General features: G+C 36.8%; 3 protein-coding genes across 6 annotated transcripts; 1 reads left to right on the top strand and 2 right to left on the bottom strand.

The window, feature by feature from the left end:
• Nucleotides 1–27731: 27731 nt before the first annotated feature.
• Nucleotides 27732–37722, bottom strand: LOC145124119 (uncharacterized). 4 transcript variants are annotated; one of them, XM_079061479.1, is made up of 6 exons: nucleotides 37529–37722; nucleotides 36890–36954; nucleotides 35154–35373; nucleotides 34697–34907; nucleotides 28624–33322; nucleotides 27732–28177 (listed from the first exon to the last, which is right to left on the bottom strand). In XM_079061479.1, the coding sequence occupies exons 3-5, from the start codon at nucleotides 35307–35309 to the stop codon at nucleotides 29079–29081; spliced, it is 4611 nt and encodes a 1536-aa protein (XP_078917605.1). In that variant the 5' UTR covers nucleotides 35310–35373; nucleotides 36890–36954; nucleotides 37529–37722; the 3' UTR covers nucleotides 27732–28177; nucleotides 28624–29078. The 4 variants fall into 4 exon arrangements, with proteins under 4 accessions (XP_078917605.1, XP_078917045.1, XP_078916469.1 ...); XM_079060919.1 differs by having other exon boundaries at nucleotides 37534–37722; XM_079060343.1 differs by having other exon boundaries at nucleotides 35154–36954.
• A 12479-nt stretch (nucleotides 37723–50201) lies between these two features.
• LOC145111971 (uncharacterized) lies at nucleotides 50202–50900 on the top strand. The gene has a single exon (XM_079048204.1). The coding sequence runs from the start codon at nucleotides 50202–50204 to the stop codon at nucleotides 50898–50900; it is 699 nt and encodes a 232-aa protein (XP_078904330.1).
• A 4728-nt stretch (nucleotides 50901–55628) lies between these two features.
• Nucleotides 55629–57809, bottom strand: RPL21C (Ribosomal protein L21). The gene is made up of 5 exons (XM_079058770.1): nucleotides 57406–57809; nucleotides 56697–56777; nucleotides 56300–56401; nucleotides 56013–56087; nucleotides 55629–55873 (listed from the first exon to the last, which is right to left on the bottom strand). The coding sequence occupies exons 1-5, from the start codon at nucleotides 57730–57732 to the stop codon at nucleotides 55805–55807; spliced, it is 654 nt and encodes a 217-aa protein (XP_078914896.1). The 5' UTR covers nucleotides 57733–57809; the 3' UTR covers nucleotides 55629–55804.
• Between the last annotated feature and the right edge of the window lie 14280 nt (nucleotides 57810–72089).

The raw sequence follows: 72089 nt of genomic DNA, 5'->3' as shown, positions 1-72089 counted from the left end.
CATGAGGGGGATAGAATACAGCAAATGAACACCCAAGTTCACCAACACCTACAGGTTATGAGCCTGCCAGCGTTCCACAGGACAGTCTAGAAAGAGTCCGTGGTCGTCATCCATATTCTGCTGAATGACTAGATCACAATCACATCGAGGCCTCTCATCATTTAATCACACATCAACTATCTACCCAAGTTCTACCCAACATTTTTGTAGATAACAACATACATATGCAACTTAAAAACTGATAAGATACTCATTCAATACTCATTCCAAATAAACAGATAACATATATATACAAGTATATTTATACACACGTAACACGTATTCTAAAGTAGATACTTCATATCTATGTGTTAGAAGAAAGGGAATATAAACTCACATAAAATGTATACTTAATACATTCAAACAATACTTGTATTAAAATCATGTTTATGAAAGAGACTATCCACTCACTTGATCAGAAGATGATCGGACAGCACTACGGCATGTAGAAGTAGTATTTCTTCGGTGAAGCCAGGAGATCTTCACAAAAACCAGGCTTCTCGCGGGCAGAGTTTCGGCTCGGAAACTTTACTTCTCGGGATCTTCGGGGCTTCGGGACTCGCTTCGGGTCTCAGGATGATATTGGGGCTTCGGGAGTATAAATTACACGCAAAACGAGGCAATAAGGAGTGATAGAGAAGAAATGAGCAACAAATCCCAGAGACCTTGCATTCTATTTATAGGGGGAGGCTGACCCTCCGAACGCAGCGCGTTCCCTGAACGTACGCAGCGCATTCCGCCGTGCGTCATTGCTTACGAACTTCGGACTTGACAGGCGACGGGACAGGCTCTGGGCTCCGAACGCGGGGCGTTCCCCCTTTGGGATGCGCGCCTTGAACTTCAGAAAATCATAACTCTCGCATACGATCTCCGATTTCGACGTTCTTTATATCCACGCGTAGGTGAGATTATGCTCTACAACTCTCGTTTAGACTCCATCGGCTAATTTTGACTTTATTTTTACTATATTATTTTTAGTAGGCCGGGACAGGAAAACTCCGTTATAAAATCATAACTTCTTCATCCGACGTCCGTTTTCGTCTGTCTTTTTACCGTTGGACTACTATCGACAAGATCTTCGATTCTCGTTTAGATTGTTTCGGCTAGAAATTACTCGGTCTCATATTCGAGTTTCGGGCTGCATACTGCTAAGTCGAAACTTAGAAAAATCATAACTTCCTCATACGAAGTCAGATTTAGACGTTCTTTTTATGCACGCTCTCGGTTTAACGTATTCTACAACTTCCATTTAGATTACTAAGGATATATATCGCTCTATCTCAAATTAATATTTTTACGTCATTCAGCGTCGTGTCGGTTCTGTCGCGAAACTTCGACAGGTCATAACTTCTTCGTTATAACTCGGATTTCAGCATTCTCTGTATATTCGGAAACCTCGTCACGACCACTACCACATCCTTCATAGATATTGGGTTTATATAACATTTCATTTTGACGCTTATTTTTATCCTTAATTCAATTAAGCATAAAACACATAATACTCAAATAATACATTCTTATTATTTCAAAATGAGTTACAAAGGTCAACCTAGACTATTACATCAATATTAATGCCTAGCCCAGAAACGCGGGCATTACAATTATCTCCACCTTAGGATGATTCCATCCCCGGAATCACACATCAATAAACAAATGCGGATAGCGACTCCTCATGTCACTCTCCGTCTCCCAGGTGAGATTTGGCCCATTCGTATGTTTCCAACGGACAAGCACTAATTCGACCATCTTGCGTCGCAACTTCTTAGTCTTTCGGTCAACGATTGCCTCTGGTTCTTCAATTAACCTTTTGTTCTCATCAATTCTCAGTTCCGAAAGTGGAATCATGTCAGGAACTTCTCCCGTGAACTTCCTTAAATAACACACATGGAAAGTGTTATGAATTCCATTCAGTTCTTCGGGTAATTCTAGCTTGTAAGCTTGGTTCCCAATCCTCTGAAGAACTTTAAACGGTCCAATAAACCTTGGACTTAATTTTCCCCTTTTACCAAATCTTATAAGTCCCTTCCACGGCGAGACTTTAAGCAAAACCGAATCTCCAACTTCAAAAGTCATCGGTCTTCTTTTCTTGTCAGCATAGCTCTTTTGACGATCCTGAGCTGCTAACATTCTCTCCCTGATTATTTTCAACTTTTCAGCAGTTTGATGGACTATCTCGGGTCCCATAAACTGCTTTTCCCCAGCCTCAAGCCAACAAGACGGCGTACGACATTTTTGTCCGTACATAGCTTGATAAGGTGCCATCTTTATGCTCGAGTGGAAACTATTATTGTAGGAGAATTCTACCAAAGGTAAATGTTCATCTTGGAATTCCAGGGTACATGCTCTCAGCATATCTTCAAGTGTTTGTATCGTTCTTTCGCTCTGACCATCAGTCTGTGGATGGTAAGTTGTACTCAAACACAATTTGGTACCCAATTCCTCTTGTAGACTTCTCCAAAATCTTGAGGTGAAACGGCTATCACGATCTGATACAATCGTTAACGGAACACCGTGAAGCCTCACAATTTTCTTCACGTAAGAATTCGCAAGCTTATCCATAGACCATTTTTCATTGGCTGCTATGAAGTGCGCACTCTTAGTGAAGCGATCAACGACCACCCAAATCATGTCGTGCCCATTCTTTGTTCTTGGCAGTTTAGTGACGAAATCCATAGTGATGTCTTCCCACTTACCCATAGGCACAGGTAAGGGTTCTAAACTCCCGTATAGTTTCTGATGTTGTGCCTTGACTCTCGCACAGGTCATACACTCCGCCACATACTTCGCAATATCAAGCTTCATCGTCGGCCACCAGTAATAGGGTTTTAGGTCCCTATACATTTTAGTGCTACCGGGATGAATTGAGTACATGGTTTTGTGAGCTTCTTACATCAGAAGATCTCTTATTCCTCCTGACTTAGGTACCCAAATACGATCTTGGAATACCTTCAGTCCATGACCGTTTGTACCAAACACTAACGTTTTGCTCAAACGTTCCTCCTTCCGGTCATTCTTTTCAGAAGCTTCCTCTTGAGCTTTCTTTATACTCTCCACAATTGTCGAGACAACTTCTATTCTCAACGCTCTTGGTCTTTTTCTCTCAAGATTGACTTTCCGACTGAGAGCATCAGCGACAACATTTGCTTTACCGGGGTGGTAAAGTATCTCACAGTCGTAGTCCTTAAGTAGTTCTAGCCAGCGTCGCTGCCTCATATTCAATTCCTTCTGACTAAAGAGATATTGGATACTCTTATGATCAGTGAAAAGTTTGCACTTCGTGCCATAGAGGTAATGCCTCCATATTTTCAGAGCAAAAACTACCGCTGCCAACTCCAAATCATGAGTGGGGTAGTTCTTTTCATGCTCTTTCAGCTGTCGAGACGCATATGCTATCACCTTTTCTCTTTGGGTCAAAACACAACCCAACCCAACACCAGATGCATCGCTATAGACAACGAAGTCTTCAACTCCATCGGGTAAAGAAAGAATTGGTGCCTCGCATAGCTTCTTCTTTAGCTTCTCAAATGCTTCTTCGTGCTTATCGCTCCAAGCATAGGTAGCTCCTTTGTGGGTCAAAGCTGTTAAAGGAGTAGCGATCGAAGAAAAGCCTTGGATAAACCTTCGGTAATATCCAGCTAATCCCAAAAAGCTTCGGATCTCCATGGGACTTTTCGATTGTTCCCACTTCATCACAGCTTCAATCTTTGCTGGGTCAACCATTATCCCTTCTTGGTTGACCACGTGACCCAAGAATTGGACTTCTCGAATCCAAAAATCACATTTGGAGAACTTAGCATACAACTTCTCCTTCTTCAAGACTTCTAACACTTCTCGCAAGTGTCTGCCATGCTCCTCTTGGCTTTTCGAGTAAATCAGAATGTCGTCTATGAACACTATCACAGATTTATCAAAGAACGGATTACAAACCATGTTCATTAAATCCATGAATGCTACTGGAGCATTGGTTAGTCCAAACGACATAACCAAGAACTCGTAGTGTTCATATCGTGTTCTGAATGCAGTCTTCTCTATATCCTGCTCTCTTACTTTCAGCTGATGATATCCTGACCTCAGGTCGATCTTTGAAAAATAACTTGAACCTTGTAGTTGATCGAACAGGTCATCAATCCTCGGCAACGGATATCTATTCTTTATCGTTGCTTTATTCAGTTCTCTGTAGTCAATGCACATTCTCATACTCCAATCCTTTTTATTTACAAATAACACCGGAGCTCCCCAGGGTGATGAACTAGGTCTTATGAAACCTTTGTCCAATAACTCCTGAAGTTGCATCATCAGCTCCTTCATCTCCGTTGGTGCTAGTCTGTAAGGTGTTTTTGCTATTGGCGTGGTTCCTGGTAACAAGTCAATACGGAATTCTACTTGGCGATCAGGCGGTAATCCAGGAAGATCTTCGGGAAATACTTCCGAATAATCGCACACCACAGGAATGCTCTGCATCTCCTTTTTCTCCTTCTTTGCATCAATCACGAATGCCAAATATGATGTACATCCTTTGGCCAAACACTTTTTGGCTTTCATTAGTGAAATGATTCCAGAATTTACTCTGCGTTTGTCCCCGTACACCATAAATGACTCTTTCCTAGGCGGGTTTACTTTTACAATCTTCTTCTTGCACAGTATTTCGGCATCATTGGCGCTAAGCCAATCCATTCCCAGCACGATGTCGAAACCGTTTAACTCAGTAGGCAATAATTCCTCGTGGAACTTATTCCCATTCAAATCAATTAAGATGTTTTTCATACGATGGCTAACAGGTATAAACTTGCCACTAGCAACTTCGACTAATAAAGCATTATCTAGTTTATCAACAGGAAAAGCTAGTTTTCTACCAAATTCATGCGATATAAAGGAGTAGTTGGCTCCAGAATCAAATAAAATTTGGGCAGGAAATTGTTTACGAGAAAGGTACCTGAAGCGACATCAGCTTCATCTTTCGCAGCTTCCAGTGTCATCTGGAAATCTCTTGCTTTAGGCTTTGAGGAAATTTTGGGTTTTGCTGCCTCCTTCTTTCTCGGACAGTCTTTCAAAATGTGCCCCTCTTCGTTACATTCAAAGCACACTCTTTTGTTGGACGGACACTCATTGGCATAATGCCCCGTCTTTCCACACTTGTAGCAGGGCACATCCTCGCTACATTTCCCAGAGTGCTTTTTCTTGCACTTTTCACACCATTTCGATTCGCCTCCAAACTTCTTCGAATTAGACTTCGAAGATTTGTTTTTCTTGCTGGAACCTGAAGTTCCCTCAAACTTTCTCTTATCACCAACTTCAACTTTGCTGGCGGTTCTTCCCTTGATCATGTCCTCAACAGACTTGGCAGCCCAAATAGCTGCCTCTAGAGTAGGTGCTTGACGTACTAGCACTGCGTACTCCCATGGGAGCCCCTTCGCGTATCGGTCCACTTTTGTCAGCTCATCTGGGACGATGCGCAAAGCAAACTCCATTTTGTCAGTGAAGGCATTGGTGTAATCATCGACTGACATGCTACCTTTTGTCAAGGTCAGAAACTTGTTCTCCAACTCCAGTAGATTTTGGGCCGAGCAGAACTTGCGCTTAAATTGCACTAAGAACTCTGCCCAAGTCAGTTGCAGTGGTTCGTTAGGGCTTAGGGTCTTCCCCAGAGTGTTCCACCAACGAACTGCGCCACTTCTGAACTAACGTACTGCGAAAGTGGTCTGCAACTTGCCTATGCAGCCACACGTCATGAAGGCTAGCTCCATTTCCAAGATCCAATCCATGACTCCAATCAGATCTTCCTTTCCAGTGAAGGTCGATGGTTTGCAAGTCAAGAAATCTTTGTACTTGCATCCAAGTCCATCAATTCCTCTTTCCTGGTTGACTTGCCTAGCAATCGGTGGGTCAGCTTGACCAATCACCCCACTACAGTTTCCTCCATCCGACGGACCTCCATTCACTTTGGGCTCTTCAACTTGTATTGAAGGTTCTTCACGATTTTGTTGAAGCAGACGTCTAGTTTCTTCCATCTGACGATCCAACATCGTCTGAATCATCAATTGTACACCAGCCATTGTCATTTGATCAGGTGCTGCTGCTACAACAGGTATTTGCTCGATTACAGGTGGTTGATTCCTGTTTTCATTCACGTTTCCAACTCCGCTTCTTGTTCTTGCCATTGTTGATCTATACACCGAATAAGGTGAATTTAGATCCTTATTCACGATAGATAATTAAATTATCCTTATCACTCCGAAACGTTTACATGCTAGCTCTAATACCATCATCATACGCTTAGAATCCTAAACACATAAGGTCTCCAAATCCAGTTGGCAACAAACCATAGATCCGAACAAATAATATCATATATGGCAAACATATAACATTTAGCACATAAAAGCATTTTAGGCAACTCTCCTAAAATAAACTAGTGCTCGTGTCTAAATATAACAGACACACATCTCACAATTTCACTTAGCATTCTAATTTTAAGTCTAGAAATCCTACAAATTCCTAGTTCGCTTAAACTAATGCTCTGATACCAACTGTGACATCCCCAAAATCACGGCCAGAAAAGACCGGTTTCATTTATGCTTTTAAAATAATTTCAGCGTAAATCCATTGATTTAAAAGAGTTGCGGAATTTGTCCCCAAAAACATTACATGATAAAATAAGGTTTATCAAAGCATTTCTTAAAGAAATGTATTTTCATTATATATCAAAACTCGGGATGTCATGTTCCGATGCAGACACAAAAGCATAAACATTAAAACATAGACCTTACACAGTTATATATAACTACTGGTCTATAAACAAAAACATCTTCACAAGTTCTCCAACTTATGCTCTCGCGCCACTACCTGTAATACAAAGAAACTGAGTGGGTCAGGCTTGGGAGCCTGGTGAGCATATAGGGTTTTCAACCCACAATAAATAATTATATTTAATTTCACCAACCAACAATAACCCGGTTACCCATTCCCGTTATCCTCACTTTACGTCCCTAAAACAACAACTATTACAAGGTACCTAATCTAGGATTTTCATCGGGACGGACAATACTGCAAAGGGGTTTCCTCAGCAATGAATGTCCTAAGGCAACCATGAGGGGGATAGAATACAGCAAATGAACACCCAAGTTCACCAACACCTACAGGTTATGATCCTTCCAGCGTTCCACAGGACAGTCTAGAAAGAGTCTGTGGTCGTCATCCATATTCTGCTGAATGACTAGATCACAATCACATCGAGGCCTCTCATCAGTTTATCACACATCAACTATCTACCCAAGTTCTACCCAACATTTTTGTAGATAACAACATACATATGCAACTTAAAAACTGATAAGATACTCATTCAATACTCATTCCAAATAAACAGATAACATATATGTACATGTATATTTATACACATGTAACACGTATTCTAAAGTAGATACTTCATATTTATGTGTTAGAAGAAAGGGAATATACACTCACATAAAACGTATACTTAATACATTCAAACAATACTTGTATTAAAATCGTGTTTATGAAAGAGACTATGCACTCACTTGATCAGAAGATGATCAGACAGCACTACGGCTTGTAGAAGTAGTATTTCTTCGGTGAAGCCGGGAGATCTTCACAAAAACCGGGCTTCTCGGGGGCAGAGTTTCGGCTCGGAAACTTTACTTCTCGGGATCTTCGGGGCTTCGGGACTCGCTTCGGGTCTCGGGATGATACTAGGGCTTCGGGAGTATAAATTGCATGCAAAACGAGGCAATAAGGAGTGAGAGAGAAGAAATGAGCAACAAATCCCGAAGACCTTGCATTCTATTAATAGGGGGAGGCTGACCCTCCGAACGCATCGCGTTCCCTGAACGAACGCAGCGCGTTCCGCCGTGCGTCATTGTTTACGAACTTCGGACTTGACAGGCGACGGGACAGGCTCTGGGCTCCGAACGCGGGGCGTTCCCCCTTTGGGATGCGCGCCTCGAACTTCAGAAAATCATAACTCTCGCATACGATCTCCGATTTCGACGTTCTTTATATCCACGCGTAGGTGAGATTATGCTCTACAACTCTCGTTTAGACTCCATCGGCTAATTTTGACTTTATTTTTATTATATTATTTTTAGTAGGCCGGGACAGGAAAACTCCGTTATAAAATCATAACTTCTTCATCTGACGTCCGTTTTCGTCTGTCTTTTCACCGTTGGACTACTATCGACAAGATCTTCGATTCTCGTTTAGATTGTTTCGGCTAGAAATCACTCGATTTCATATTCGAGTTTCGGGCTGCATACTGCTAAGTCGAAACTTAGAAAAATCATAACTTCCTCATACGAAGTCATATTTAGACGTTCTTTTTATGCACGCTCTCGGTTTAAAGTATTCTACAACTTACGTTTAGATCACTAAGGCTATATATCGCTCTATCTCAAATTCATAATTTTACGTCATACAGCGTCGTGTCGGTTCTGTCGCAAAACTTCGACAGGTCATAACTTCTTCGTTATAACTCGGATTTCAGCATTCTCTATATATTCGGAAACCTCGTCACGACCACTACCACATCCTTCATAGATATCGGGTTTATATAACATTTAATTTTGACGCTTATTTTTATCCTTAATTCAATTAAGCCACTCAATTAAGCATAAAACACATAATACTCAAATAATACATTCTTATTATTTCAAAATGAGTTGCAAAGGTCAACCTAGACTATTACATCAATATTAATGCCTAGCCCAGAAACGCGGGCGTTACAAGACTTGACCAGTTTGAGGAAAGAATTCATCCATTGGGTTTTTGCTTGGTGTGAGTTTCTTCACGTAGTTATCATCAAACGACACGTAGTATGTTTCTTCGATTTTCTTTGAGTGTTTATTCAGAACCATGTATGCTTTTGAAGTAAGCGAATACCTAAGAAAAATTCCTTCGTATGCCTTCACATCAAACTTGTTTCGGTTCTCTTTAGAATTGAAGATAAAGCATATTGAACCGAACACATGGAAAAACTTGACGTTAGGCTTGCGGTTGTTTAGAATTTCATAAGGAGTTATTGTGAATCGGTTGTTGAGCAAAGACCGGTTCTGGGAGTAGCAAGCAGCGGCAATAGCATCAGCCCAGAAATACAGGGGCAACGAAGCGAATCTGAGCATGGTTCGGGCTGCTTCACACAACCAGCGGTTTCGCCTTTCAACGACCCCATTTTGTTGTGGAGTATAGGGAGTAGAGAAATTGTGAGATACTCCCTTTTCAGCAAGAAATTCTTCAAACACTTGGTTTTTGAATTCCAACCCATTGTCGCTGCGAATGTTTCTAACCACCTTTCGCAGTTGAAGCTCTACTTGTTTTATGAAGACTTTGAGCTTGGGCGTTGCTTCTGATTTCTATTTAAGAAAGAAAACCCAGGTGAACTGAGAAAAATCATCAACTATGACAAGTATATATTTGTTACCACCGATGCTTTCAATAGCCGAAGGTCCACACAGATCAATATGTAGGAGCTCAAGCAGTTCGATGATCTTTGTGTTAACACGAGTTGGATGACTTTTCCTGCTTTGCTTTCCCATTTCACATGCAGCACACAAATGTTCCTTGTCAAAATTGAGAAGTGGAAGTCCTCGCACATGATCACCAAGAACTAGCTTGTTGATGTCTTTGAAGTTGAGGTGCGAAAGACTTCGGTGCAATAGCCAACTTTCGTTCGAATGTGCTTTCGTTAGTAGGCATACAGATGGCTTCCCTCGTACTGGATTAAGGTTCAATGGATACATTTCGCCTTTTCTTTGTGATTTCAGCAGAACATTCTTGGTCTTCTTTTCTATTATTTCTGACCCTTCATCATCAAACGAAACCTTCAGTCCTGTTCCCACCACCAGTTGCAAGACACTGATGAGATTGTGTTGTAAGCCTTCTACATATGCCACTTTTCTGATCGAGAAATGTCCATTTGTGATCATTTCATATCCTTTTATTGTGCCAAAAAAATTGTTTCCATACTTGACACAACCACCATCCTTCAGATCCCGAAACTCCCGTAGCTCTTCCCTTCTCCCTGTCATGTGACGTGAGCAGCCACTGTCAATATACCATTCATCATCGAACTGGTCGTCACGAATAACCTGCAAAAATTAAGCAGATTTAGGAACCCAAAGTTTCTTGGGTCCTAGTGAGCCTTTTACAGAACAGGGAATAGTAAGAGAAGAATGAACCAAAAAAGATCGTTTTATTAAGGTGGTTTCATCTTTTCTTTTAATTGTGAAAACTTTGATTTTGTTAGCTTTTGTTTCTTTAACTTCAGACTTTGGAATTGTGTTCTTATTGTTCACAAACTTTTGGTTCTGTTTCCTAGAGTTAGCAGACGTTTTCTTTGTCTTCTTTTCATCTTCCAACACTAGCTTCCCTTTTCCCTTTATATCCACTTTTAGATTTTGCTTTGAGTGAGAGGGATGAGTTTTAGGAGCGAAACCTAGCTTTAGGTTCTTTCCATCTGAAGATGGAGAACCGAAACCACTCTTTTGGTTTCGTTTGCTTCCATTTTGGGAGCCGAAACTACTCTTTCGGTTCGCTTGACTGCAGGAATGACATTGAGTACAAGGAGTAGAGTTACGCTTTGATTTTGCTTCTTCTGTAAGGAGTGAAGATTTGTCTGAATGAACATAATTAGGGTTTTGGGACTTCCAAAACTGCTTCCTTTCAGAGAGATTCTTCTTATATCTCCTATTACGTTGATGTTTCTGCTCTGACCACTACTTTGGAGTTTTATGGATATTAACCTTGGGTTTCGGTCTTTCATCACGAGTTTTGCTCTTTAGAGAGGAGGTTTCGCTTGTCGCCTTGACTGGTTCTCTTGGAATCTTTTTGGTACCACTTGTGCTTGGCACATCAAAATGTGTAGGCTTGTTGAGTGGTTCTGCCACATATCTGCCTTTGACCCTCCATGATGTTTTCTCAGACAGACCAACCGTTTCATCAGCATTGTCGATTGGAGCTGACCAGAAATGCTCCTCACAGCCTTCAGTATTGTCCTCGTTTACTATTGCTGTCAGCTCGGCTGTTTGCTGCTGTGTGACTCCTGTAACTGCATAAACCTGATTTGGTGTGGTTTGAACCTTTTGATATACCACAGCCTTTTCTTTCAGAATTTTGGACTTATTCTGGGATAAACGAGCGAACTCAACGGAGTTTTCAGAAATGAGATTTTTAATAGGTTCGGGTTCGCTTTTCACAAATTCAGAACAGTCCACCTCATCCTCTACGGATATTTCACTCATATCATCATCCTCATTAAATTCAGAAGTATTCTCAACATCAATTTTGTTTTCCCAACTTAACTTGGCATTCAATGAGTCAAACTTCTGCATGGTTTCGGTTTTAATTTTTAATTTGTCATTTTCGTCCAAAAGGTTCTTAAGCATGTCCTTATGGTCTTTGGACTTGATGAAGGACTCGATTTTGTCAAGACCAATTCTGTATGCTGGAGAAATTTCATCAGAAGATACAACGGCTTCACAGTTATATACATCAGCATCGATTTCATCCTCCTTAAATTCAAGGAAGGGCAGAATCATTCTAGGAATTTTCTTGCCTATTTCACAATTCAGATACAATTGGGTAATATTCGAATATAAACGTTTAGCAATTAAACAAAAAACATTTCTCTGTTTTAAAAGCTTTAAATTATCCCTTTGCGAATAAATTGTCTCATCCTTAATCCTAACTAACTCGATCTCCTTTTGCTCTATCCAGATCTGTCTCTCCTCACTATTCGAAGACACCCTGCTAAGTTGATCAGTTAGGTTAGAGTTGGTTAAGAGATTCTGTATTAAACTACCACTTAAACTAGAAAATTTAGATTTTAATTCGTTCAGTTCTTTTTCATAGTTTGTAACAGGGATTTTTAATGATTCGAGAATTGATTGTACCTTCCTGATCAACTGGTCGCATTCGTTGATCTGCTCGCCAACTGGTTTGGTAGCGAAGTATCTGTCTTCTCGCTCCCTTACTTCATCACAACTCCCATCAGTAGTATAGCCTCTCATCTGTGACACTCCGGAAGTCACCATCAAGCACTTCTCTGCACCTTCAGTTTCAGCTTCTTTCGCCACGAAAGCCCTGCCATGTGTGGCCTTACGAACTTCTTCTTCCTCAGAGTCTGTCGACCAGACTTCCACACCACCAAACTCATCGTCCACGAGATTTTCCTGCACAATTAAAGCATTCATAGTGTTGTTAGAAGCAGCTTTCTTCTTCTTTATTTCTTCTAGCTTTCACAGGTAGTAGGCTTCATCATCTTCATTCTCGTTCTTTTCTGACATCTTTCTCAAGATACAATCTTTGGCAAAGTGATTTTTGCCTTTGTAGAAGTGACAATCAAATCCAGAGTCACCAACAAGCTTACTATCCTTCTGTGGTTCTTCATGCTGAGGAGAGTTCTTTGATTCCTCCTTTGCTTTATCTGAATTGTAGCTTCCTTGCCAGTTTTGGTTCTTGGAGATAGGAAACTTTCTACGCACGAACTTCTTTGGATTAGAGACCATCAAATCATATTCTTCATCGGTTAGATCAAATTCTGACAGATCTAAATCTTCTTCTTCTTCTTCAGCCACGTTCTTTCCTTTTGATATGAGAGCTAAAGATCCCATGCTTGAAACCACATTCGTTTCTTTGGTCACTGCACTTTCGTGTGATTTTAGAATCCCCAATAGCTTCGGCAAGGAGTAAGCTTTGAATTGTTCATGAGCTTTTACGGTAGACACCACCGCCATCCATTCGGTTCTTAGGCCATTCATGAATGTGAACTTTTGCTCAATTACCTTCCTTTCTATGCCATGCTTTATCATTTTGCTGAGAAGATGATTGAAACAATCAAAGGCTTGAATGAGCTTCTCTTCTGGTTTTTGCTTGAAGTCTCCAAAATCCGAAAGCAGTAAGGTTTGGATTGAATGCTCAAGATCCTCATCGGTGGAATATAACTCCTTCAATCTAACCCATATCTCATTTGTCGTCGTGCATGAACTGACCAACCGGAATTTGTCAGATTGTAGGGCGAATCTGATCATTCTTAGTGCTTTAATGTTGCTCACAAGCTTTTCCTTTTCGTCTTGAGGAACATCCTTTACATCAACCACGAGTTGGTTGCACTCCTTTTGCGTCTTGATTGTTCTGTTTGTGCCAGAGTGAACAAATGGACCTATAGTAATCGCTTCCCAGATTAAGTATCCATTATCTTCTGAACCAATCACATAGTCTTCAAAGTGATGCATCCAGACTTTATAATCTTGAGTATAAAGGATAGGAATCCTGGTGGTTGATCTGATACTGTTGGAGGTGTTGATTGGGTTCGTTTGTGAATCGTCAAGAGACATGATGATTTTGTTTTGAAACCTGTTCAAGATCAGACTAGTAAAAAAAGTTAGGGTATGATCGAAGTCTAAGAACTGCGTCAATGAAGAATGACGGTTCTAGCAGAAAACGATAATAACGGAAAACCCTAAAACCTTCTTCAACAGAAGAGATGCGTATGGATTACACAGTCTCCTGCTCTGATACCAATTGATGAGTTGAATACTCTTTAGATCGATTAGATCTTTAACAGGTAAATCAATATGAATAACGGACACTAGAACACACAATGAATCAATCGTATGTCGCATGATTAAAATATAGTCACACCTCAGAAGAGCTCGATTAAGAACTTCCTCTGTAGAGGTATGCTAGGGTTTACAGTACAATTAATATGGTAATAATCAAAAGCGTTAATGACAAGGATGCATGCATGCACCTTATATACTAAACCCTAGAAAGATTAACATGGTTGGACAGGCCCAAACCGAGAGTACATAATGGATCGAACTATTAAGGCCCAATGGCGCAACCCTTTAAACCCAACAGTTAGGATCATAGGCTGGATCCAATTCAACATTTACATCCTTAAACTCTAATTGTACATCCGAATCATCATTCACATCTTTATTCTCCCCCTCGAATGATGGATGTTCCCCTTCTTCTGGAACCGGATTCTCCCCTTGGATAGGACTTTCGTGGGTCATATGAGGTGTTGAATGCTCCCCCGTAAAAGGTGTATCAGGTGTGGAGGTTGAAGTGGAACCCTCCCCCTGAAATGGTGTGTTCGCACCTTGAGGGACTTTCGTACTAGGTGGCTCTTGCTCTATGTCTTTCGCAGCGTCATCAATGATTTTTTTAGTTCGTCCTCCTTGTTGTCTGCTGCTTTGGATTCTGAGGAGATAGCCTTCTCTAGCTCGTCGAATAAATTCATGAACTCCTCGTAGAGAGTGGAGAGTGGAATCGTTACCGGATTCGGTTTGTGAAACATCTCCTTTGATTGACTGTCAGCCTTCTGATACCTCTTCAAATAATTGCCATCGAAGGTGACATAGTAGGTTTCTTCTATCTTTTTGGACTTTTTATTAAGAACCCTATATGCCTTAGAGGTCAACGAATACCCCAAGAAAATACCTTCGTCAGCTTTCACATCGAATTTGTTCATTTGCTCCTTAGAATTGAAAATAAAGCACTTGGAACCAAAAACATGAAAAAACTTGACGTTAGGTTTTCGATTATTTATAATCTCATAGGGAGTGACAGAGAATCGCTTATTGAGGATTGAACGATTTTGAGTAAAGCAGGTTGTCCCAATAGCATCCGCCCAGAAGTAGAGTGGCAGATTCGCAAAAGAAGGCATGGTTCTCGCAGCCTCGCACAAAGACCGGTTTCTCCTTTCAACGACCCCGTTCTGTTGAGGAGTGTAAGGAGCTGAAGAGTTGTGGATTACAACTTTCGCAGTTAGAAATTCTTTAAACGCTTGGTTTTTGAATTCCAACCTGCTGTCATTGCGAATGTTGCGAACCAGCTTTCGCAGTTGTATCTCAATCTGCTTTATGAAATCCTTGAGCTTGGGAGTGGCTTCTGATTTCTGCTTAAGAAAATGCACCCAAGTGAATCTGGAAAAATCATCTATAATGACGAGAATATACTTGTTACCACCGATGCTTTCAATTGCAGACGGACCACAAAGGTCTATATGCAAAAGTCCAAGTGGTTATATGACTTTCGTATTCACAATTGTTGGACGACTCTTCATGCTCTGCTTCCCTAATTTGCAGGCTGCACAAAGATGTTCTTTATCATACTTCAAGAGTGGAAGCCCTCGCACATGATCACCAAGAACTAGCTTGTTGATGTCTTTGAAATTTAGGTGCGAAAGTCTACGATGCCAGAGCCAGCTATCATCTGATGAAGCTTTCGTACATTGGCAGATGGCTTGCTTCCCTTTGATGGGATTCAGATTGAGTGGATACGTTTCGCCTTTACATTTTTACTTTAAGAGAACATTCTTGGTTTTCTTTTCAATGATCTCTGATCCATCATCATCGAACGAAACTTTCAATCCCGTACCAACAACCAGCTGCGAAACACTGATTAGGTTGTGTTGTAAGCCCTCCACATATGCTACCTTGCGAATAGAGAATCATCCATGTGTGATCATACTGTAGCCTTTTATCTCTCCAAGTGAATTATTTCCAAATTTCACTCTTCCACCATCTTTCAACTCTCTAAACTCTCGCAACTCTTCCTTCCTTCCTGTTATGTGACGCGAGCAGCCACTGTCAATGTACCATTCAGAGTCAAACTGCTCGTCACGAATCACCTACAAAAATCAAATAAATTTAGGAACCCAAAGTTTTTTGGGTCCACGTGAGGCTTTCACAGGAAAAGTAATAGAAACATCAACTAAATAACATCTTTTGATTAAGGTGGAGTTATCTTTCTTTGTGATCTTAAAAACAGTAATCCTTTTATCTTTAGAGTTCGTATCTTTTGGAGATAATTTCTTTTGTTTATTTTGGATTTGCTGTTTGACAAATTTCTTCTCATCTCTCTTCGAGTTAGTTTCAGATTTCTTGATTGCAATTTTTGGCTCCGAAACTATCTTTCCTTTGCCCTTAACATCTTTCGATGTCTTGGCAGAATGTGAAGCATTCTTGTTAATATAAAAATGAGATTTTGACTTCTCCATAGGTTTCGCTTGATTTGAAAAAACAGGTTTTTGAAAAACTTTCTGTTGTGAAACCTGTGGAGACTAAGGCTGAGTTCATGAAAAACTCCTAGGGTTCGCAGGTGAAGAGACTTTCGCATTTGATTGACTGATTTTTCTTTATAGACGAAGTTGGGATTTTTAGATCTCCATAAATGCTTCCTTTCCTTTAGATTTTTGTTATATCTTGCATTCCTTTGACGTTTTTGCGATGCGAACTGCTCAGAGGTCTTATGAACATTTGCTCTGGGTATCGGCTTTCTAATGGGAGTTTCGGCCTGTTCAGATGATGTTTCACTTAGAACACTCTTGGTTCCACTAGGACTCTCTTTCTCGTAGCTTGAATTGACTTTGTTCAACGGTTCTGCTACATATCTTCCCTTTGTTCTCCATGAGGTCTTTTCTAAGAGACCTACTGTTTCATCAGCATTTTCGATAGGAGCTGACATGAAATATTCATCACAACCATCTTTGTTGTCTTCTTTGACCAGGGACGTTAGTTCGACTGTGTGATTTTTGTTCAGTCCCTTGGTTGCGAAAACCTAATTAGGTACAATTTGAACCTTTGGAAAAACAATTGTTTTTTCTTATAAAACTTTTGATTTATTTTTAGAAAAACGTGCAAACTCAACTGAAATTTCAGAAATTAAGACTTTCGCAGGTTTAGGTTCGCTTTTAACAAATTCAGAGCAATCAACCTCATCCTCCATAGAGATTTCACTCATATCACTGTCATCGTCGAATTCAGATGTATTTTCAACATTAAGTTTATTTTTTGAACTCAACTTAGTGTTTAATGAGTCAAACTTCTGCACAGGATCAGATTTGATTTTCTCTTTGCCATTTTCATCCAGAAGTTGTTTCAACATATTTTTGTGGTCTTTGGACTGTATGTATGATTTGATTTTGTCCAGTCCTATTCTGTAAGCATCTGAAACTTCGTCTGAGGAGACGATGGATTCACACCTATAACAATCAACATCGATTTGATCCTCTTTCAATTCAAGAAAGGGTAAAATCATCTTATGGATTTAATTTTCTATTTCACAATCAAGGTGCAACTGAGTGATATTGAAATAAAGCCTTTTAGCAATTAAAACAAAAAATGTTACACTGTTTCAAAAGCATCAAAATATCTCTTTGCAAATAAATCAACTCATCCCTAGACCTAGACAAATCTAACTCCAACTTTTCGATCCACGTGCGTCTCTCTTCACATTTTGACGAAACCCTGCCGAGTTGATCGGTTAAGTTAGCATTACTCAAACGGGTCCGTTTTAGACTATCACTCAAACTTGAAAATGTAAAATTTAAATAATTCAATTCAGTTTCATACTGAGAGACGGGAATATTTAAAGATTTAAGAATAGTGTGTACCTTGTTAATCAGCTTCTCACACTCGCTGATCTGCTCAGGAATAGGTTTCGCAGCGAAACAACCGTCCAAAGCATATCCCCTCTAATCTGAAACTACATGCTTCACCATCAGACATCTTCCACTAAACTGCGAAACTTCATCTTTCGCCACGAAGCTTCTTCCATGAGTTGGCCTACGAACCTCTTCGTCCTCAGAGTCAGTTGACCACACTTCAACTCTCCCAAACTCATCATCCTGTTCCTGCACAATTAAAGCAGGTTTAGCATCATCAGTAGCTTTCTTCTTCTTGATTTCCTCCAACTTTCTTTGGAAATAGGCCTCGACATTCTCTCCTTTTTCTTCTCATTCATTCCTCTCAGCATGCATTCCTTGGCTATATGGTTTTTACCTTGACAATAATTACAGTCATAGCTGGAGTCACCTACAAGCTTCTTTTCCTTCTTCTCTTATTCCTTTTGAGAGTTGTTTGCACTCTCATCCTTCACCTTCTCAGAACTGTAACTGCCCTGCCAGTTTCGGTTATTGTTGCGATTGAAATTCTTCTTTGCGAACCTCTTCGGCTTGGACACCATCCTAGCATAATCCTCTTTAGAGAGTTCACAATCGGAGAGATCAGACTCCAAACCATCATCAGCAATCTTCTTTCCCTTTGCTACAAGAGCCAAATAACCCATTCCAGAGACAATCTTTCCCTCACCAGTCACTTCGTCTTCATGTGACCTAAAAATACCAACGAGCTTTGCCAATGTGTAATTTTTGAACTGCTCGTGTGCCTTAACTGTCGACACCACAACTTTCCACTCGGATCTTAGCCCATTCATGAATGTGACCTTCTGCCCAATCATTTCATGTATGATCTTATGTTTCACCATCCGGCTTAACAGATGGTTGTAACGATTGAACATTTGGTCCAATTTCTCTTCAGGCTTCTGAACGAATGCTCCAAACTCTGAAAGCAACAAGGTCTGAATGGAGTGTTCAAGATCAGCGTCACTTGAGTACAGTTCCCTGAGCCTATCCCATATTTCTTTTGTTGTTTCGCAGGAGCTTACTAACCGAAACGTGTCAGCAGGCAAAGCAAAACGAATGATCCTCAAAGCTTTGACATTGCTGATCAACTTGTCTTTTTCATCTTGTGGGATCTCATCAACTTCCAGAAGTAGATCGTTGTACTCAGCTTGAGTCTTGATAATCTTTTCCGTACCAGTATGAGCAAACGCCCCCTTGGTAATGGCATCCCATATAAGGGAACCATTGTCTTCAAGCCCCAACACATAATATTCAAAGTGCAGCGCCGACACTTCATAATCGTTTGGAAAAAGAATAGGGATCCTTGTTGTAGATCCAATACCGCTTGAGAAATTGATGGCGTTGACGTGAGAATCGTCGGGCTGGATGCTTTCGATCTGATAATAATCTGTATGAACCAGATGTGTAAACCTAAGATCGAGATTAGGGTAAAATAAAGACCAAGATTCAACGTCTGTAATCGATGATATCGAAGAAGACGACAAACTCCAGTTCCTATTAAATCGGAAACCCTAATAACTCTTTTAACAGAAGAGATGCGTATGGATTACACAGCCCCTGCTCTGATACCAATTGTTAAGAATAAATCTTGAGTGATCGATTAGATTCAAACAGGTAAAACGATCTAGAACACATAATAAAGATCAAAGATGTGTCGAATGATTAATAATCACAACCTTAGAAGAGCTCGATGAAGAACATCTACTGTAAAGGCTATGTAGGGTTTACAAGATGAAGGATTAGATTGTTACAAGACATGGTGCATGCATGTGCCTTAAATAGTAAAACCCTAATAATAAATAAATTGGTGGACAGGCCCAACCCGATATACAAAATGGACTAACAATAAATCCAATGACGCAATACTTATGACCCAACATAAGTACTTGAAACATAACCCCAAACTGTAAGCTGGCTCTTAGTGAGATCCCCCAAAGTACCAACACACAACAATTAACATAAACAATAACAACATGTCGGGTCCAATCAACCATCGGGTTGGAATACCCCATGCCCCTCAACCATCGGGTTGGAATGCCAATACACTATGGGCCCAGTCAACCATCGGGTTAGACTACCCCAGGCCGATTAACCATTGGATTGAAATTCCAATATACAACGGGTCCTGTCATCCTTGGGATGGAATACCCTCAAGCCCATCAACCATCGGGTTGGAATACCCCCGGCCAGTTGGCTCACGCACAAAGCAGCAAAGCCTCAATCATCAACCAAATATGTACACATATACAAATAGACAGTTCTACAGATCACTAAACATAACATCATACTATCATATAACAGGATATCTAATCCAATAGGCCGACTTTGGTGCCTTATACCCATTAGTACAGTGAGGAAAACTCACCTCACAAATTGAACAGAAGTTGATGAGGTCCCAACTCCGAATCTTAGCTCTCTAACCGACCCTATTCCCACCAATGACCAATTTCCATCAAAATCCCAAAATACCCTTAAGGTAAAAATTGGTCAAATTCAAATTCAACTGGTCAAACCAACTAAGTCAACTGAGTCAACCCAGCCGAGTCAACCCAACCGAGTCAGCTCGACTGAGTCAACTCAAGGTGCGTACGCGGGGCGTACTCCAGAGGTACGTTGGCGTATACATAGCCTCACAGTTGACCACCATCGGGGTGGTTGACCTCATACGCAGGGCATACTTCAAGTATGCGGGGCGTACCCTCGCAAGTCCCAAACTCCATTAAGAGCTTAATGGCTTAAGCTCTTACGTCTATAATTCATATTCGTGGCTAAAATCCTCCTAGGAGTCATAAAGTCTCCAACTTTATGTCCTAGCATGTCCAATAAGTGCTTAACACAATGACTTATTCAATTAAGACCTTCTAAATGGTGCATGAAGCAAAACTAACCGTTTGGAACCCATTTTTATGACTTAAGATCCCTCCTACGATCTGAAAGGATAACTCAAAGGTCAAGAACATGCCATATTCAACATCTAACATTTTGGGACCAAAAAGCTACATAAAGACATCCAAATCTAGATCTTTATTCTAAAGGGATAAAGTTGCAAGATTTTTACCTTAGAATTGTTGTAATTGATGTAGAAATCCCAGATCCAAGTATTCCACTCCATCCAGATGAGCTTGGCTTCTTTCCTTCTTCTTCTAAGGCGCCAAAAACACACTTCTAAGCTTGAAAAGGCTCCTCAAGGTGAAACTAGGGTTGCAAACACATATGAGAGGGATGGAGGCAGTTAAATTGAATGAAATGAGGCCATAAGAATGCTTAAATCTGAGACACACCCTAAATATTAGGGTTTCCATAACTGGCAAGTATGCCCAGCGTATACTGATATACGCCTTGCGTACTAGGGCGTGCCCTAGTACGCTCAGCGTACACCACATACGGATGGCGTACTCCATATGCCAAAAATTACAAAAATGCCATTACAGATCCTTTGCATACTTTCTTGAACTTAGGGACCAAAATGCAACATAATTAAATTATAGGGTTGGATGTAAAAGTACCTTATCATCGGTATGTTACAAACAATAGATAAATACCAATACCACCACGATTGCTAAAAAGAAGAACTGCCAACTCAACTCTCAGTCCCCGGGATTATGTCTGTCTCATGATGACCGTCGGGCAACTACCAAGCTAAGGGTGTAGGATCCAGCACCTCACCGAAAACGAGAAAAGGGGAACGAGCCCTGATATTGCCTTCCCAGCCGCAGTGGAAACAAACTTGCACACTCTGCCTACAATCGCTACCCAAATGGCCCTCCCCACCACACCTGCGAGGCACAAATGATCTGCGCATCCCTCCAACTAATCCCGAACTCTGGCCGACGGGCTTGAACCGCTTTGCTGCAGGCTGGACTGATCCAGAGCCTAACACTTCTCCCTCGCTTGTGTCTCTATCTCAATCTCTCGCCTCCTTGCGACATCCTAAAGCTCAACGAGAAAACCATAGCACCGGGTGGACACGAATAGCCGAATATCCTTCTTGAGCATGCATAAATACCGAGTCATCTAAGCTTGCTCAGAAGCAGCAAACTCAGGGAAAAACATAACTCTATTTATGAACATCTTGGTGATCGTCGTCACCGACTCGGTCCCCGGCCTCAGATCCAAATACTCCCCCACTCCACCAATGGGACATATCTCAAGCGGAACATCTCAGAGAACTGCTCCCATGATAGTGCAACTCGCTGCTCTAGGGTGTATGTGTTGGATTAGGTGTCTAAGCCCATAACTATAATTGTTATATACTTAAATTGATAGTAGCGTGGACCTTTTGGGTTGCCCTCAAAACTAGCAACTGGACAGATGATTTTGGAGAAAGAGATTGATTTATTATTTGATAATAAATTGAAATAAATAATTTGTTAATATATTATGAGAATAATATATTAATTAGAAATATTAACATTTAATCAGAAATTAATTGGAATTAATTTTAGGATTAAATGAATTAATTAAAAGTGCAGGGACTGAATTGTAATTGTTCAATAGTTGAGAAAGAGGCAATCTAGAATCTTCCATTAGGCTTGGAAGGTTTCTTAGAGCCTAAGGGATTCTAGAATAATCCCTAGTGGATAAACAGGAAAGTAGATAATTACCCGGTTTAAGATAATCTTGGATTTGGGCTTATCTAGGGTTTCCTGACTGCACTATAAATAGGGCATAACCCTATGATTTTTGGCCACCTCTTTATTTCAAGTGCCAACCGAATCTTAGAGCTTCTCTCGTCCTTCTCAATCATTCTTCTTGCTAATGTTGGGTGTGAACCATTAGAGGCGTGACATTTGTGACGCTTGCTCTCAAGGCTTCAACAACACAAGGATTTGTATTGTTATTATTATATAACAATCAATGTATGATTCTTATAACCATATTTTTTATATTTTTGAAAATATTCTAGTGTTCTAGCTTTTCTATTTTGTTGTTCAAAGTTGTATGTTCAATTAGAGAAAACATAGATCAAATATTAGGGTTGCATGCACACATAGGAATCATATGTTTTGCATAATTCTCATCAGTGGTATCAGAGTGTAGGTTTAGTTTTCTATTGAATTGATACAGTCATTGAACTTGAACGAGGAGAAGCAAAACATAATCGTCATTATGTTCCGACACCACGACGTGGTGGGCTGTCAGATCCATAAAATTCGATTTTATTGTTATCCCATGAACTGATTAGGATAATTACTTTAAATAATGTTTTAAATAAATAAAACTGAATGATTATCTAAGTAATTTGATATACTTATCTTGAATTCATGATTGGTTTACTTTAAAATATAAACCGTAGCATTTTGAAAAGTTTAAAATACATCCTTATGGAGGTTATTAATAATTTAACTAAATGATTAATTAAAGGATATTTAATAAATCCATAAAATGGTTTAAATTTAATTAAATTAAAAGTTTAATTTATTAAAAGATTAAACTCTTGCAGTTTTAAAAATTTTAAAACTCACCTTATACTATATATAATTAAAAGTTTAATATATATTATATGTATAAGAAAAGTCAGTCGAACTGCTAGTACACCTCATTCACGAATCAAAAATATGGATCCTAGCCTTAATTTAAAATTTATGGGTTAATAATTTGGGATTAAAAATCAACTAACTTTAATTCTCTTTTCTCCCTTTATATATGTCAAGACTAGACAATTATGGTCTTCCTAATTCTTGTGGAAATGGTTTCCCTCTTCCTTCTGAATATGATCTTCCACGTTCAGATCAAGGTGAAAATGTTTTCTCTTCTTCAAGAAATGGTGGAACTGGACATCATGCTTCTCCAACTCTACCTCCTCCTCCTCCTCCTCCAGTGATTCTCCCTAAGTCATGTTTTCTTTAAGTTGAAAAATACGAAAGCCCTATTGGCATGTAAACATCAAGATGGAAATTATGTGTGTGCGCATGTTCTGGAAATGAAATTGTACATTGACAGATTGGATATGTTGGGTGTCGTTTTCCCAAAGGAGCGAGCCATCGAATTGGTTCTGGTTTCGCTTCCAGAGTCATATAGTCAGTTCATTGAGAACTATTATATGAGCGACTTCGACGTGACCCTAACTGATCTGAATCAAATGTTGATTGATGTTGAGGCATAAATGCTTAAGAGCACAAGTGAAGAAAAGATGCTTGAAGGATCAGATTCCAAAATTTCCATGGACATTGACAATGGTGGTTCAGAAAAGTTTTCTCTTCCCAATGGAAAGGGATCGGCCAAGGTCAAACTATTTGATCGTATGGTAAAGAGAAAGGATAATTCTGAGATAATTCCATGTGCTAATCCTAAAAAGTCCAGATGTTTCTATTGCCAATTGAAGGGACATTGGTCGCAAAGCTGCTCAGACTACCTGAAAGATCTTAGAGATGGTAAAGTCAATTCGTGTGACTCTACTTCAGGTATAAATTCATTATTTTAATAAGTTCATATTCATAGACTCTTAAAACATGATGTGATGATCACATTATGATGGTTTTGTAGGATCTAAGAGAAACAAAGAAGCTTAAAAATAGTGAGCTAAATCTGATCGTGAGAAATGGACTTCTGTCGCATGGTTCGATGATCGGATTTTGGAAGCTACTGCTTAGGAGTTGTGATAATTTACTAGAGTTCTTAGGAAATGTCTAGACACATAGTTTTCAATTTATGCATTGTAACGACAAGTTCCAAAATTTTCGTTTATTATTAATAAAAGTGAAATTTTGGTTTTTCCATACAATGGCATCAATGAAAGTGTTGGTTACATTTCTATTATTAGCAATATTAATTGTGGATTTGATTCTTGTTGTTTCATTTGTGGTAATGTCATAGTTGACTAAGTGATAAAGAATTCTCATCACCCAAGTTTCAATTGGATAGAAACTTGGAGTCATACAATTTGAATTGTGTGATGTATGAGAATCTTGATCATTAGAAAATTATGACTAATTCATTGATCACATTTTTATGTGAGTCAAAGTGAAAGACTAATGGATCTGGTACATGTTGATATGGACTATTAAGATCCACCACAAAGAATAAAAGCACTATTCGTCTTGATTTACTGATGTTTCATTAAATATAATTATGTTTATAAGATTAAGTATAATTCTTATTCTTTGAAAAGTTTCAAAGAGTAGCAAAACGAATATGAAGAATATATTAGGCGGAAAGATAAAAGTTTCTCCAATCTAAAAGGAAAATAGAGAACTTTAGTATCATGTTTTATGATCATCTTAATGATTATGAAACTATATCACAATTGATCCTCAAAGAATATCTTAGTGCATTTGAATGACTAAGAAGAGGAATCAGATATTTTTAAAATGGTCCAGTCAAGAGATGAATCGTACTTCGTATCCAATCAAGTTTTAGAGCCATGCTCTAGTTACTTCACAACGTATTTTGAAAATTATTTTATACTAAGTAGGTTTATAACACCTCATGAAATGTGGAGTAATAATGTTTTCTTACTCAAGCACATTTGGAATTGGAAGTTGTGATTTTTGGTTAAAACAAATGATAAACAAAGACCAATTCCATGAAGTGTTTCTTGTCCACACTAACTTTTGAATATTTGTCTAGCTCGTCAAGGAATGTTCCTTGAGAGAGAAAACTTATATGTCAAGAAGACAGTGGGAGTCTTATGATGGGTTTTTGGAGGTTACAACACAATGCACTAAGCTAAAAACATTCAAACACTCTTCATTATAGCCTCCATCACCTCCAAACAGCATTCACTAAACCCTAGCCCATTTTGAGAGTTCTTGAGCCATTGTTGTGTGTTTTTGGTGATTTTGAAGCTTGAGAAGGAAGTGAAAGCTTGGAGGTTCTTGAGGAAGCAAGTAGATCCAGAGATTGTGCCACTTTTCCAGCTCATGTGAGGTATAAAGTCTATACCTTGTTCATTCATTTATTAGATCCCTTCATGGGGTAGTTTAGGGCTTTATGGAGCATTCTATGGAATCATTCATGGGTGCAAGCTTGCCTTGGAGTTATAACTTCGGATCCAGAGCCTTAGAGTGACTCCATGGCATAAAGGTGCCAACTTTATGGCCATGGGAGTCTCATGCATCATGTAAACCTCTTTTTAGGACCATTTGAGCTAAATACCCCATGCATGAACGTAAAGTTTGTAACTTTACGTGTTACATCGACCCTAGAAGACCAGATCTATGCTCTGAATGCATTAAGCCCGACAAAAATCGACTGGATAGACTTGGACTTTGGGGGACTCAACGAGTCGCTCATATGACTCGGCGAGGCGGGTCATGGTTCCCCAACCTTTTCTGTTTTTAAGCAAAATGGTTGAGTCTGGAAGAGGACTCAGTAAGTTGGACGTGTTTATGGACTTGAAGATCAAAGAACTCGACAAGTTCAAGGATGAACTCGGCAAGTTGAAAGCAAATGTCCCGACTGAGATGAAGATGAACTCGGCGAGTCATGAGCAAATGTCCCGATCTCGTATGAAGGAGAACTCGACGAGTTCAAGGAGAACTCGGCGAGTTAGGGATAAAAGGGTCCCGACTATGTAGGAAAGAACTCGACGAGTTCTTGAAAAGACTCGATGAGTAGGATCGAGGTCCCAGAGTTTTATGGACCCAGGAACTCGACGAGTTGATGGACCAACTCGGCGAGTTGAGTCAACCAAATGTTGACTTTAACCAAAAGTTGACCTTGACCAGGGTGTTGACCTTGACCTTGACTTTGACTTTAACCCGAGTTGACCCTTGAAGGGTTGTGAGTATGGAAGAGTAATTAAAAGAGGTTGTTATGTGTAGGAGTTTGAGAGGAGTTGATCCCAGCACCAAGGCTAGTTCAGACACTACGCGATATTGAGGTGAGTTACCTTCCAGTAGAGGTAGGTCTACGGCCACAACGCCGACCCACTAGTAGGAGTTGTTGATAGATGATTGTCTTTGTGATGATTATCTAGGTTTGCTACTACCTGATGTGTCTTATGTGCTAGCATGATATGTTGTATGTGATAGTCGTAGTAGGAGGGAATAGTCCCCAAGTTCGGTCGTTAGGACCAAATGGTAGGTCGGACACCCTAGATATGGCTGACAGTATGCTTATGTTATGTTATTATGTGGTAGTAATAGGGGTGAAATAGTCCACGTAGCCGGTTGATATAAACCGGAGGGTAGGTCGGGCACCCCAGAATTGCCTGGCAGGGTAGGTCGAGCACCCCATAATCGCTTGGCAGGGTAGGTCGAGCACCCCATAATCGCTTGACAGTGTAGGTCAGACACCCCAAAATTGTCTGGCAGGGTAGGTCGGGCAACCCAGAATTGCCTAGCAGTACGATTGTGTTATGGTATGTGGTATGATAGGGAAACTCACTAAGCTTCGTGCTTACAGTTTTCAGTTTTTGTTTCAGGTCTTTCTTCTTCGAAGGGAAAGGAGTCGGCTCGATAGCAACGCATCACACACACACATGGTTTCGCATTATGAGACTCTTGGGATTGTACTTTGACATTATTATTCTATGATATGTTTTGAGATTTATGACGTATGGATTTATGATATGAAATGATATTGATGTTGTTTTCAGTAAACCATTTTATAAAATATTAAATTAAAAATGAAATTTTTTGGCATGATTTTTGAAATGTTACATATAAATGAGTCAAATGGTGATTATTTGTAACAAAAATATGAAAATAAAATAAAGTCCACAAAATTCTACATTTAAACCGTACCATTTTAACCACAAAACCGAACTAGCACATTTTTTTTGGATAAAAACCGAAACCGCATGTAAAACCGCAAAACCCACCTATCGCTTTTTACCCTACAGAAACCGCACCTTACGGTTTGCGGTTCGGTTTAGTTCCAAAACCACACCAAATCGCATCATAGTCACCCCTAACTTGGATCCAAGGTAAGCAATATGAACATTTAATATATATATATATATATATATATATATATATATATATATATATATATATAAGTTAGGACGAGGATGGTGTGGTTTGGTGTGTGTGTATATATATATATATATATATATATATTAGTTATATCTTGAATTTTAAGAGGTACAAAATACAAAACTTTTTGTACAAATCAATTATGCATAACAAAACCATTAATACCTGCCAAAATTTTGAAGACTTGAAATAAGGAAAATTATTAAAAAATTAATTTGAAGCAAAATAACAATTTTAAAATATTAAATTCATCAATATAAGTTGATTTACATTTCTTAAACTAGATACCGATAATAATTAATTTACATCAAATATATAAACATACAATATAAATATAAGTTCTAAACATAAATATTTTAATTAAAAGTGGTAATTTTTCTTATTACATAATAACTAATAACAAAATCTAATAATTATTTTCCTGTAAGAAAACTATTCGCCAAAAAAGTTATTTATCGCCGGTGCTTTGCGCGGGCACACATCTAATATGTATATATATATATATATATATATATATATATATATTATTGTAACATCGTTGCATACCCTTCTTACTAGACAGATCCGCCTCAACATGGCATTATTATTCTATAAAACAACACATAACTGGATTAAATCTTCACCGATAAATACTTACTGATTTACAGGGGTCACTCGTTTGTCTACGAAGCTTGGTACTTTGTAACTCATTAGAAGGGGGAAAAGCAACAGAATTATGCCTCCGCCTCTTTTTTGGCCTGAGCTTGGGTGGTTGCCCTGGCGCTATTTCTTGTAGATTGCCCTACATTTGAAAAAGGAATTGTTAATTGATAGAGCCAAATTGACAAACTCGATTACTTATAACTTAATGCTTAAAAACAAACGGTAGGTGCCTGATATTCGAGACTCGGAAGATCTCCAAACAAAAGATACTATAAAAAGGAAACTATACTCATCATCGAAGGAAACTAGAATCCACTAGATAAATACTAAATAATAAAGATACTATAATAATCATAAATTACTAAACAGCCCCTGCTTTCTTTTTGAGCCTCTGGTAGACCCGATCCCACTTACCTATTCGGTTCATGTCATTAATCTGATGCACTTTAGGGGAAAAAAACATGTATTTTAGTAATATCAAAACCTTTCAGATCAATTTAGAGATCTTGTACCATATGAATTAAATACTATTACTAGCTAACCATTAAATCAGTATTAGACAAAGAAACATGTAATATGACATACCTTTGAAGAGGAGAATATAGAAGAAAGGTAGTCTTGATCCTCCACAAAGATCTGCAGATTGTTGGTCTTCATGAGGAACTCAACTGCTTCCTCATCAAAATCCAGCAGATAACCCAACCGGATCAATTCAGACAGATCCCGCACAAGTTCTTCCTTCTCCAACAACACCCCCTCTGCTATCTCCTCTGCAAAATGAGATGCATATTCAATTGCATATTTATAATTAGAAGAAGTCTTCTTCTGCATATATAATTTGGAGTGCTGTTTGTCCCAATGGATCATTCGCCTTGGTTCCACATCCACCACATCTCCAGATGAAAAAGTCAACCTGTATCGGGCCGTCATTTTTTCTGGCGACTCAAAAGCTTCAAGTGCAAGTACACAGGTAACAGCTTCATGTCTCTTACATGGATCAAGTTTAAGATTGTGATCAGCAAGAAAGGCAAGGATGAGTTTCAGCAACCCCTTTTTTTTATTATCTTTTCTTTTAAATTGACAGCATCTTCATCTATATCAGATATAATATTTTTTCGTGCAGATTGAGACAACCTCCGAACACCAATTTTTGTGTAGATGTCCACAAGCTTGGTTCGGGTTATGAGAGATTTTACACTTGGCTGAGGAAACCATGCAAATATGGGATGAGAGTAGCAGCAGCTTTGAAGAAAGAGATCAGTCAAGAAAAGGTCATCCGCAATGAAGATGTCACGTTTGTCAAACAGAAAAATTCCATTCGAATTAGGATCCAAAACAGGGATTTTTAGCAAGTTGTTACTGAAAGTCTCTTGTGTTGTTGGGTACCAATTTTGAACCACAAACTCCCAAAAGGCACAGCATTCATGGAGTGTTATCTGGCGTCCTGAAGTTTCCCATGTCTTCCACAGCTTGCAGTAGTCTTCAACAGAGGGATAAAGTTTCACATTCAAAGTATTTGCAAACAAGTCGAGGGTTTCCTTGTCATACTTGGAATTCTCCAAAATGTTTAATTGTTCGCCAAATAGATTGTTTTTGTCATGGAGGACACAGTCCTGATGCATTACCCATTCTCCGTTGTCGGTTCCCCTTGGGATCCATATCCTTGTGTTGACTTGGTCAACAGGCTCCCACTTAAATGTAGACAAGTAATTATAGATTCGAGAAATAGTTTCAAAATTGGAGTGGCATTCGATATGATTAGCGACCAATCGGCATCCCTCCTTGTTAAAATCAACAATAACTCCTAAAAGACTGAGCTCATGTTTATAGGATGCAATGGTGGATCCATAGAACCCTTCATCAATGAAAGGCCCATCATTGCATTTCAAGAAAGGATTCCAGTCAGAAGAGAAGAGCAAACACTCGTCAGGGCGTTTGTAGCCAAAATAGGTTTTCAGCCAATTCTTTTGAGACAGTTTTTCTCGAAATTTTCCAAGAATCATATCTTTCCCTTTCAGTTCCTTGACAGATTGAAGCAAGGTGTAGACAATTTCAGGAGCAAGGGTACTGGAATCTTGAGGCAAGACAAGGCCATGGGCCAAAAACTCAGCACAAGTTTTGAAATCTGTAACAACACCAAACTTCTTCAGCTCCACACGATAGTCATGGATTTCACTTCCATAGAAGTCATTGGTGTCGTCAATGAAGGGAAGCATGGAGATTGAAGAAATCAGTTCCCAGTCTGTACTAAAAAGAATGCACTCATTTGGTGATCGGTAGTCGCCAAGCCTTGTTCGTAGCCATTTCTTTTTGCGTATGCAGTTCTTCAGATCCACAGGAAGTTTTAGTTTCAGTTTCTTTAGCTTTCTGTAACATTTCAGAAACGAAAGGACTTGTTCTTTTTTGATTGAAGATGAAGATCTATTCTCGAAAGTCAGAGTAAATTTTGTGATGGCATGCTCAAAGTCCACCACGACACCGATTTTCTTTAATTCATTGGACATAGAATAGATAGACCTCCCATAGAAGTGTTCATCAATAAGTGGGAATGATTCGAAGACCTGAAGAAGGCAACCCCATTGAGACTCTGGGTTCAACAAGAAAGAGAAATATGGAGCATTGTAACCCAAGTTTGTCATCAAGCACCGACTGTAACGAATCGCATCCACCAGCTTATCTGGCGATTGGAAATTCTTTATGCATTCTAATACCAGTAACATGGCTTCAGATGGCAAATAACCAAGTTCACATGGGGATTTGACGTTGTCCACAACAAGCTGATAATTCTGGTTGAACTTCACAACCACACCCAGAAGATCTAGTTCATCCTTGAAACAAAGTATCTCCTCACCATAGTAGTCTTGATCTATGAATGGGATGTCACTTATCCATGAAGCAGCAAGCCATTCCTCCTGACTGAACAAAACAGAATTGCCAGGAGTCATTTCACCTTCAACTGTTCTAACCCACTTTTCTCCTCTCATAATTTTAATCAACAAATCACTTGTTGGATTCGCTCCTCCTAGATGCTTAATAAACTTAAGCACTGAAAAGAAATTGTCTTTGGTAAGCTTGGCATGATCCATGAGACGCTTACCAAAGGCGTCCATCTCCTCAAACCTAATTCCAATCGTTTCTAACTCATCTTTGTAATTCTTTATCTCGGCACCATAAAACTGCACATCTACCATTGGGAATTGTACAAGATCTGATGCATACTGTACAAGGTTCCCGATTGATGAGTCTAGCATGAATGACCCGGCGGGAGGGCCGTACCCAGTACTTCCACCCGAATAAATCTTCAACCAGCTGCCATTTTTAATTGAAGATAGAAACCTTTCTGGTAGATTAATACTAAACCCTGATGCCCTTAACTGGCGAACCCATTCTAGAAGCAAGAATGTGTTTCTTTTTGTGAGAGGAGAAGCCAGAGTAGGAATAGCAGCATTCGGGGGAGATAGATTGGGAATATCATAAGCTTTAAGAAATGAAACAAGCTTTTCACCTGATGTAACATCACAAAAATAGGTCACATCACAGGTATTATAATCTTCGCCCAGTTCAACATAATCATGCTTCTTCCAAGGATTATTTGGACCAATCAGCTCCACCCATCTGCTTCCATTACCAGGTACAACAACTCCACGTCTTGTTTCATTTATTTGCCCGTATTTATCAACAATTGGCATGTCCCTACACAGATTTCGAACCTCATGCTTCCAAAAGTAATCATTTTGTGAAGAAGTATAGAGGAAATGGGCATACATAACAGCCAGCTTGCGATCACTGTGGACTGAACGACTGACAAGCTCAGCATATTCATAAACACTCACAAAACTAACCTTCACCTCGTCTTTAAGCCATGCCACTATAGTTGGCATCTCCGAACATAATTCTATGCCTTCTTGTGTGACTTTGGGTAGAAAGAATTTACCAGTTGAACATCCGAACTCTGTGTTCCAATTAATCAACCATGATATATGATCACAATCTGCAGCCAGCAGCCTGTTTCTACCAGAGATTGGAGTAACTAAATCAACATTTCCATCCTTCCCAACATACTTGATCAATGGCGTATTCTTCATGTTGGTTTTGTAAAAACAAGACTCCCAGCTTTGTGTGATGAATAACAGAAGTTGTATGTAAATGTCTTCTGAGACGCCCATTACAAGATTAGAGCTTCCGATGCATTTTGCATACCATTCATGATCTATAAATTGGATTTCCAAAAAGTCAAGAATGGCATCGTACTCCTTTTTATCAAATGATGAAGCAATGATGTATGAATCATGCGATAAGATATTGGAAAAACTCACGCCTTGGCTCATTGCCTCGTTCATTATGCTCCAAAATGCAGGCTTCAACCTACCAACTTCCTTGGGTTTATAAAACAGCTTCTGAGGGGTGTTGTATGACTCGCATGGGACAATAGTCTCGTTCATCAGGTTTGCTTTAATTGCATCCCGGACAATATTCAGCTTCGGATGATGCGACTTGTTGACAGGTAAGAACCAAAACATGCTTAGTACATCTGTTGAAGATTTCACGAGTGAGGTAAACGCATTCACAAAAGCCATTGGAACACAGTCAAGAATTCCTTGGTTCCATTTGTTGTCCCAGAGGATATTTTCCCTTGATGAAGCCAAGAGAAAATCGGCTTGCATTATGAATGGAAAATTTGTGATTGTACAAGTTGGTAAAAACGAATAGATACCAGGCAAACTTGAACCAAATCTTTTTCCATATGGAAAAGCCAGAGTGATTTCCCACTCTTCTACCTCTGTTCTAACTTCAACTTTATTTTCCTTCTTCACTGGAAATCTTTGCTTCCACATGTAGTACCCACATCCTCTGTCAGCTTCATCGGCTGTGAGATGAAGTGTATACGATTCGGCATCCTTGCTCTTTGTAGTAACAATCTTTTTCTCACTGGAAATGGATATAGTGTTTAAAGTGTTAAGCTTAGGATCCTCCCTGACAGAAAGCCGTCTTATTTTTGAAAGAAACAATAAAACTTCAGGATGGAGACTCGAGAGCTGATCCTTGACTGGTTTGACCTTCTCTGGCTTTAAAGGAAGTACTAGAGTTGTGGTTGGCAGGTCAGTAGCCAAACCATATATGCTTTTAATGGCAGATAGCATTGGATCCCCCTCCAGTACCCATTCAGGAACAATATAACCAAGGTTACACTGCTGGCAAGGCTTTTCATTAAACCGTATCTGATACCCATTACTGAATATGTGTGGCTGAGCTGTTACCAGAAAGACACTCTTGAATCCAATTCCTGCAATGAAAAATTAGACAATGTATCAGAATACAAAGTAATAGAGCCGACAAGAAATACAAAGTAATAGATCATCAAACGAGCTTATAGCTCCATTTTAGCACACTTAGGACATATTAAGGAGCCTTGACTTATGATAAACTGAAGATGAATGAATAGAGGGAAAACAGCTTATGGTAGGGATGAGAATGGGATGGAATAGATACCGACCCGGGAATCATGAATACCGAAATGGGTGAAAAAACGACACGGAACCGAACTAACATTATCGGTACCGATACCGTTTTTTGGTACCAATGGTACTGAATCTTGAATTTCTTGATTTTATAGTACCAAGTACCAGTACGGGATCGGGATTTGCTACTAACTGTTCATCCCTAGCTTATGGAAATGATTCTGTAATTCTGTAAAGATTAATACATGAGTAACATTTATACTTCCAGTCATGTAAAATAACTTCAGCTAGCTAACAATAATTAACAACTAACTTCAGCTAATTGACCAACAAGAGATGACCTGGCTACACAATACACCAACACCTTGTTCAAGTTAAAACAGTTGATAATATTGTTTGCAAGGGAGTTATTTTAGTGAACATGTCTACTAACTGAGGTTGAGAAAGAATATATTGCAGCGAAATGAAACCCCACTTGCAACTTTTTTCTAACAAAATGAGAATCCAATTCCACATGCTTATGAGCTTATCAGTTCGTTCATGAAAGACTGGTTTTTTAGCGATGCATATTGTTGCTTAGCAGTCACATCTAAAGGGGTGGGAGTAACATGATAAGCCACAACTTCAATCACATATTCAAGAAAGAGAAAGACCGGGGGAGGGTTACTTCTGTCATTGTATCTTGGCAAATGTATGACAAATAAGGAGGTGGTGACACCCGTGTACAAGTGGCAGGTGGGTGTCAATTTCAGATTTGTTGGGTTAGTTAAGAGTAGTGAGAGGTGTATAAATAAGAGGCCAAGGGTTAGAGAAAGGCACGATTATTTTTCTGTAAGAAATCTCTGTTGGAAGAAAGTCGGCCTTTTCTGCAAACTGCATCATAACATTAGGTACATAATTATACAGAAGACCAATTTATTTTCTCCTTTAGACCTTACAAATCCATAATTATTCAAACACATTAGGTAGACACAACTTTCATGTAAAAGCATAATAGCTTCAGCATGAGATACATTTGGCTGCGTTTCAAGTTGTTTTTGCCAATGAAAACTGAATTACAGGAAGTCTGTAGCTTCATTTGATAACCAGGGTCGTTATTTATTAGTAAATGCAACAGTCGAGTTAGCAACCCAAATAAAAAAGAGTCAAGTTATAGAACTATATTGCACGTGAAAAATAATGAGTCAACTATGAAATACCTTTCTCGCCTATATAACCATGCTTACGAAGGCCTTTCTTAGTAGAACGTCCAACGCTACAAATTGATTCAATATTCTTAGGTAGAAACCCTTTTTCGTTGTTAAAAACTAACAATGTCGCTGGAGCACCGGTGTTTGTTATGTCCTTTGATGTGATCACAAATTCCAAGGAAGGGTCAACCTCTTCTGGATACTCGTTATCCTCTGCGTTCTAGCATCCAACCAAAAAACAACTTAGAATAATTCTAGTCACAAAACAATGATAATTTCACAGATTGCCATAAATTTAACATCTCCGTTGTTTTTTTTCAAAAAACTATAAATCAATTTTTAATTTATATATATATATATATATATATATACATATATATATATATATAATAAATTTAAAAAATAAAATAAAATAAAATCATAGACTTTTGAAGTAATCCAGCCATAACAACATAGAAATAGATACCTGAATTAGTTCCATGAGAAAATGAACATCCTTGGTGTAACGCTCAGCAGACAGATTCTTAACAGCCTGATGAAGATCCTCTGTTAACGGATTCGGTTCTCCACCAACGGAGAACTTTTTCCTCCGTATCTCCTCCACATGTTCCCTTGCCGCCATCACGAAGGAACAAAAAAAAAAAAAAAAAAAAAACAATGCACGATTCGTCCTCCTCCACAAACAACTAACACACAGAACGTTAACATGATCGATCAGTCGTATAATATACATACTCAAATCGAGACAAGACAAACTTGGTTTTAAAAGTCGTAAAGCGCCCCATAGCGCTGAGCGAAAGCGCTCGCTTAGAGGTGCCCAAAATTAAAAAAATAAATAAATAAAAAATAATGAAAATAATTATAAAATTGTTAACTTCCACATATAGTGATATACTTAAAAATCCTTTAAAATGCATAATTCATATCAATCTCAAAATTGGTTTATCAGGAAAGCACAAAACACAAAACAGTACACAGTATCAAAGTTATGGTGTTTTCAGGAAAGCAATCACTCAGGCATTCTCAAGTATGGTGTTATCAGGAAAGTTTTGCATCAGAGTACAAAACAGTACCAAAACACATAGCTCAAAAGAGTATCAAAAGAGGTTTTATCAAGAAAGCAATCAAGCATTTTCGAGAAACTTACAAAATTAGAAGTCTTAATATGGAGTTATACGAAAAGATGCAATGAGTCGGTGATAACAATTACCAATTTCACAACACATATACAATTAACAACTACGAGTGATTACAATTAAGTGATTAACACAAAACACAAGTCACGAGTAACAATTTCACATGCATTTAATATACATATAGATCGCCGATCACTGATCACACTTACCAATTTCATAATTAACAACTGGAGAAGCCGATCACTGTTTACCGCCTCTAAGAGTCGTGTGTGACTCTTGGTTTCTATTGTATGCTTTATTTTTAATTAAACCTGTGTGCCCGTGTGCTTAATAGACTTTAATAGTACTTGATTAAGCCTATCTACCCTGGCCTAACTTAACTAAAAGCCTGTAATTCACTAATTGAGCTGGATAGCCCTTCAAGAATCGCAACACCTCTACTACGGTGTAAAGCGTTTTGGCCTTTTTGGCCTTTGATCACTGCATTAAGGGCTTTAAGTGCCCCTACTCAATGCTTTTTTATTCCAAGGAGACAATTTTGAGGAAGGGGGTCAAATTCAAGTCTTATGGCTAGATCTTTTCCAATAACAATCCTACTACCGGCAATTTTATGGTATGTTGCAGTTCTTGACTTCTAGCAAGTCTACAAGTTGCTAAACACATTAAACCTTTTAACATTTGTTTTTTTTTTTTTTGGACATGTTCTTTTATGCCTAAGAAGACAGCTACTCATGAAAAGAATGCACAAAGATGTAGACTTTCGTAGTTGTTTCCAAGTTTGAACATATAAACAGCAATTGTTTTCTCCACTTCCAGTTTCCTCACAAACTATTTGGAGTTTAATAAAAAACAATAGCATAAAGCAGCCTTGCTTGCAGGCTGCCCTCTTTTATCTCACCACTATCCTTTCAGGCATAAGCTTAGACTGAGTTTGGTTATAAAGAGTAACTGAGTATTACGTTTCTGCTTAGCAAACATGAAAGATTTCTAATATTTAAAACTAAGAAGCAAAACTTTTTTTTAAAAGTGCAATCACAGAAGTTTTTATACATAGAACATTAATTACCTGGTAAGATTCGATGTCCAGTGAAGCAATGTGAATAACAACAGGTGACAGGCGCACGTCGTAACCTAAAGATGGAGAGATGTGATATATATATATATATATATATATATATATATATATATATATATATATATATGGCAATAACGTAAATTTTATCTCGATCCCTAAGAATTTGGGTTTTAAATAGCGATGGGATAATAAGGTTTTTAAAAAGCACGTCAATATGATATATTATCCTAGAAATATGGATTTTATAGATCTATCTATTTTTAAAACCGAACAATCTATTTTCCAAACCAAACAACATATTCTTAAGATTTTAAACTCAAATCTGTTTAAATCCTTCCTAATTACATCAAAACAGACAACCGTTTAACACAACCAAATCTGCAAAGACGGATCCTAATACTGCTGAAAGTAAATTTGAAATTTTTTGCAAGAAAAAAAAAAAAAGGTTACGCCTTTGGAACATTGGATAATAGTTTGTCTTTACTCAATAAAAATAAAAATCAAAATAATAATGTTAAATAATATTTAAAATATATCTGACAAATCCGAATAAGCTTCAGATTTTATGCAAAAATCAAAATATGCAAATCTTCAATCTAAAAAGCCCTAAATTTTCAAAAACTAAGAGACCTAACCGCCGGTCGCGTACTCTCCACCGCCCCGGTCACCGCCTCCCAGTCCGTCCGTCAAAAAGTTCGCTCCGATCACTTGTTCGTCGTAAAACGTTGCTCCCCATCGCCCCTGTGTTACCGTGACCGAATCCGCCACCCGCCGGTCAGTGACGCTCCTGTGTAAGCCAAACTATATTCATTTGTTTCTTTTGCTTTTTTATTTATTTTATTACATAGATAAAGTATATAGGACTGGTCCCTGTTGTTTAAATAAACGTGCTTTTTCGGTTCATTTTTGAAAAGTTATTAAATCTCATCCCTATAACTTTCAAACTTTACGGTTTTGATCCATGGTCAATGTAAAAATATTATATTGTCATTTATAATTTTTTTTTTCTTTTTTCTAAAGGGTTGTTTGATGGTTGCTAACTGAGTCGGATCTAACTGAGTCATGACCTGACTGACTGCATCTGAATTTGACTGAAACCATGTTGTTTGTTTACGTATCTGACCGGCTGTGCTGACTGCTAAAAATGACAGTTTTACCCTTCTATTATATTTTGTCCTCAATAAAATATATCTCTTTCAAATCCAAGTAAAAACATACCGAAATTTAAACATGTTTAGTAGTACTATTGAATGTTATCATTGTAAACAATATAGGGAACATCAAGAAGTATTGGAAGAACCAAGGCATTCACATTTGAGAATCGATAAGAATGTCCACCACATAAACAAATATATAATTAAACTATACATCATCTTAACGAATATCTTCTGTTTCTCTCATCTTTGTTTCTTTACATAACCCTTTAATGATCAGATCATGCAAAAGACCAATTACGTCGCTAAAAAGGTCGCATCTTGATTAGCTTGACCTGAATTCATAATATCCAAGAACCAAATTATGTAAAAGATCAATTGTTTTGCATTTTCACATGAAAATTCATGAATAAATATAGTGATTATACCATTATACAACTCCCTGGAGAATCACATAACATCATCAAAAGAGTAATCTGCCCAGGACCACTCCACAACATAAAACAAATTACCTAATAAAGTGGTTTCAAATTATTATGACATGAATTCGTATAATATTTGTATTTCTTCAGACACTGCAGGTAATTAAGAAAAAAATCAATAACCCAACACAAAACACAAGCGAATTGATTGAAAAATCTGCATCAGTGGCAATTAGAAGCCAAAATCAAGAAAAAACGTAGAATGATCAAGCAAAAAGCCCAACCCAAATATGAAGTTCATCTAAAAGAGACCTAAGAATGTTGAAAATATTCAAAACTGAAATGGTAGTAAAATCAATCGGAGACCCATGGTTTCAGCAAAGTAATAGCATCAAAAGAATGAGTATCAGATTAACGAAAAGAAAAAAGAAAGAAAACAGGAAAACTTACAGTCGTACCTGAGCATGTAATTCCATATGTATTCTCATATCATAAAAAACAAAGAAGAAAACAGGAAAAGAATATGTATCAGATTAACGAAAAAAAAAACCTTACCAATCGATGTTGCAGGCGGTGGAGGATGTGTTGGCAGATGGCAGAGGACGGCAGTAGTGGAAGTCGACACAATGGAGGCATATCGAGGGGAAGAAGCGAGAAGCGATGGAGGCAGAAAAGAAGCAAAACGATGAAGAAGAGGCATGAAGGAGCGAGCGGGAAGTGCAAAACGAGAATGGCAAACGGGGGCAAATGAAAAGAAGCAAAAGATGAAGAAGAGGCATGAAGGAGCGAGCCGGAAGTGCAAAACGAGAAGGGCAAATGGAGGCAAATCAAGTTTAGGTCTCGTTTGATAGTTTCTGTCTGGAAAAGTGTTGTCTGGTAAAGTGCTGTCTGAGAAAGTTTTCTGACTGGGAAAGAAACCATGCTGTTTGATTCTACATCTAATTACTGTGCTGAATAATGAAAAAAAGTAATAATTCAATAAAAAATCAATTTAAAAAAAGTTATTTAAAAAAATTAATAATCCAATAAAGAAAGAAAGAGACTGGGTTTGGTGTATAATTGTCTTTCCAGCCCATTCAGCCAGAAAGATATGATTTTGGGGCTTTCTAGGAAAGACATATCTTACCGGGAAAGACCCATTCTTTTGTGCAAATCAAACAGTCTTTCCGGTCCATTCAGCCAGAAAGATCTGTTTGGACCTGGAAAGATGCGTATCAAACGGGGCCTTAAGTCTCGGTCAGTGTTAATTTTTTACAGGACCGAGTCAGATCATTTTTGTGGACCGGGACCGGGTCAACTGCCTAATCTATACAAATCAAACAACATGACTGGACTGAGTCAGACAAAAAAGTCTAATTGAATCCGGTCAGCACCAAATCAAACAGCCTAAAGACTCATTTACAAGTTTTAATGACATAAAAATAAAAAAGATCGCACCCCCTCTCGAAAGTGATGGTAGGATAATATATATAAAGCTATAACATTTTAATGGCATAATGATTTAAAATGGTAATATATTTTTCGATTTTTACATATTTGAAAACTAGTTTTTTCGTCCACATTTATCCCTTGAACTTGTTAAAATGTACATATTTAGTTCTTATGGTCGGCTACTTTAAGTAAGCCGGAAAATATGACTTAATAGGGTAATATATTTATCACTTTGTACACATTTAGTCTTTAATATTTTTTTGCACATGTAGTCTTAAATGTTTTTTGTTGCAAAATAAGTCATTGTTTTTGTACACATTCAGTACTTGTGACCGGTTTCTTTACGTTTTTCTCACGTTGTCCTATGTCGGACAATCATGAATAAGATGTTCGGAGTTGTTGATGCTTATGGTCATTGCGGCCTCGGTTGTTTCGTTGTTTAGGTATTTTGTTCTGAACGTCATAACTTCTTCATACTATCTCGGATTTTAACGTTCTTTATAGGTTCGTATTTGAGTCTACAACAATTTTCGTTTAGATTACTCACGTTAAAAAATAATATATTTTTACTTATGATTTTATAAAAAAAACGTTCATAAATACATTCATAAAGAACGTATGGTTATAAAGATCATAAGTAAAAATATATTACTTTTTAACGGGGGTGATTTAAACGAAAGTTCTAATAGACTCAAATACGAACGTATAGATATAAAGATCGTTAAAATTCGAGATCATATGAAGACGATACGGCGTTCAGAACACAAGACCTAAGCAACCAAACGGGTCGGCCCAAGGGTAAAGCGAGTTGGATCGTTGCCCAGGGCAGCAAAATTATTTGGGGCATCAGATTGTGTCGAGCTCTTATGGGTATCTCTTATTTGACCCAAACTTTTGATACTAAAGGGATGATGAAACATAAAATAAATCGACACAATTTTTTGGCTAAAAAAATGCATGCCTTACTGAAGAAGACGAAGAGACTGAGAAATATGAGGAGGCTAGGAAACTGAGGTATTTGAGTATTTCTAGGTTACAGGGACATTTTTTTTTTTTCGCAACGAGTTGAAAATGATGAAGCAAGAAACGAAGCAGGGTATAGAGAAATCAGAAACGATGTCCTCCATGAATGCTTGCTGATTAAAATAGGCATAACAAGGGTTGATTGTCTCTGAAAAATGAGGAGCTTAGAGATGCCTATTGAATCATTAGATGCCTCTTTCCCCGTCCGTGTACTATTGTAGGGTGTTTAACTCTCAATTTTACTTTAATTTTTTGTTGACGTGATTTTAGGTCTCTTATTCACTGTCCATTGTTATAGCGGAGCAGTTACTTTTACTTCAAAGTCATGTTTGCATGTTATTTGTTTTGTAGTTAAAGATCTTTTATTTCGTTGACTAACATCAAATAGGGATTATAATTTGTGTTTTGGAAGTTTTCTTGTTGATTTCTTGTTAATTCTTTTTTCAAATGACATTTTTCTTTTTAGTTAACCAGATTAACACTACTATTTCTATTTTGCCATATCTTTGCTTGCCTTAAGATTGGTTGTTGTGCCTCATCTTAATTCCTAATAAAAAAGGGGGTATTAATTTTGTATTATGGTGTTGGTATCTCCTCATTTCAAAACTTATATCACTGTTCATTGTTATATTCGGTTTCGATTACTTTGTTGGTGTTGTATCATGTCTGCCTCAAAACAAATTAACTATATATTATCAATTTTCAGCAATTTTGTATCGTTTTTTATGGTTCAGGAAATATCAAGGGCTGATTGCTTTGTGTTACTTCTGCCGAAGAATGGTCATGGAAGTTAGTCTTTTTATTTTTTTGCTTAAAAGAAGGTTTTGTTCTTTTGTATGTATCTAAATGAAAATATTACTATTTATGTTATATAGTAATATCTTTTGCTGAAGTTATGTTAAATTTGGAAAATAATACCAGTAGAGTTCATAGGAACTTTATATTGATCTTGTACACAAATCGTTGTACTCTCCCTCAAATCTTGACCGGTTTGAACAATATTGGGTTTAATTTTCTTTACAAAATGAGATTTTTTATTCCAATAAAAACATGGATAACTAATTGTAGGAATTGTTAGTTGTCATTATGAATGTATTATAACCATTATGGTTTGATTAATTATTGAATTGTTCTTGTATATGTTTCTTTTCTACAATAAGTGATGATTAATTATTGAATTATTCCTGTGTATGTTTCTTTTCTACAATAAGTAATGATTATTTATTGAATTGTACTTATATATGATTCTTTTCTACAATAAGTTATCATTGGAGATGGATATAAGCGATGATTATTTATTGAATTGTACTTTTATATGTTTCTTTTCTACAATAAGTCATCATTGGAGATGGGTGGTAGCGAGTTACCAAATGTACACAAAGCTACTCTCTATGTAGTTAGTATTTTTGCTTACCAAATGTATAAAAAGCTATTCTCTATGTGTTGGGTATTTTTGCTAGAGCAAACCAAGGTAAGGGTCTAATATTTATTTTCCTTAATATATATAGTTTCATTCTTTATTCATCTCAAAAAGGGGTTGTGGCGTAAAAAAAAGGTTGTGTCACAATCTGTTGCTCGTTTACCCGGTATGTCTTCATAAAAATTTCAAATCAATTCCAAAATTGAGGTTATTCATCTCATTAGTTGTCTATTTTCCTTTGGAAACTATATGGTACATGCAGTGGCGGACCTTAGTGGAGCATTGGGGGTCCCGTCCACTGCTCAATTTTCGGCACGTAGTGTAATTTTTTTTCTATTAGGTGCACCAATTTTAAGTACGAGGGACACCCTTATTAAAACAGCCAGCGTCCGCCATCGGGTACATGTTCCTTTTCTATCTGTATGATACAAATATGATAACATTAATAATTTTTTTCGCCTTGGGCATAGAAAACTTTTGGACCGGCCTTGCAAGCAGCCAAAGTCATGTTGGCCATAAGCATCAACAACTCCGAACACCTTACTAATGATTATCCAACGTAGGATGTCATGAGAAAAACTTAAAGAAATCGGTCATAAGTACTAAATATGTATAAAAACAACGACTTATTTTACAACAAAAAAATATTAATAACTAAATATGTACAAAATGAGAAATATATTACCCTATTAAGTCATTTTTTTCGGGTTAACCGGAGTAGCCGGTCATAACGACCAAATGTGTACAATTTAACAAGTTCAATGGGTAAATGTAGACGAAAAAAACTTAGTGACCAAATATGTACAAATCAAAAAGTATATTATAATTTTAAGTCATTATCCCTATTTTAATCTAAAACCAATTTTAAGCATTTTGGGTGTAATCCCATAATCTAATGGGTCGTCAAATTAGAATCGTGTAAAACCCATAATTTGATGAGATGTAAAGCATATAACTAGTATATTTACCGTCTTCGCCAATGTCTAACTTCAAGGTCAACCCATATCTAGACTATTGATGCGTAAAATCTACACTTATATTTTTAATATCTATTTATCAATGTTATGAATTATCACACGTTTAGTTAAGTGCACTTAATCGGTTATAATATAGCTTTGGTGCGATCGCATGTCAACCTTTTGGGGAACAGATATGATTGGGTTAGGAAAAAATCAATTGTTAATTAAACTAGAAACAATAATTAAAATTGGGAGAAACTGTGTTTAACTTTGAATCATGAAGAAAATTAACTATTTGACTCAAAAACAAGAAACAATCTAAACCAAAATAAAGTTGGAAAATTGGAAAACTGGATTTGGAAACAATAAATAATAAATGTGTTTTCACTTATATTCGTCTATGAAATGCCATGGATATTAGTGGTTAGCTATCAATTCCTAATGTGGATAAGTCTCTTAGTCTGATTTACTAATCCTATGATCATAAGAACATTAATCTTACAACGTCCAAAAATAAAAACACATTTCTTATTGAATAAAAATTGGAAAACTCTTTATTGCAATCCAAACTCAAGTGACAAATATGAAATAAAACAACGTAGCGAAAGTCTGGTAATTTTAATTAAAAATATAATTTCTAAAATTCATAAGTGTGATGAGTAATCAATGAAATCATAAATAATTGTAAATGCAAACACCGATGTAAAAGGTAAATAATCATTAGGTAAGCGGAACGCTTAGTGACCACATTATAAACGTTGCGTCTTGCGGAGCCATAAATGTGGCCCCTAACTGAGCTATAAATTGTTGCCCTAACGGAGCTATAAATTATCGCCCCTAACGGAGCTATAAACTATCGACCCTAACGGAATTATAAAATGTTTCCCCTTGTGAAGCGATAAATCGAATACATACAAGCACATACCACGCAACTCCTAATATCATGCATAGAGTAGTTAAACTCACATGAACTAAAGATAAATGCAAGTAACTACTGGGATGTTGTAGCAACCCATTATTTCACGTCAAACATGACTTTTTGATAAACGATTATTTAGAATAAATAATCTTATCTAAGTTGTAGTATATGTCACAAGGTTTCCAAAAATATAAAGAACGCCGAAATCCGAGTTATAACGAAGAAATTATGACCAATCGAAGATCCGCGACAGAACCGGCACAACGCTGTGCGGCGTAAAAAGTGAGTTTACAATCAAATGATTTTTAGCCTTAACAATCAAAATGAAAGTCGTAGAATACGTTAAACCGAGAGTGTCCATAAAAATAACGACTAAATCTGACTCCGTATGAAGAAGTTATGATTTTTCTAAGTTTCGACACGATAGTACACAGCCTGAAACTCGAAAGTTAGATTGAGCAACTTTTGGCCAAAACAACCTAAACGAGAATCGGAGTTCTTATCAAAAGAAATTCAACGATAAAAAGAGAGACGAAAACAGACGTTAGATGAAAAAGTTATGAATTTTTAACGGACTTTTCTTGTCCCGGCCTGTTAAAAATATAACTTTAAAAATAAAGTCCAAATTAGCCGATGGAATCTTAACGAAAGTTGTAGAGCATGGTCTCACCTACGTGTGGATATAAAGAACGTCAAAAACGGAGTTAGTATGCAAAAGTTACAAATTTTTGAAGTTTGAAAAATAGGAGTACGCCCAGCGTACTCGGAGACAAGGCCAGCATTCGACCACGTCGCCCTTCCTTCGCGCATCGACACGCAACAACCACGTCTGAGGCCCAGGTTCCGAACACGCGCCACGTAGCTTGTACGCCCAGCGTACTCCGAGGTTTCAGCCAACTATAAAAGGAATGCGAGGTCTCCGGGTTTGGTTTAAAAAAATCAAATATCCTTTCATTCTAAATACCCTTCTAAGCCACTTTTAACCCCCCGAAGCCTCGGGAACACCCCTAACACCCGAAGAAAGCCCGGAGCCCCGAAGTTCTCGAGAAAATAATCTTTTCCAGTCAAAACTTTGCCGGCATAGAGCCCGGTTTTTTATTAGAAACTCGCGATTTCTTCGAGAAAGATCATTTATAGAAACGAAACGCTGCCCAAATCACCACTTATCAGGTGAGTTCATACCCCTACATTTTCATGATTTTTAACTGTTTTAGGGGGGAATACCAGTTGAACACAATGAAAATTGTGTTATTACTAAAACACTTTTAAATGTTTTTAAAGTTCTTAAATTGTTATAAATATCAAAAATTACATATTTATATATGTGTAAATTATATAATTTGGATTCAAAAGATTTAGAATATATAATTTACCTCATTTCTTGTTCCTTGTTTGGTTGTGGGCTTGGGGTAAAGTTATATAATCGAAGGCCTAATTAATCACAATTATATAAAAATTACGTTTATATAAATATAAAATGGTTTTCTAACTGTTTGGTACTATTTGGTACAAACAGTGAACTTCCTGGAATAACAGTATTACCGATTCTTACCACAGTTAAACTATAATAGGTATAGTTTAGAGAACTCATTCATTGGTACTTAACAGAAATCAAATAGAATACTTAATGGAAAACGAGTAGAAAGCATTCTTCAGAAAACAACCATATAAACTATATCTTACATAGTTTATGAAACTTACCTACTGAGTATTTATTACCTAGTAACTTGTCAATATTCTATACATAATCATCAATATAGTACTTGTGAGACTACCTTCATGTACTTATTTAAGTATAAAACAAAAACCTGAAATTATAACCAGAGTCTCCTGGAGGGAGAGCGCGACACTTGTGTATAGATCTATACGGGACTGACAATCCCGCACTAGAGCTGCTTGCAATAGCTAGGTCGGCAGACCTGTGGTGACAAATGTCCTACCGATTGCGACGTCTGAAGAACGTCGTGTTCAGGCGATCCTTGGTCACCAAGTATGGTTATGATAACTCACATTTTGATATTGAATAAAATGATTAGTGTATGAATAAGTAAAACTTCACATAGTTTTATCTTTATAAAACTATAATACAATATTTTACCAGTTTAAATACGGAAATACTATTTTCGTATTGGAAAACACCTTTTCTTTATGGTTTTATGTAAACTATAATACAGTATATCACTTAAGAACCATAAACTTTCACCCTTTTGCTTACCGTATAATACATCAGAAAATATAGGATTTTCTAGGAAAAACATGTTTACCTTATCAATTAATGAGAAAACAGATTTGAGATATAATACATCAGGAAATATAGGATTTTCTGGGAAATACGTGTTTACTTTATCAAATAACGAGAAAACGGATTTTGAGTTATAAACTAATACTTATGAGCTCACCAGCTTTAATGCTGATCCTCTCTTTCAAAATAACTTGTATTCTCAGGAATCCAGTAGACAGGTACACTCCCGGAGCTTTTGAGAAGACAACCTGGTACCGTGTTACGTCTTTTGTCTTTTACTATATCTACTTTTGATGTTGAACATCTAGTGTTTGAACACTTATGTAAAAATTTATACATTATTGGCGTCAAATCCACTCAGAATCATACAACGAGTTATTAGAAAACTGGGGACGATATGCAATGATTTTTCAGGATGATATAAACAACGTACAACACTCGTTGAGTTTCACTGGATTTGGTTATGCACAAAGTGAATATTGGTTGATTATGTCGGATACTGAATTCCTCATCGCTAATAAGTATTGTGTAATTGTCTATTTTTTAGACAAATAAGGTTCGTCGACCTGTTTTTCTCTTTGGCATGGACCGCAAGACATCTCACATCATAGATCTATTTTATCGTCTTCGTTTATAATGGTCATTACGTAAAAGTTGATTTACAAGAATCACATCCAATGCCTACAGTTTTGTCACTTTGGCGTCACCACAGATTAGAATGTGTCGTTGGATGGAGAATATTGTATAATGCTCGACTTAATGCAGATATTTCACCGAATGCACCACGTAATAATTGTAATATTCATGTAGTTGATGTCCCTGATAATTAATAAAATTAAAATATGACAGTGTTTGACAAAACGGTGGTAAATGAAAATGGAAATTTTATTTATTATAGTTGTGAAAAAATATCATATTATATTTTTATTGTTTGTTTAATTGTTTATGATTGTTATTTTTTATTGTTCGAAATGTAAACAAACTCAAATTTAAACCGAAAAGTTTATAAAAAAACTATGTAAATTAAAAAAAATAACGAAATAAAACGTTAACCGCCTTGAATTACACCGACAGATATATAAAAATAAACATGTAAAAAATAGTTTTTTTTAGGTTAACGAATGAAAATTATTAATAAAAATCAAATTATGTATAATACGACGTTCGCAAAAAAGGGCCGTTTATGCAAGTTTTGGAAACCACAGGGACCATGTTCGTCAAAAAAAATTATCAGGGACTGACTTTGTGACTTTTGGCAAACCATAAGGACCATTTTTTCATATATATATATATATATATATATATGTATATATATATATATATATATATGACAAAATTGCAAAAATGATGCCGTATTTTTTGGGGTTTTAGTCCAAACCACGACTTTTTTGGATTGATGGTCCTTTTGAGGTAGTTTCGTTGTGTTTTTGGTCCCTCGGTAAACTGAAATTACTGTAATACCTTTGGGGTATTTATTTTTCATTTTTCTTTCAAATTTTAAAATCTAATTGTTTTTTATTTATTTTAATAATTAAAAAAGTGGGGTCACCTCTCTTTCTCTCGGAAAAGAAATTCACCCTCATCCTTCTTCATCTTCCCTAATTCATATCTGATGAACACAGATACACACTTCTAAATCATATGAACACATGGAGTTTTCAGATTCTATTTCTCACACAAACACACATCTATATTTTCATATGAAGACGGAAATGTCTAGAGAACATCGTTTGCGATTCACAGATATGGAAGGAGGTGTGATAATGACTGCAGGGGAACGTCGGAAGTCAGAGATAGCGACAAGACCCGTTGTCTCCATTCACTCCGATTCAGCGGTAACCCTAATCGGATCTTCATAGCAACGACGGCGAAACCCTAATCGGAGTTAGGGTTTGTTGTGGCTCCGATGACATCATGCTTCATCTCTATCCTTCTCCGATTGATCCAATCTCACTGCGTTCCACCCATTTCTCAACATATATACATACAGATAAACATCAATGCCATCATCTCCACAATTAAACATCAATGCCATCATCACCATCCACCCGCCGGACCACCAGTTAAAACCATCACGACTTCCAACAGTAGATCGTCTTGACCACCATCTTCTCTTATGTTCATCGAGAACCCCAAAAACACGAAATCGTTTCATCTATTTCTGGTTTAATTTTCATCTTCCTCACTTTCTCTTTCGTTCTCTCAACAGGTAATGCTCACTGGCATTTGTTAGAATCAAATTGGTTTTGGATCTATTAATGTAATTGAAAATGGATTGGAAGTGGGTTGATTTGGGAATCGAGATTTGTGTTGATTGGGATATTGTTTCCTCAAAATCTGTTAAAGACAGTAATGGGTTTGGAGAGAGAGAGAGAGAGAGAGAGAGAGATGAGAAATTGATTTTGGAGACGGTAATCTAACCGGGAACAGCAGCAACAATAGACGGTAATCTGTTAAGGTGTTGAAATTGATTTTGGAGAAGGAGGAGGGTCACCAGAGGGAAGGAAGAGGGACTTCTTGATGGTCACTGAAATGGGTCTTCTTCACCTCGATCTAGTATGTGTATGTGTGTTCATAGTGAAAGTCGGTGAAGATCTTTAAGTTTTTTGTGGGTTAATCCAAGTTGCTGGAATCTGATGTTGAAATAGATTATGAACGATGTTTGGATCGCTTGTGGGTTTGCACAGGAGAGAGAAATGTGGGTCCAATTTGATTATTTATTTTCTTTTTCATTTAAATTAAATAGAAAAAACATAAAAATAAATATCAGAAGGGCATTATAGTCATTTAAGTTTACCGAGGAACCAAAACGCAACGAAACTACCTCAAAATGACCATCAATCCAAAAAAGTCGTGGTTTAGACTAAAACACCAAAAAAATGCATACCACACGGACCATTTTTGCAATTTTGTCTATATATATATATAATTAATTTGAAAAAGTAAAAATAATTTTATAAGAAATCTATACAAACTATTAAAATAAACAACAAATAAAATATATAATAATAATAATAATAATAATAATAATAAATTGTTAAAAGAAAATAAAAAAAAAATAAGTTAGTGTTTTTATATGAATCAAAGATTAAAACTGTAATATTAATACACCTTATTAATTTTTAAATTTAGAGAACAAAACTAAAAATCAAACCAAAGCACAAGGACCATTAATGTAATTTACTATAAACAAAAACATGAAAATAGTTTTGAAAAGTGGGCACGGTTCTGTCATTCGTATATACAATCATTACATTTTTAATATTTTTTTTAATTGAGTTTATTTTGAATTGGTGGTTTTGACTTTTTTTTTTGTTGGGTGCATTTAAAATCCCCGTATTAAATCTGCTATTTGGCAAAACATGGAGTTTTGACCAACGCCTATTCTCCTAACGACGTCGTCTTACCTTTTGCTGTTGCAAATAATTCTTAGACCTTCACGTATACTCGAGAGCATCCGTGGTCCATGTGGCCACGAGAAAAACTCGTGCACACCATCCCGACAAATCATGGTCGAGCGTGGTCGTTATCCTTCGTGTTCCCGACGGCATAAACCTTCTATTTGGCCTCTCAAACGGAAAAGATGATTGGTGTTTGCTTTCTTCAACCGTTGAACGACTATTTGGCCTTTTTTTTTTTCAAACTCAATTCAATACACATAAACCTTCTATTTTCACCAAAACTTACACCTTCATTCTAACCTTCATTCTCTAAAACCACAAAACACAAACACATGGATTCCACAAAACACATGGAATTCTTAAAAACTTTTGACTCGGATGACGACGTAGAATTCGTTGAGACATTCTTCAACGTTGCGCAACACATTCACGACGAAGAAAATTCGAATGTTGCTCGCACAAGGGCGGTCGTCAATCGTGATCGCCAAGCCGCACACGACTTATTGGTACGTGATTACTTTGCTGATAATTGTCTTTATAATGACGACTCGTTCGAACGTCGTTTCCGTCTAAATAAGGCTATACTTTTACGTATTAGTAATGATTTAGAATCTCGTTATGATTTTTTCAAACAAAAACCCGACGCTAGAGGAATAATGAATTTTAGTAGTATACAAAAATGTGCGGCTGCTCTTAGGTATTTGGGATACGGTATAGCATTTGATGCATCTATCGAATACTTGAAAGTATCCGAGAGGACCGCAATTGAATGTGTAGATTGGTTTTCTGCATGTGTGTATGAGGTTTTTCACGAACAATATTTGCGCAAATCTACTCAACGTGATATTGAGAGATTATATTCGGCTCATGAAGAGAGGCATGGATTTTCGGGTATGCTTGGCAGTCTAGATTGTACGCATGGGGCTTGGAAAAAATGTTCAAATGCATGGCGTGGTCAGTTCACTCGAGGAGATATAGGTGACCCAACTATCATCCTAGAAGTTGTTGCATCTCAAGATTTATGGATATGAAATGCCTTTTTTGGAGTAGCGGGGTCTAACAACGACATTAATGTTCTTGGTGAGTCTCCACTTTTCAACGATATTTGGACCGACAAAGCACCTAATATGACGTTCACGGTGAACGGACACGCGTACAAATACGGTTACTACCTTGGTGATGGGATATACCCGGATTATTCTACATTGATGAAGGCATACTCGGTTCCTCGAAGTGAAAAGGCAAGGTTTGTTTACAAAAAAACAGGAATCAGCGAGAAAGGATATTGAGAGGGCATTTGGAGTCCTTAAGCAGACATGACATGTAGTGAAATATGCTACACGACTCTGGGATAAAGAAAGAATTAAACGAATGGTCCTAGCATGTATTATAATGCATAATATGATTATTGAAGATGAAGGTCGAGCGATTTGCACGTATGATCCGAATGGCGTTGTCATTCCAATTGAGGAGTTCGTACCCGGAACGAATGCGTTTTTAGAGCGAGTTGTTGAAATTCATAACAGTGAAACGTGTTTCAATCTTCGAGAAGATGTCGCGGAACATTTGTACCAACGTAATATGAACGACGATTAGTTTTTTTATATGTATGTTTGTTTGTTTTTTTTAATTAGTGTAATGTTTTTTTTATAGATTAACTAAGTAATGTAGTTTGAAGTTGCAATTTTATTTTTATAATTAATGAAAAACTAGTTTAAAAAAATGAATGTTTTTTAATTATAAAAAATGTAATTTTATTGTATTTTTGAATTAAAAAAAAAATAAAAACAATGATGTGGAGTGGTGTGTTACTGGTAGGTATTCAATGTTAGTGGTAGGGGAATGTGGTGCTGATGTGGCACCCACCACATATGTGGTATGTGGTGGGTATAACAGATGACCTCATTGTTTTCTAAAGCTATTTACTAAGGCCTTCCTGTATACACACCACGAGAAGGCTCGTGGTGTGTATACACCTCATCATCTTCTTCTTCCATCCTCCTTCAATTCTCAATCTGGTATACTCATAACAAAGAAATGTGGTCGTGGTGGGTTTAAGCTGCAAGAGAGAAGAAGAGAGGAAGAGAGAATAAAGAGTCTATGGTGGATTGTGGTGGCCAACACGAGAGGCCACGCTCGTGGTTCCATATCAGCAACACCAGAGGACCGGGATGGTGTGTACAGACAATGACAGTGGCCACCTGGACCACGAATTGCTTCGTGATGCCCATACCAGACGGCCTAAACATGTTATTCACTAAAATTACCGTATGAAATGGAACTTATCCCTACACGAGGTGTATGATAGTTAGCGTATTGCGATTTAGTCAAACTCGTAAACTATAACTATATCACTTGAGTGTTTTGAATATAGCACCTGTGGTTTGATCGATAGACTTTATTATTATTATTATTATTTTTTGATTATTTAATTAAAACATTTTTTAAATTTATGTAAGATATATTAAATCGTGATTCATTAAAGTTGAACTCTTTATTTTCTAGAGATCTAAGTTATACAAAATCTATTAAAGTTGTCACAAATTATGTACATCAAAATGAAAAAGCTTGATACCTTTAACATGAATTTTTTATTATTGAATTTGTGTAATGCTTTAATTAATAGTCATTTAAATGCTGGATGCTTTGAAATCTACACTTAGATTATATTTTTTGTATTACTTCAAGTTCAAACTGAAATATTATTAGTGTATCACTTTCAATTGATGTCATAAATGTATTATGTATAACAAATTGTGTTACACTATTAAATAAGAAAGTATAATATTTTAGCATTTACCCTTGTAACATCTCAAATTACATAATAACAACATGCACATTGACTTTTGGAGCATAAGTTGGACGGGAGGCATTTGTCATGGATGAGCAAGTATGGATCCAAGCTTAGCAAATTGAAACGGATTATTGTCACAAGTCGGTTTTCGTCTCATTTTTCATATGCGGGTGTCATGGCCCTCCTTATTTTACACTTAGATCATTGTTTGCTTTTCTTGGACACCAACAGCTTGGGTTTTAGATTGCTTCCATTTAAATTCTTCAATTTTTTTAGACCACAAATTGGAAGAAGTTGTCATTAATTCTTTGGTAGTTTTTGTGATCAAGATGAGGTTTCTCTAAAGTAGAAGGGTTGTTCAAGAAGGCTTAGATTCTTGAAGAATTGAATCAAAGATTGGAGAGCCAAGATCAACAATGAAAAGGACAAGTCTTATCATGTGCTAAAATGAAAAGCGCGTGGTCATTGATGCTATTGACGAAGCTGCTCATACAAATGATGATATGCTTAAGGAGAGAGCATATGTCATGCTTAAGATTCAAAACCTCGATTCTTAAAAAGTTTCGGATATTAAGCAAAAAGTTAATGTGAGCTTAACTCTTAAAGGGGGTGAAACATGAAATTCTTCCATAGTATGATTAAAAAAAATTATCGACCGTTTAGAATCATGGTATTTTTTTTTTATAGAACGGCAGAATACATGGTATTAACCTTAATGTGTCTTGGGTCTCAACCCGGTTTGCATTAAGGGATCCATATTCAAATTCTTTTCCGACAAATTCAAAGAAAATCTTTCGCATAGGCTTAGATTTAAGAGATAAATTTTCGAATATTATTAAGGAGTAAAGTATTATGAAGAGTAAAGTATTATTGGTGGTGATGTTTTTAAGGCGATGAAGTTCTTTGAGGGGTTTGCCATCATCAACCCCTGAAGCAACTCTTTCCTTTATCTCTCTTATTCCAAAGGTGAAGGATCTATGATCTATCTCTATTGGTCACTATAGACCGATCCATCTCATAAGGTGTGTTACTAACATCATCTCCAAAGACTCTTGTCTTGAGGCTTAAATAAGTGTTGCCTTAGATTATTAGTAATGAGCAATCGTCCTTTTTAAAACACTATAATATTCTTGATGGGTTGCTCATCTTCTCTAATAAATGAAAGTTTTTTTTGCCATTTGTCATTTCCTCAAGATTTTTATCACATGTCATTACGTGAGATTTTTAAATTACTTAAATTCTACATTCATTATGTTGTATTTTTATTTTTTTGTTAATAAAAAATTAATCAATTCCACTAATTAACATATCTATTATTATATATGTAAAATATTTATTATATTAAATGTGTAGATCAACACTATAATTAATGAAACATTTATTATTTAGGGTAAATATATTTTTTTCTATAAAATGAATATATTAATAAATAGTTTGATTTTTCTACCACTAAAAACATTTATTATGACTTTTTTGTTACATAATTAATATCTTCTCTAATAAATGAAAGTTTTTTTGTCACTTGTCATTTCCTCAAGATTTTTGTCACATTTTATTATGTGAGATTTTTGAATTACTTAAATTCTACATAGGGATGAGCAAAAGGACCGAACCGGTCGGAACCGACCCGACCCGGACCCGACCCGACCCGGGAACCGACTTCGGCCAAAATTAAGAACCGAACCGGCCCGGCGGTTCTACCGGTTCCGGTTCTACCAGTTCTCGGTTCTACCGGTTCTTGTCATGTCTTCAAATGTTGGAACCGGTCCTCGAAAAATAGCATCATACGGTTCCGGTTTTTGCCGGTTCTACCGGTTCCGGTTATATCGGTTCCGGTTCCTACCGTTCCCGGTTCCAAAAATCCACAAAAATAACGTCATGGTCCCGGCCCGACCGGTTCCATCGGGTTCCGGTTCCGGTTCCGGTACCAGTTCCGGCCGGTTCCCCGGTCCATATGCTCATCCCTAATTCTACATGTCATTATGTGGTGTTTTTATTTTTTTGTTAATAAAAAATTAATCAATTCCACTAATTAACACATCTATTATTATATATGTAAATTATTTATTATATTAAATGTGTAGATCAACACTATAATTAATGAAACATTTATTATTTAAGGTAAATATATTGTTCTCTATAAAAAGAATATAATAATAAATAGTTTGATTTTTCTACCACTAAAAACATTTATTATGATTTTTTTGTTACATAATTAATATAATGAAATATTATAAAACAATATTGTCAAAATTGAGATATAATAAAATATATTTTGTTAAACTTTGAAATGAAGTAGCCATTAAAAATATTTAATGTTTACATATTGATATAAACTTTTATTTTTAATAAACTCGTTTAGTACACGGGTCTCGCACCTAGTTGTTAATAAAGCAATATATGGGGCGAAAAAGAGAACGACAAATTATTTTGGTAAGATTTGACTATGGTCAAATGGAGTTGGTTCATAGTCCACCAAATCTTTTGGTAAGATCGGTCTACGGTCGGACCACTCCTCCAAGACTAAAGCAATAACATTGGAGAACAAATCACCAATCTCTATGAAAGCAAAAACCTATCAATTTATGTTCATTGTTGTTCCCCATTTGTTTGACTAAGTAAAGGAACATCAACTAAATCCACTTCCCCAATAAAAGTATTAAACTGGTCCAATTGTTTTTGACAATACATCGAACCAAACCTCTCCAAGTCTCCATAGAGTCCCAAACTTCATTAAAGACTCCAAAAAATCACATATTCCCTTAAACGACGCCCAACAAAATCCTAAAAGCAAGTCCCAAAAAATTTCTTTTGTACCATATCTTGTGGAGCTTAAACGGTTATACATGTAATCATGGCATTTCGATTATAGACTTATAAATGCATAGATGCAATGTAAAAAACGACCACTACTTTATACTATGATAGTGTCATCAACCAACTATAAATACTCGAGACAACCTCGTCATGCAAGAAAGATCATTCCCAACTATAAATACTAGACAGTTATCCTCATTTTGTGTAGGTTGCAAAGAAAGCATACATCAAAGAGCAAGACAAAAAAAATACAAACTACACTAATGATTCAAGTATTTCTCAAGTACAAAGATGTCATAAAACAAAGTCACAACAGTTCAGAAATCAGGGGAGAGTTGATGCTGGGGAATCTTGATACCCCGTGATGCCCACGATCCGAATTCGAGTGTTTGGCTGCATGGTTGGTTCCAAGTACAAACAATCAAATACAAAGTAAAAAAAAAAAAAAAAAAAAAAAGGTCAAATGGGAAGAGCATGAAATTTATTTACTCAGATACTATAATATTGCTAGACATGCCTACAAATACAATACCTGTCTGTGGCCAATATTCCTCCTGTAATTCTTCTTCTTCTTGTACTTGAAGACCACCACCTTTGGATCCAAACCCTATACAGTGTGCAATAAAAGCAATAAGCTATATATGAGTGTTTCTTTTTTACTCAATCCAGAAAGAACGACTTAATACAAAAAGTCATGAAAATGAATCTTTCAACATTAAGTCCTAGCTGTTTACAAATTCATCATTTATCCAGACGTTACTTAATGGAAAAAGTAAAAAATGGGAACATAGAAAGAAAATTAACAAGATGACAAAATACCTGTTCCTCCACCACTGCATGTACAGCTGCATTAGGCACCACAGGCTTCCCAATATATGTGCTAGTCTTTGTACCAACGAGCAACACCTTGTTCAGAATTATCTACATATACCAATTTCAGTTAAATACTAAAGTTAAATGTGGATATCTTTTCTAACGACTATGTTTCAGTACAATTATATGATAAATAAATTCAAAACTACTATGTTTTGGTAAATATCTTTTCACAAAATGAAGTTCATGTGCTTGCAAACGACACAAGTAAACTTGAAAAAAAGAAAGCCAAGTCCAAATGAAGGCGATAAAAGAAATATTTGATGCTAAATGGAAAAAAATACAATTCAAAGTGAATTAATAAAGAAGAAAGAGTCCATAAGAAATTGTGCTTAAGGCTTACTTTGTCATCAACATTTGCACCCTTCAGCCTCTGTGTATACAGAAAACGCCCTGGAAAAACAATATATTGTCGACCCCCAATCTGCACAGCAATCAAAACAAAAACAATTAATCATCCAAAACCTCCATAATCTACAAAAGCACACATGACAGACATATAAAATATATGTTGTAAGGCAAGATTTTATCGAGTGATTAGCATTTGTAACCATTATACTTGAATTTGCCTTTTACAAAAATAAGTTTAGTACGATAGCCTCAATTTCAAAATTATCAAGAGTGTGGTGTTGTTTTAGGGTGTCTATGCAATTAAAATGGTTCTTAATGAAGGGGTAACGATCATAGAATAAGATGATGTGAATTCAACAAATTCACATCAATTTTGCATTTGAAATGAACAAAAGCAAAATGCAGCTCATTTACATGAAAACCACACAAGGTATTATAAATATAAGCCTTTTAGACATTAGATCAATTCATTCCATCATCTCCTATCATTCTCCCATATCGTCGATTCTAACAACCCTGGAAACCCTTCTCATTATCGATTTTATAAACACAAAGTCTAGTGCCTGGAAACCCTTCTCATATCGTCGACAAGGGTTTCCACCTATATTTCGTGTTCTTGGTGTTCTATTTTGCTTATAACAGAAATTGCAGCGTTACATAAGAGGGGAAAATGCTAATGTCTCATAAAAAAATTAACTCACCATGACAACGGCGAAGACTTCTTCCCCTTTCGATTCCGGCGGGGTTTCTTCGACAGGCTGTGACTCCACGGGTACAAAATCTTCTGCAACGGCTTCTGATTCAACAGATGGAGTTTCAGTTACGGAAAGCCTTGGAACAATCGTGGATGAAGATAATGGTCTGTGGTATGAAGGAGAAGTGAAACTGAGGGAAGAATTTGAATGAGGAAGAGAATGACAGAGAAAATTGAAGGGAGTTGGTGTTGCTGGAAGAGATTTTTTGTGGGTAAAGATGGATGTGATGGAAGGAGAGCAGGAAGATGAGGCACAAGAGAAGCTCATCGCCATTTTCGAAGCTTTGGTTGCTCGATTTGTCTCACAATTCGCCTCCGACTCCTATCTTATCCAACGTCCAACACATTTCACTATTTCAGTATAAAATGTATAATGCAAAAAAAAAAAAAAAAAAAAAAAAAAAAAAAAAAAAAAAACTTATCTACACTTTACTTGTTCAAGGTTTAGTTTGGCACTTTTTAAGCTATAAATGAAACTTCTTTACATTTTGGTCCAACATTACACATTGTTCGAAATTTTAGATATGGCATACCTTCATCAAGAATTCAAGATCACCTTAAAATATTCTTCTCCCATTGCACTTTTTAAAGTTAATTGTATTAAATTACGACAAGTTAGGACAATTAAATGTTATCAAAAACACAATTTTATAGTTTATAAAACATCAACAAGTAAAACACCAAAATGTTTACAATAAATATCCCTAAACTCGAAAACAACGATAACGTGATAAGTGTAGGGTAAGAGAAGAAAGTAAACCTTAATATTTATAGTGAACCGTCAACTTGGTTTGTAACATCTTGTTTTGAGGAACTTTCATTGTTGACCCTTATATTGTGATTTATTGCATATTGGTCCCTAAGTAAAAGAAAGAGTGCAAAAGGGCCATTGTGGCATTTTGGTAAATAACAGACGTTGGGAGTACGTTGTGCGTACATGTGTACGCTAAGCGTACTAGGGCGCGCCTCAGTACGTTGGGCATACACCTCGTACGCATGGCGTACGTGAGGTTCATGCAAACCCTAATTTTTAGGGTTTTGGATCATATTTAAGCATCATTATAGCTTCACGTCTCATTCTTATTCATCCTCTTTCTGTGAGATCGACCCCCTCAAGCAAACCCTAAGAGCAAAAGTGCATTTTGGAGCCTTTAGAGAGTTTTAAAGTGTTTTTGAAGAAAGAAGAAGGTGGTGAGAATATCTTGAAGTTTGAGAGCACTTTGGATCTGGGATTTCTACCTTGATTGCAACCTCCAGGAGGTATAAAGCTTGAAACTTTACCACTCCATATTGTAGATCTAGACCTTCTCATCTTTTAAGTTACTTTTGGTCCCAAAATGGTGATTCTTGAGCATGGCATGTTCTTGACCCATTAAGCCGTCCTTTCAGACCTTAGGAAGGGTCTTGAGTCATAAAAATGGGGTCTTAATGGTTGGTTTTGCTCCATGTATTCTTTAGAAGGTCTTAATGTATTAATATGTTGAGTTAAGCACTTAATGGACATGTAAGGTCATAAAGTTGGAAACTTTATGACTATTGAGGATGATTTAGCCTTGGATTTGGAAGTGGGATGTAAGAGCTTAAGGCATTAAGCTTTAAATGTGTGTTTAGGAAGACTGGGCGTACACCCCGCTTAATCTGAGTACGCAGCGCGTACGTGGTCAAGCTCCCCGATGGTGGTCAATGCTCGAGTACGCCCTACATACGTTTGGAGTACGACCGTGTACGCGTTCTCTGTCGACTCGGCTGAGTTGTCTCAGCTGGGTTGAACCAGCTAGGTTGACTCAGATGACTTATGGATTTTGATCAGTTTGACTTTGACCAAGTTTGACTAATGGGGTATTTTGGTCTTTTGGATGGTGTTTGAGAATTGGTCTTTTGGGTGGATAGGTGTCGGACAAAGCTGAGATTTGGAGTCAGGACCTCATAAACTATTAATCAGATCGAGAGGTGAGTTTTCCTCAATGTACTTACGGGTCGAAGGCACCAAGGCTGGCCCATTAGATTAATATCCTGCTATACATTGATATGATGAGTATGGAATAGATTTGCATGATTATATGCTAGTTGTCGATATGCTTAGTCTGATAGATCTGTAGGACTGCCTGTGGTTCTGTCTGCATGATTATTTGTCTGTTGAATATAATTGTTATCGGTCACTTGTCGACATATTATGATGGGTTGAGGTTGTACTGCTTTGTGTTGTAGCCAATAGACCCTGGAGCATTCCAGATATGAGCTGAGGGCCGGGTAGGGCATGCCAGACTCATACTGAGGGCTCAGAAGCATTTTGGATACGAGATGAGGACCGGTTGGGATGTGAGGGTATTCCAGTATGATGACTGAGTGGACCCGTTGTATATTGGTATTCCAGTCTAATGACTGATTGGACCAGAGAGCAAGTCAAACATAAGTTGTGGGCCCTAAGGGCAAGCCAGACTTATGATGTGGGTTCAGGAGCAAGCCATATATGAGTTGTGGGCCCGATAGGCAAGCCAGACTCATACTGTGGGCTCAGGGGTAATCCAGTCTTTTAGTTGTGGACCCAGTACATGTTGTTATTTGTATATGTTATCTGTTTGTGTTGGTACTTTGGGGGAACTCACTAAGCTTCGTGCTTACAGTTTTAGTTTATGGTTTCAGGTTTTTCAGAGGACTGTGGCGAGGCGAAGGCGTGACCGTACACATCCTTGGTTTTACTACTGATTGGATATTGGGAGACTCTAATTTAAAATAATGTTTTGGAAACAATGGTTTTGTAAACACTTCTATTAGTAAATGAGTTGTTTTGGAAAAGTTTAAATTCGTTGAAATTTTTTGGGATGTTACATGGTTAATCTATTTGTCAAGAACATAATTGCAAATAAGTTTTTTACGGTAAACCTAAATTTTGGTACAAAATAAGTATGGCATACTCTTTATTAAGAGGAAAAAGTATTGAATTATAGGTATAATAACATGATCATAAACATGAAGAACCCTAGATTAATTAAAGAATACTTTCTTGAAAGGATTGATTTATTCAATGTCGTTGGAGATGATGCCTTATTTTGATTCTTTTCACTTCCCGTAATGGTGCCTCAATAATAATTTGATGGATATTGTAACACCCGTTACCATAATGGATCAGGTGAGGGCTTGGTGGGATCAGAGATCTGATTTTTGGGAAAAACTAGATGCCACGACGTGGTGGTTGGAGCACCACGACGTGACGTATTTTATGAATGATCATGTGTTTAGTTGGTCGCCACGACTTGGCAGGTGTGGCGGCCCAAGCCCATGATTTTTAAGGTTTTATCCATATTTAAACACTTAATCTCAAGGATTAGACAATCATTTTCAGCATCCAACCATTTCAAACGAAACCCTAGCCTCCTTGGAGTGATTCTTATTTGTATTAGTGATGATTCTTGAAGTTTGAAGCTTTGGCTTGCATTTTTGGAAGATTGAGTGGTGTGCTTGCTAGTTGGAAGAGTGCTTTACTTCAGATCTTGCACCCCATGCATCTTGTGGAGCTTTGGAAGGTATAAAGCTTCCACCTTTTTGGTTCTCTCTTCATAAATCTAAGATATATTGCATTTCTTGGTTCATATTCAAGTTTGGGTTGATGTGATGAGATAAAGTTTTCAACTTTATAGATCCTCTTGGTCCCTTGGTCACTATATCTTTATGATATGAATTTTGATTGTGTTTTGAGATCCATGTATGAAATTTTGGTCTTTTTGCCCCATTTTGACCTAGATTGATATATAGACTTGCATTGGTTGTGCATGTCCATAAAGCTACGATTTTTATGTTGTAATAGAAGTAAGAAGTCCTTCTAGAAGTTATGGATTTATGGCCTTGGTTATTAAGAGCTTAATGGTTGATTTCATACCTTAAGTTTTCATTAAGGATCTAGGTTTAAAGATCTAAACTCACTGGGATGTTTTAATGGGTAAAGTTGGAAACTTTATCCATCAATACCTTGGGAAGGACTAAATCTGAGCTTTCGAGATCTTGAGGTTGAAGGAAAACAACTTAATACTTTAAGTTGTTGAGACCCCGTTCCCACGACGTAGCGACTGGGGGATAGCCGTATATTTTGTTGTTTCCCTCCCATGTCGTGGCAATGGGAGGCTACGACGTAGCGACCTGCTGATATGGGAGGCTACGACGTAGCGACCGGCTGATGTGGAACCGAACCCCGAAAACTTGTTAAACCCGGAACCGAACCCGGAAAACCGAAAACCGAACTTTGAACCAATAAATAGAACCCATCGGTTTGGGTTTGGGTTTGGGTTCAAATTATTTAAAACTGATGCTATCGGTTTGGGTTCGGTTTTAGGTTAAAACCGACCCAAACCGACTCATCCACAACCCTAATTTTAACATATATGACTAGGATGGTGAAATTAGTTATTGGTTTGGGAAGTGCTAAATAAATTACTCGTTTAGTAAAGTTAGAGTATTTAGATGAAGAGGCGATACATCTATAGTATTGTAGGAGATGACAAAGAAATAAGTGGAAAATAGTAGAACATGCTGAGATATAACTAAAATGCATACTTCTTAAGATTAAAATAGACATGAAAGGCATATGGATGAGAAGCAGACTTTTTAGGATTGACTTCTATAAAGTAAATAACGATGAAGTGAAGAAATAGAAGGACATGCATGGTGACTTGCATGTGTCAAAAGGTGGTATAAATAATTGAATAGCGTTTGTCTCCATACCACCAGAGTACATTCAGATATATACCATACAGACTGGGACTATACTGGAAGGAATACGAAGAATTGGAAGTATAGTTCAAAGAGAACTAAGAAAAGGCGTTAGTACTGATGGGTTTTGAGCACTACATCAATCCTATGGTGTACATGCAAACCCTAAAGCTTTTGGATCTAGTTTGTCTAATGAACATGCAATAACCATCCAAAGCTTATAAAACCTAGATCTAGCATACGTATTTCGAAATTATCATATAAGATCAGATCTAGATGATTACCTTTACAAGAATGGGTTGAATCTTCTTGTCTTGGAGCTTAGAGTCACAAATGACACTCCTCTAATGGCTTACAAACACCACAAGCAAAAGAATGGCTTATGAGAGGGAGGAGGAGCACCAAAAACGACTAAGATCCCTTAGGGATTACTTCCACACGTTTTTGGGGCCTTAGGGGTTCCTTATATAGTGAGGCTATTAGGGTTTTGAATTAGGAAACCCTAATCTGACTGCTTAGGCTCTAAGCAGCCCATGGACCCCCTCCTTAGAAGCCTTGGACGAATTCTAATGGGTTTCCCCATAGATTTCGTCCACTCCAACTTCTATGGAGTCCATTAGCCTAATATTCAACTATCACACAATTGACAGTTCTAGTCCCCTTTATTTAATTAATGTCTTTTAGCCACAAAATTAATTCTTATTAATTCTTGACTAATATTAATTAAACAATATGATTTCTCCTTTAATATATTATTCATATAATATATTAATAAATCATAATAACCTCTCTCTCTCTCCATAAATCATCCTATCAAGTTGCTTTGGTGAAGGCAACCCAAAAGGACCATGCACAACCGGGTCAAGTACATACCAAATATAGTTACGGGCTTAGACACTAATCCAACAGTCTCCCACTTGGATAAGTCTAGTAACTATAATGCAAGTACAATCCGATTAGCAATCGTAGCTCTTAAAGACGCTGTCGAACTCTGATCTTATCAACAACCTGTCCTTTAGATAAGGGATCATATATTCCTCCATTCTAAATATCGTATGAACTGAGACATGGATTTTAATCATACTCTCTGTTCATGTGTTGTTTCCCGATTTCCGATTTATGACGACTGACAACAGACTACAATTGAACACATCAACTCAGTCCCGGCTTGGCCAAGCGCTTAGGGTGTCATCACTAAATTATCGAGGGGCCCACAGATATCGCTTTTATCCTACTTTGGGTAAAAGGAATGGATAAACTTTGACTCAATGCTCGCCTGTACCTACTCATCAAATCACACACAACAATATGTTTTATAACACCAATTTACTGGTGCGTTTAGATATTATCAATGTGCAACCGACTTGCAGAATGCAACTCACACGTCTCGGTTTCAAGAATATAAGATATTATCGTCTCGCTAATCACCCGTGATGAAATCCATGAAGTGATTCAAGTGAACGTGGGTTTAATCCAATACTCTAATCTTATAGGAGCACTCATTAACCCTACATCAAACTTTTGCTATGTCTAAAACACTTTAGACAATCTACAGTAAGATTCATGACAGTCTTCTTTCATACCTACTTCCAAAGTATGATCGACTGTGGATGGTTTGAATAATCTTATTATTCGGGAAGTCAAAACATGCAAAGTGAAACACAAGAATAATATTAATCCCATATGGCCCCAAACTTTTGAGTATAAATAAGACACCTTTATTTAATCACCATATTGATTACTCATTATTCATTGTTTCGGGTAATCAACTTATTACTTGAATTATAACAACAGTTGTCCCATGCTCCAAGCATGCACACTCTGTTTACCTGTGGTCCATACTTTGTGAAATAGATCAATTGAAAACATTTCCAACGATGCTCATTTCACAATCCCTAACCCTTATCGTTAGTGTAAGAACACAAAATTCTCTCCACTACTAGAATATGTTAGATTCTAACATTTTATGCAATGATCCTTTTGTAATCTTATTGCACAAAAGTCACCAAGACTTTGCCAATGAAATTACAAAGTTCTCTATTGGATATTGCTACAAGGCAGTTCCATAGATACGAAGTCTCACATTCAAAGTACATTCCTTTGAACATCCTTCTTGCATAAAAGTTTCTAATCTAGACATGGATTCTCAATATCCAACTCCCAATATGAAAACATTTCCATATTTTCCATATAACAACTCATTATTAATAGAATCATATCTAATCATAATAATGTCATTATGGTCCATTCATTACTATACTTCCAACTGCTCACAAGCGACCAATCCTTAGCGAACCTTAGATTGTCCTTGACAGTTGTTTAATTATTTTAGTCAAATCCGGTTCTAGTCCATTTTCCTTCTTAATGCCCTAGGTATTTGGAAAATTTTAGAACGGTCAAATATTACAGAATATGCAATCGATCCTATACCAGAAGCGTATGAGACACGATTCATAATGTCTTACATAAAAGCATGATACTTTATCATCCATTTGCCATAATATTTCTATTTGTCACATTCTCACAATTCAAACTATGAAGAGGGATGTCGTAATCATAATCGAATTTTGAGAACACAATTAATATATTCTTGACTAAATTTGATTAAAATTTCTCGATCTAAGCTTTTAGATTTCAAAACAAAGTATAATATTCTCTCCCTTAATTATAGCAAAACAACTTTTCAACCACTGCAACTTTGCAAAGTGAAACCTTTTTTTTCTATAATTAATATTGCTAACTTGTAACACTTAAAATAATAATCATGCTCCCACTAACATGATAATTATATCCATATCAGCATAACATTTATGCTCCCACTAGCTTTGACACGTATTTAGAAAACATTTGGATTTCTTAGAAAGCAATACTTATTGATTTCCAAAGTTCATATTTCTAATACGATATGCTTTGATAAGCCTTTATCTGAGCATTCATACACCTTTCCTTAGATAGCTCACATGTGTGTCTAAACATTTCTAGAACTTATATCAATAAGTTTCGAATGTTCAAACTAATTGCCAAATCTCACAATTCGAACTATGAATAGGGATGTCGTAGTCATAATCGAATTTGAGAATGCAATTTACATAATCGTTATCTCATTAAAATCTTCCTAGTGAAAGCGTTTCCTCACAATCATTTTCATGAAGGAGAGAAACCTTATGACACTTAGATTTTATGGTGTATGTGTTCCTATCCATGTGAATTTGTCATAACCATAATCATAAGATAATGTTTGTGACAAATCCAAACTCTTATGGACAGAACTTGTTCATTCTTTATTTCTTGCCATCAAGGGTGCCACCATTGCTTCCAAGTCTTCGAGCAGCTCACCCCTACCTATCAATGTACTTTCCATTGATCAGGATGCCTTGCCTATATGCAATCAATTGAGAACTCATATGCATAGTTGACTTAAACCGAAATGGCACAAAAACAAAAATTATGTCAACACGATAGGTTACAAACCTCAAGTTGTGTGCTAGTGTTTAACAATAGGTTTACCCTTGATTAGTTCTTAAAACTTTTCAAGATCATTTAGACTCCCACTGACCTCTTGACATATAAGATTCTCTTGTCAAGAAACATTTCTTGACAAAACAAATATTCAAGAGTTAGTGTAGGTCCTTATCAAGGCAAATACTACACACAATTGGTCTTTGTTGGTCTTTGTCTTATCCAAGACATCACAACTTACCAATTTCAAACGTACAAGAGTAAGAAAAACAATTTTCTGCTTCACATTTGATGAGTGTGTTAAAACTTCTTAAGATGTGTCACTCGAGTCACAATCTTGGAGTATGACTCTAAGACTTGATTTTGGAACGAAGTATGATTCACCTTTTGATTTAACTATTTCAACAATTTCTGATTCCTCTTCTTAGCCATACTAGTGTACTAAGGTGTCCCCAGAGGATCAATTGTGATACAGTTTCAAAATCACTAAGTTAATCATAAAATAGATACTTAAGTACTCTCCCATCTTTTCAGATTGGAGAAACTTTTATCTTTCTGCCTAATTGATTCTTCTTATTCGTTCTGTTATTCAATGAAACTTTTTCCAATGATTTAGAATCATACTTAATCTTTTAAGTATAATCACATTTACTAATCTTTTAACAAATCATGACGAACATTTTATCGTTCTTTGTGGTGGACTTAACTAGTGCACAACATTGTGTACCAGATCTCTTAGTCCTTCACTTGACTCACATACTTATGTGAACAAGGAATTAGTCTTAATTTCTCAAATACGAAGTTTCTCATTCATCATACAATACCAGTTGCATGATTCCAAGTTTCTGTCCAATTGAAACTTGGGCGATGAGAATCTTTCCTTATTTGGTAAATTTCCGACATTACCACAAATAACATAACTAAGAATCAAATCCATTCACAATATTGCTAACAATAGAAACATTCAAACACCAATTTTCATAAAATCCATCGCAAGGAAACATAAATAAGATAAAATCAAAATTTATTTTATTGCGGAAAAATCTTGTCCTCACAATGCGATTACAAATGAAAACTATGTAAATATTATTTAGTAATCTATCCTAACTCTAAAGTAGCAGCTCAAAAAATCCGATCTTTGAATCATGCGATCGAAATCCATTTCTTCATGACCAGATTCAACTCACTTCTTTCTTTTTAAGCTTCTTTTTTCTTTGATCCTGCAAAACACCAAATGTAATCTTATCACATTATGTATTAAGAATCCAAAAAAGAATTTAATAAAGTTAGATAGTGGATTTTACCTGAAGTAGAGTCATACATCTTGACTCTCCCATCTCTTAGATCTCCCAGGTAATCAGGGCAGCTTCGTAACAAATGCCCCTTTTCTTGGCAGTAGAAATACACGGATTCTTTGGGAATGGCACAAGGGACTATCTCAGACTTAGTCTTTCTCTTGCGTAGAGAAAAATTTTCTGGACTTCTAATGTTGCCATTGTCCATAGAAGGTTGAGACATTGATTTACAAGACAAATTTGCTTTACTAGTGCGCCAAATCATTTTTGATTCAGCAGCAATAAGCAAATAAGTCAAATCAATGAGGGTCACGTCGTGGTCCATCATATAGTACTCTCTAACGAACTTACCATATGATTCGGGAAGTGACTGAAGAACCAAGTCAACAGCCAACTTCCCCGAGACCTCAACACCCAACATTCCCAATCTATCAATATGCAACTTCATATCCAAGACATGAGCGCATACCAACTTTCCATCTTCGTGTCTTTTTGCCAATAGGGCTTGAGTGACCTTGAACTTTTCAAGTCTTCGAACATGTAGGTCAGGGAGAATTGATGGAGGAGGAGGAGGAAGTGAAGAGTGATTTCCATTTCCACAATCCAATCGTGGAACGCCATCTTCAAGTGGAAAACTTTTTCCAACGGATTCAGGAAGACCATAGTTGTCAGACTTTGACGTCTACAAAATGGGAGAAATTTCAAGTTTGTTGATTGAGTCCTTAATAAAACACCCAAATGAGATATTAAGGCTAGGACCCAACACAATATTCTACAACTTGGAAGAGGGATGCCGTAATCCAAATTGCAAAACATTTGAAGGTAGGTAAATGACGATTTACTAATTTCCACCATGAAAAACGAAAATTGAAAGTTTAAGTTTTAAATGAATTGAAACTCCTAGATCTTTTGGGATTCATTGAACTTTTCAATGGCATGTTTAAATCTTGAGTGTGCCCTTCGTTTGTGACTGGGATGCCGAGGATCACAAACAAGTTGTGGATAACCATGCAAATATATATGGTGCCCCCAATGTTACAGTTACCTAATCGACGTGCCGGTTAACCACACACATGCTCCATCGATCTATGACAAACATCGAGTCACCCTTTGCCACCTTTTCTTAGAGCCCAATTAGTGTGCCGATTAACCACACACGCTCCACTAACGTCTTAGCAAGGGTACAAAGTGTAATTTCATGGAATAGCACCAACTCCACATTTTTCCTAAAGTAACTAGGATTTGGGAATTTATAAAAGTGTTCAGTTACTTCGTACTTCATTATACTTATAATGGAAGGTTGCGTCCTATCCTACCCGTTCGGCTAACGACCCTCCACTAGTCAAGAGTGCGGTGGGTAAGAGTGGATACCCAATGGCGGTCATTTTACAGGCCGCTTCCTTAAACACCCCTTAGAGACCAGCTTCGTGAATGAGGGCTACTAACGGTAAGACTGACATTTACTTATACATATATAATATTAGACTTTTAATTTTATATATAGTATAAGGGTGTATTTTACACTTTTTAAAATACTAGGTGGTTTAATTTATTAATTATACCTTTTAATTTAATTAAATATAAACCATATCATTATGGATTTATTAACTCTCTTTTAATTATACATTTAATTAACTTAATAAAACCATAAGGGCGTAATTTGAACTTTTTCAAAAACTAGGGTTTTAGAATTTAATATTTCAAAATTAAACTTTTAATCAAAATTTTAAATTCCAAAACTTGAGAGCAAGTTTTGAAACTTTTCAAAACCTTAGGGTTTAGAATTTAATATTTCAAAATTAAACTTTTTAATCAAAAAAAAATTAAATTCCAAAACTTAAGGGCAAGTTTTGAAACTTTTCAAAACTATCTAGATCAAACTACAAATAATCTAATTAATCAAATAATTGGTAATTATCTAAATTTGACCTAGTTTAATTACTTGTAAGATAATTCATCAAATAATTCAAATAAATCAAGTTTATCATATAAGGCAATGATTATCTAATTAATTTGACAATTATCTACTATTTTGGTAAGGATAATCACATAATATCAATGAAAATCGGTTTTTATCAATAAAAAACGTTTATGGTAACTATCCCACAGCCAAAACAGTAAAAATCCCGAAAAATCTGGCATCTGACACTCTGACTCGTCGAGTCAACATTGGACTCGTCGAGTTGTCAGTGAACTCGGCGAGTTCAACTATGAACTCGACGAGTTCAGGCTCCAGAAATCAGATTTTCGCCATTTTCAGCTTGAACGATTTTGTAAAGCATCAAATACATCAAACAACCAGCCTAGGCCCTGATACCACTGATGGGTTTTGAGCACTACATCAATCCTATGGTGTACATGCAAATCCTAAAGCTTTTGGATCTAGTTTGTCTAATGAACATGCAATAACCATCCAAAGCTTATAAACCCTAGATCTAGCATACATATTTCAAAATTATCATATAAGATCAGATCTAGATGATTACCTTTACAAGAATGGCTTGAATCTTCTTGTGTTGGAGCTTAGAGTCACAAATGTCACTTCTCTAATGACTTACAAACACCACAAGCAAAAGAATGGCTTATGAGAGGGAGGAGGAGCACCAAAAACGACTAAGATCCCTTAGGGATTACTTCCACACGTTTTTGGGGCCTTAGGGGTTCCTTATATAGTGAGGCTATTAGGGTTTTGAACTAGGAAACCCTAATCTGACTGCTTAGGCTCTAAGCAGCCCATGGACCCCCTCCTTAGAAGCCTTGGACGAATTCTAATGGGTTTCCCCATAGATTTCGTCCACTCCAACTTCTATGGAGTCCATTAGCCCAATATTCAACTATCGCACAATTGACAGTTCTAGTCCCCTTTATTTAATTAATGTCTTTTAGCCACAAAATTAATTCTTATTAATTCTTGACTAATATTAATTAAACAATATGGTTTCTCCTTTAATATATTATTCATATAATATATTAATAAATCATAATAACCTCTCTCTCTCTGCATAAATCATCCGATCAAGTTGCTTTGGTGAAGGCAACCCAAAAGGACCATGCACAACCGGGTCAAGTACATACCAAATATAGTTACGGGCTTAGACACTAATCCAACAAGTACATGCTAGATCTAGCATGTGCACGAGAAGAATCCTAGAAGGTGAGTCTAGGAAGCTTTAATATGTGCTTGATAGAGAAGTGAGACACATCATTCTAATTTGTGATATGCAACCTTAGTATTAAAGCTACCGCATAGATAAAGTGTCTACTTCCCAACTTCATTTACTTAAGTTCTCGTCAATATTAAAATATATTAAAGATTCCACAAAATAGTGGTTGAGTTATTATTTATAGAGGTTTCCCTCCAAAAAATCATAGCCTACAATATGGGAAGTTGAAACTAATAGTTACATCATTGTATCCAATGTAAAAGTATAGCCAACATTCGCTAACTTAGATACAAATAATAAGTTTCAATTTATATTGGATACACAAGGAGTGTTATTAAAACTTAAATAATAACCACTTAAAAAAAATAAAGATGGGCCAACCACTTCTATGTTTAAGTCTTCATCAATCCCATATTTTATTGCTCTTTGATATCAACCCAACTTTTAGATTGCACATAATCCTTGTAATGAATTAGACACATCTACGCAAGAACATCTTCCGTGATAATCAAATTTTCACCGAATAATCTATTTTGGAGCTAAACAAAAATGATTTGTTGACATCCAAATTTGGAGCTAAACAAATATGACTTTTCGACATCCAAAAAAATTAAAATAAATGAAGTTCGTGTGCGGAAGTTAGAATGATCAAAGTTGTTTTTTTTTTTAATATTTTTATAGAGTGGTCTACTTTGGAGTTAAAAAATTATGACTTCTCGACATCCAAATTTTATGTGTAATATGTTCATGGAAAGCCTTGTTATAAATAACACAATGAAAAAAAATCAACTCAAACGAAGTTCATATGCAAAAATTATGAAAGTTTGAAGTTAACACAAAATTGAGATTTTCGCAGTTCATCGCCTAAAAAAATCTCAAGGCCACCTGCGGAAATAATGACTATTTTTGTTATTTTTCAAAATTTTGGTTAATTTGTGAAAAAATATTTAGAAAATATGGCTATTATGGTCAATTTTTTCTATGTATTTTGATTGAACTTGTTTATGATTTCTCCATTTTGAAGTCTTCTAAACTTTAAATTTAATTCTTTCATATAACTTACTATGTTGATAAATTAAATAAAGACAAAACTGCAAAAATGGTCCAATATGGTATGTATTTTTTCGTGATTTGGTCAAAATCACAACTTTTTTGAATTGGTGGTCATTTTGATCATGTTTGTATGTGGTTTTGGTCCATCGGAAAATTAAAAAGACTAAAATGCCCTTTTGATACAATTTTTTATGTTTTTTCTATTCAATTAAAAATTTTATTAATAAAAAAACATGGGGCCCACCTCTCCCTCTTTATTTGGGTTTGTCTTTGATAAACACCCAATAACATCTTCGTAAATTTAAAAACATCGTTCGCCGCCACCATCGTTTGAACACTGTCCGCCACCATCACAGTTCGCCACCACTACCGTCTTCAATTTCCATCTCCACCTAAATTTTTTCTTCCATTTCATATCTGCCTAAAAATCACCCCATAAACATTAACCATGCGTAAACACATACAAATTGATTTATGGGATTAACACTTACACACAAATCGATTTCCATAAATGAAAAAACACACACATATACATAGTGAAATCAATGAAAATCCAGGGGAAATGAGTTTCTCTCATCTTTAATCAGCTGGATCATCTCCTTACCATTACCTGATTCATCAGAGGAAGAAGATGAGGGCTCCACTATTCATCATCTTCTTTGTAAGCCACACCTTCATCCAATAAGTACCTTCCCTCCCACCGCCTCCTTCTAAAATTACCCATCATCATCCCTTTGTACTTTGTTTCGTTATCTGCATATTTCACAGATCCTCCTCTCCCCTTCAACTATAAAGTCGGGTTTAAAAGAAAAAAGAGAGATATGGCCCCATACCCACCAAACAACATCACCATCATGGACCATCGAGAAACCCCCACCATCTTCATGCTGGTGATGGATGATAGATCGATTACTACTATCATACATAAATAGAAATATGGAAAAGAAGGGAGAAGA

The sequence above is a fragment of the Lactuca virosa genome, chromosome 1 (assembly GCF_052849685.1).
Source record: "Lactuca virosa cultivar CGN04683 chromosome 1, Lactuca_virosa_CGN04683_v6, whole genome shotgun sequence".
In the NCBI taxonomy this organism is placed as follows: Eukaryota; Viridiplantae; Streptophyta; class Magnoliopsida; order Asterales; family Asteraceae; genus Lactuca; species Lactuca virosa.
The sequence above is the reverse complement of the archived record's forward strand: the minus strand, read 5'-3'. Positions and strand labels throughout refer to the sequence as shown.

Excerpts from the sequence above, each read along its gene's own strand:
- LOC145124119 (XM_079060343.1), bottom strand. The coding sequence starts at position 35,420 with ATGTATATTATACGACTGATCGATCATGTTAACGTTCTGTGTGTTAGT. Across the intron at positions 34,908-35,153 it reads TTCTCATGGAACTAATTCAG|AACGCAGAGGATAACGAGTA; the intron begins GTATCTATTTCT and ends GTTGGATGCTAG. Across the intron at positions 33,323-34,696 it reads TGGTTATATAGGCGAGAAAG|GAATTGGATTCAAGAGTGTC; the intron begins GTATTTCATAGT and ends TTTTCATTGCAG.
- LOC145111971 (XM_079048204.1), top strand. The coding sequence starts at position 50,202 with ATGGATTCCACAAAACACATGGAATTCTTAAAAACTTTTGACTCGGAT.
- RPL21C (XM_079058770.1), bottom strand. The coding sequence starts at position 57,732 with ATGGCGATGAGCTTCTCTTGTGCCTCATCTTCCTGCTCTCCTTCCATC. Across the intron at positions 56,402-56,696 it reads GTGCAAATGTTGATGACAAA|ATAATTCTGAACAAGGTGTT; the intron begins GTAAGCCTTAAG and ends TGGTATATGTAG. Across the intron at positions 56,088-56,299 it reads ATGCAGTGGTGGAGGAACAG|GGTTTGGATCCAAAGGTGGT; the intron begins GTATTTTGTCAT and ends CACACTGTATAG.